Source organism: Gallinula chloropus, assembly GCF_964237585.1.
Source record: "Gallinula chloropus genome assembly, chromosome: 10".
Lineage (NCBI taxonomy): Eukaryota > Metazoa > Chordata > Aves > Gruiformes > Rallidae > Gallinula > Gallinula chloropus.
Genome location: NC_140095.1, coordinates 21,204,015 through 21,271,349, shown reverse-complemented (window position 1 = coordinate 21,271,349; position 67,335 = coordinate 21,204,015). Strand labels below are relative to the sequence as shown.

General features: G+C 62.6%; 5 protein-coding genes across 5 annotated transcripts; 3 read left to right on the top strand and 2 right to left on the bottom strand.

The window, feature by feature from the left end:
* Positions 1-11,616: 11,616 nt before the first annotated feature.
* Positions 11,617-17,064, top strand: LOC311195376 (START domain-containing protein 10-like; the record flags this gene model as incomplete). Its single annotated transcript, XM_084268767.1, has 6 exons — positions 11,617-11,781; positions 15,005-15,152; positions 15,241-15,344; positions 15,440-15,557; positions 15,828-15,880; positions 16,852-17,064. The coding sequence occupies 6 exons, from the start codon at positions 11,617-11,619 to the stop codon at positions 17,062-17,064; spliced, it is 801 nt and encodes a 266-aa protein (XP_084124893.1).
* Positions 17,065-22,439: 5,375 nt separating this feature from the next.
* ARAP3 (ArfGAP with RhoGAP domain, ankyrin repeat and PH domain 3) lies at positions 22,440-44,055 on the top strand. The gene is made up of 34 exons (XM_084268453.1): positions 22,440-22,536; positions 24,308-25,432; positions 26,081-26,139; positions 26,460-26,533; positions 26,761-26,831; positions 31,337-31,606; positions 31,866-31,935; positions 33,250-33,370; positions 33,592-33,779; positions 34,602-34,708; positions 34,815-35,014; positions 35,158-35,243; positions 35,398-35,580; positions 35,793-35,955; positions 36,267-36,398; positions 36,473-36,626; positions 36,787-36,889; positions 37,142-37,340; positions 37,429-37,492; positions 37,811-37,974; positions 38,135-38,347; positions 38,486-38,591; positions 39,072-39,219; positions 39,371-39,439; positions 39,733-39,807; positions 39,919-40,033; positions 40,199-40,327; positions 40,476-40,609; positions 40,755-40,837; positions 41,050-41,085; positions 41,538-41,601; positions 41,729-41,866; positions 42,159-42,197; positions 42,870-44,055. Exons 2-34 carry the CDS (start codon positions 24,348-24,350, stop codon positions 43,434-43,436), a joined length of 5,409 nt encoding a protein of 1,802 aa, XP_084124579.1. The 5' UTR covers positions 22,440-22,536; positions 24,308-24,347; the 3' UTR covers positions 43,437-44,055.
* A 323-nt stretch (positions 44,056-44,378) lies between these two features.
* LOC311195515 (proteinase-activated receptor 3-like) lies at positions 44,379-46,980 on the bottom strand (the record flags this gene model as incomplete). The annotated part of the gene is made up of 2 exons (XM_084268917.1): positions 44,379-45,418; positions 46,884-46,980. The coding sequence occupies 2 exons, from the start codon at positions 46,978-46,980 to the stop codon at positions 44,379-44,381; spliced, it is 1,137 nt and encodes a 378-aa protein (XP_084125043.1).
* A 2,724-nt stretch (positions 46,981-49,704) lies between these two features.
* On the top strand, positions 49,705-55,409 carry FCHSD1 (FCH and double SH3 domains 1). The gene is made up of 19 exons (XM_084268791.1): positions 49,705-49,760; positions 50,057-50,154; positions 50,375-50,420; positions 51,269-51,342; positions 51,569-51,713; positions 51,802-51,938; positions 52,021-52,084; positions 52,203-52,331; positions 52,558-52,680; positions 52,773-52,868; positions 52,949-53,056; positions 53,176-53,280; positions 53,501-53,731; positions 53,809-53,892; positions 53,983-54,139; positions 54,254-54,459; positions 54,568-54,664; positions 54,758-54,825; positions 54,988-55,409. The coding sequence occupies exons 1-19, from the start codon at positions 49,740-49,742 to the stop codon at positions 55,051-55,053; spliced, it is 2,055 nt and encodes a 684-aa protein (XP_084124917.1). The 5' UTR covers positions 49,705-49,739; the 3' UTR covers positions 55,054-55,409.
* Positions 55,410-56,405: 996 nt separating this feature from the next.
* On the bottom strand, positions 56,406-64,666 carry RELL2 (RELT like 2; the record flags this gene model as incomplete). Its single annotated transcript, XM_084268472.1, has 6 exons — positions 56,406-56,447; positions 57,143-57,713; positions 62,207-62,395; positions 62,673-62,739; positions 62,817-62,882; positions 64,459-64,666. The coding sequence occupies 6 exons, from the start codon at positions 64,664-64,666 to the stop codon at positions 56,406-56,408; spliced, it is 1,143 nt and encodes a 380-aa protein (XP_084124598.1).
* Between the last annotated feature and the right edge of the window lie 2,669 nt (positions 64,667-67,335).

Below are 67,335 nucleotides of genomic sequence, written 5' to 3'. Positions count from 1 at the left end.
ACAGAAAATCAAAGGCTTCTCCCATCTTTTCTAGAGGCGCGTTCCTGATTGATCTGGAAGCAGCAGCTCAGTGCGAGGGAAGGAGTCTATACACACCGAAACAGCTCTTTAATTTCTTAATTTAATATCTGACACGTAAAGATTCTCATTAAGCCAGTCAATGAAGCCTGGAAATACAATTTTCGTGCAAACTGTCGCTATCATAACTTACACGAAACTTCAGATGGTGCCCTGTAAGCGGTGTGATTAAAACCATTCATCTTGGCTGTCAGGCGCCCGCTCCCACGTCCCCCCAGACAGCCCCCCGCCCCACGCTGCCCCTGCCCACTGTGTCTGGCTGGGCTCAGCACCCTGTGGGTGCTGCCCTGGTGATGGGCGTCAGGGTGATGCTCTGCAGATGCATCCTGGGTCAGGTCCTGCAAGGACAAGGGGGTAGCGCTGTGTGCACCAGGCAGGGGGGTACAGGCAGCACCCCACTAGGCACAGCCTTCACAGCGAGTCCCTGAGCCCTCGCATCACACCCCCCAACGTCAGGGCATGCGCAGGAGGGAGAGCTTCCCAAAGACGCTAATTAGGCAAATTAATTCCTGTTGAGTCTCAGCTCTTCTCTGCCTTAGAAGGGGGGGAAAAAAAAAGCTACTTACTTCAGCGCTGATTAAATCCCAACTATCGAGACAAGGATTAGAGCTGAGATTATTCCTCAGGGGTCCCCCACACCGTGCAAGAAAAGGGCCAGGGCTGCTCCCAGTGAGCACCCACTGGTTCCATGCAGAGATGCTGAGGCCAGCAGGACCAAGGTTTGCATGTGTCAGCTGGGCTTGTTCCTCCCATGTGAGCTGAGGAAGAGGATGGTGAAGACACATGAGTGTGGAGCTCTGGCATGGTGGAATCTCCGGGTGCCCACCAAAACCACCTGTGAGAGGGACCCAGGCGGGGGTCCCATCCTCACCAGGACCTGAGAGTGAGATGACCTGATTGCTCAGGTTTTTCTGCCTCTCAGCTCTTCACCCCCACACCCCTGATCCAGCTCTGCCGTGACCGCACTGCACACGTCACACGTGGTGCCTGTGGAAAGTGGGTATCACACTGTGCCCCCACCCAGAGCACCCAGCTGGCCCTGCCCACACTCCCATGGAGAGGGAGCCCATCCCTGCAGGCAGATGGGTGCCTCATGTACCCCAGCCGAGGTCCAGCTGCCATGCCCAAAGGATGAGAGGAAGGCTGGAAAGAGCCTCTAGCACATTCTGGGCTTGCCCCATCTCTGTCCCTGCTCCCTGTGCTGCCAGCTTGGACTCCAACCTCTTTCTAGAGACAAAACCTGCCCTGAACAGCACGGACACCCCCCAGCTAAGCCCACCCACACCATAAGGACACACCCCATGGATCCAGCACCCCGAACAGAGAGACCCCCACAACCCTAAGGGGGCACTTAGTGGGTGGCCCCCTGGGGAAGGGCTCTGGAGGACACGGCGCCCGTCACCTGCTCGTCGTGCTGGCAAGAGCAGCTTTCCTTGTCTTTCTTCTCTGCCTGTTATCTGGAGACGTGGGAGCTGGCAGCTCCTGCCAGCGCTGGCGCAGCCTGACGTCGTCGGCGCGGCTCGGGAGCGCGTGGCGTGTTTGATGTCAGGATTACGGGCTGGCTGTATTGTAAATGCTGAAATGAAATAAGAAGATTAGAGAAGAAAAGCGCCGCTCGGCAGCGAGCGCCCGCCAACTGCCTCCCGCCGCATCCTCCGCGGGGGGCGGGGGGGACCCGGCCCCGTGACAGGCACACGGCAGGGCCAGCAGTGCCGTGGGAAGGGTTAAAAAAGGGGGGCAAACATCTTCCTCCCCCCCCCCCCCCCCCCGCCCTGGTGCTGGCACTGACACCCAGGCATGGGCTGAGATGGGGACAGAGGGAGGATGGAGCCCTTTCCAGACCCTCAGGGTGCTGGGCACCCCAACGTCCTGGACACATCCCAACCTGGATGATGGGGGTCAGCTGCAGCCCTGCATCAGCTCTGCCTTGCCTGGCCCTGGGACAGAGCACAGGGGGGTAGCATGGGGCTGGGTGGGTGTCCTTAGCCTCGTGGGGAAGCTGGGTGAGCCCTGGATCCCTTCCCACCATGTGGAATCCTTTCCCAGGGAATCATAGAATCACAGACTCTCCTGAGTTGCAAGGAACCCATAAGGACCATGAAGTCCCACTCCCAGCTCCACACTGGCCCGGCCCAGTTAGGGCATGGGGCTGAGCACATCATCCAGATGCTTCTTGCCCCCCCCCCCCCCGAGCATCTCTGCCGGCACACCAGGACCTGCCCCCACCCCCTCCTCTGTGCAGGCAGGAGAGCAGTGGGCACCCAATTTCACCAGCAGCATGACTGGTCTTTGTTTTCAGCTCTGCCCTTGGTCTCAGACTGGTAGAAGAGGAGGAAGATGAGTAAGAGGACGGGGAGGCCACACAACATCACTTCTGTGGGCATGGGGCCAGAGGGGCATGAACAGTGGTGTGGGGGGTCTCACATGTACCACGTTGTCCCTGCCAGGATAAGTCCTGGGCTCACAGCTCCTCCCAGTACAGAATAGCATCCTCCCCATGATGCCACCCCAATCGCTTCCCTTCCCTTCCCTTCCCTTCCCTTCCCTTCCCTTCCCTTCCCTTCCCTTCCCTTCCCTTCCCTTCCCTTCCCTTCCCTTCCCTTCCCTTCCCTTCCCTTCCCTTCCCTTCCCTTCCCTTCCCTTCCCTTCCCTTCCCTTCCCTTCCCTTCCCTTCCCTTCCCTTCCCTTCCCTTCCCTTCCCTTCCCTTCCCTTCCCTTCCCTTCCCTTCCCTTCCCTTCCCTTCCCTTCCCCTCCCTGCAGCAGGCTGTTGGCTGGCCCCTTGCTGCAGCCACACAGGTACCTGCCTCCCCCTGTTATCTCTCACATCTGTTCCCAAGCAAAACATCCCTTCGATCCATTCGGGAGGAGGTTGTTCTCCCCCCTGCTACCAAATGCTATTGTTTTTCCCAGCCCAGGAGCAGCAGCTTGGCACCAGCTCTGCTCAGACACGTGCAGGCAACAGCCTCAGTGAGCCCCCACTCAGCCCCTGCCTGTGGAGAGCAGAGCTGACTTCATCCCCATGGCAAAGCACTGGATGAGGGGGGCAGAGGGGCTGGTACCCCCTGAGGGAGGTGGCAGCTGGAGGCTTGACCCCCTTTCCCACGCTGGGATGGGGTGAGCAGTGCTCCACACCCAGGCAGACGCCCATGAGGGGCTGTGGAGAGGGTGCCGGAGACCCTTTGCAGTGGCCACACCTGTCCCCCATCACAAAGCCTTTGCTGCCAGCTCCAGGGATCCCTCCAGGATCTGCACAGCCTGGGGTGGGTGCAGACCCCCACTTTGCCCCTCCCCACCCTGCCCTGGGTGTGCCAGGGATGGTGGGGTCTGGCTCCATCCCCTGCGGGACTCACCCCCGCGCACTGCCGCGGGGCCTCCCTTGCTTCAGTGCAATTAACGATCTTTAATTGCCTGTAAACACGTCCCCAGCAGCGCCAGAGCTGCCATGGGAAGTCGATGGAGTCAGGAAAAGGGAATGGGAAAAGGGAATCGTAGCAACTGTTGCTATGGCTGGACCGGCCGGCCCCAGACCGCGGCCGTGGCTGAGCGGGGCTGGCGGCGCTGCGCGGCGCCGGGCACCGAGGGCGCACGGGGGTGCGGGCATCCCGCTGAGCCACGTCCTGGCATCCGGGAGCCCAGGCAGGCTGGGGAGGGGTCCCTGCCCTCTCCCTCCACTTGCTCCCACGTGCATTTGGGTGCAGCTGATGAAGTTTGCCAAGGTGGAGGCTCTGGGTGTCGGGTGGGGGGGTCTGTAAACGCCAGTTTCTAGCTCAGATAGCACATTTCAACCGCCCCACACGCTGCTGCTGGGCGCTGGTGCCTCTGTGCCCAGCACAGCTCACAGTCCCCTGCCTACTGTGTGCCCTGCACCACCATCCTACACCCCTCCCCAAGCATAGGGTGGGGTGGCTGGGGACCACCCAAGGGTGCCTGGCAGTGCCCCTGGGACGGCACCGTGACACAGGGACTGCTGTCATGCCAGTGCAGGAGTGGGATGTGATGCTGTCCTGAGTGGGCACAGCGTTGGTGGGGTGATGTGGGCTCAGTGCAGCATCCACCCCCTGCTCACTGCTCAGCCAGGGGTGGAGGAGATCCCGAGATGCGGGTGCCTGGCCAGGTGCACAGTATGTACACAGGTGTGTGTGTGCACAGTATGAACACAGGAGTGTGTGTGCACAGTATGTACATAGGAGTGTGTGTGCACACGTGTATGCGTGTGCAGGTGCATGGGGGTCAGTGTCTGTCAGCACAGAGGTGTGTGCACGTGCAATGGTGCCTTTGTGCACATGAGGACAATGTGTCTGTTCTTTACAGAGTGGTGAGGGGCTGGAAGGGGCTGCCCAGAGAGGGGGTGGGTGCCCCATCCCTGGGGGTGTTCAAGGCCAGGATGGATGGGGCCCTGGGCAACCTTGTGTAGCTCCAGGCCTGGAGGTTGGTGTCCCTGCCTGTGGCAGGGGGTTGGAGCTCTGGGACCCTTGGGGTCCCTCCCAACCCAACCCAGCCCAGTCTGGGATTCCGTGCCTCTCTGTCTGCACGTGCACCTCTGCACACACAAGGACACACCTCCATGTCCGTGTCCACACGTGTCTGCACCAACCACGCATGGACAGGTGTGCACACACCTGCCCATCCCTCAGCACGCCAACACGTTCACACCCATGTGCCCTCACCCCACCTCCCCACGCCCTCCATCCACACCCAGCACCCTCACCCCAACACCCGGTGCTGGAGCAGCCGCCGCCGCAGCCACACGCACCCGCCCGGGGGATCAGCTCCTGCCACAAACCCCCCTCTCCCTGCGGGTTTTCTGATCAGTCCCCGTTTGAGCGGCGGCAGCAGCTCTCCGCGGGGCTTATTCAAAGGCGGCGTAATCTTTCTAAGCAGCAAACGGGGGGCAGGGGCGGCATCCAGCTCCCGGCAGGCAGAGCCCTGCGTCGGGAGGGAGTAACTCCTCGGGGACTCGCTGACAAGCCGCCGGGGGGGCTGTGGAAATCCTTTCTGTGGATGAGCTGAGAGGATTCTCCTGCTATCCCCTAAAGCCTGCGTGTCACCTAGTCCAATAAAAGGCATTATCGGGAAGGTGGCGTTTTCTTCTGGTGTATCTCGGGCCTCCAGCCCAGCCCCGGCTCTGCTGGCTTTGCATGAGAATGGGAGGCTTAGGGCTGGGTGCTGGGTGCTGGGTATGAGGGGTGCGGCTGGGTGGTGGGGCAGAACGCCGGGGTGAGTGCCCCCCCTCCAGCAGAGGAGGGATTGGGGTGCCCACTCAAAGCTTGTGGGGGGGTATCAGAGCAGTTGGGTGTCTCTGGTGCACAAATGCCTCAGCCCCATTCTGGCCCATCCTCAGCCAGGGGTGAGGCTGGGTCACCCTGAGGGAATCCTGACAGCCTTAGGGGTGCTGAGCACCCCATAACCACGTCCTCTGGTCTGGGAAGAGACCACCTGGAAGGAGGGGGAAAGAGCATCGTGAAGGGGGTGCAGCAAGGTTCCATGGCACAGAGAGAAGAATGGACCTCGTGGTGCTGGAGGTCATCCTGGGGTGGCCCTGGCCATCTCACATCCCTCGGATCCTGCCTGGTCCTGGATCCCACATGAGCTGCCAGCCTCTGACATCATTACCTGCTGCAGCATGTGCCAGTGCCCACACCTGGAGGGGGCACCAGTCCTACCCCCCCAGCTAACAGGGAGCTTCCTGCTGCCACCAGCCCCTGCACAGCCCCAGGGTGGGGATAACCTGCTGAGCACAGCACAGCACGGGGAGGGGGCACCCACTCCTGCTCCCACTGGCTAATTTACTGTGCCCTGTGCTCCACGCCAGCCAATGACTTTGGAATGATGTGGAGATTTGCAGCCAAACCTTCTCATAAAGAGATTTAGGAGTGTGACGAAGATAATTAAAGATCCTTCCCCAAGTATTGACTTGCAGCTGAAAGGGAGGAAAATAACTACATTTTTCACAGTCCTTTTAAATCAACCTGATGCCTGGCTGGGGCATGGTGCAGGCAAACCCTGGCCTGGCAGCCATGGGGTTGTGGGTACCACAGCCAGGCTGGGAAAAGTGTGAGGGAGCGGGGCTGGGGGCTGGGGCTGGTGGTGCAGGGAGGCAGGGGTGACAGGGCTGACACCTGAGCAGAAGGGTGAAGCTAAAAACAAGCAGCATGAGGTGGTGGGAGAGCTGGGGGAGGGGGAACACGGAGCCACAGCGCAGGGACAATGGCAGGAGGCGGGTGGGGAGCAGGGTGCAGCAGGGGTGGTTGGGGAGATGGGAGCGGGGGGCTTAAGGAGAGGCTGTTGAAGAGTGTGGAGACACTCACTGGAGGAGCCAGGGCACACACACACGTGTGTCTGCACACGTACAGAGCACGTCTGCAGCACCCTGTGTGCTCATGGACATGTGTGTGGGTGCTCAGTGCCTGCCAGCTGCCCCACAGCCATGCACTGCAGTGAGCCCGTCCCACCAGCCACACGTGCTGCCACGCGTGTGCCGGGGACCTGGGCACGTGTGGGGGGCTGACACACACATGCAGCCAGGTCACCGCTGTGTGGTGTCTCCCTTTCTGTCCCTGGGGTTGGTTGGGGGAGTCACAGATGCTGGCTGGGTGCTGTGGGCACGTCGCTGCTCCGCGTGACGCTGCGCCAGGCGTGCGGCGTGATGCCATCGCCACGCTGTGTGCATCACTGTGTGGTACCCTGTGTGGATATGTCATGTGGATCTGTGGAGGAGCTGGAGCATCCCGGGGCAGGCCCCTGTCTGGGCACCACCCCAGCTGTCGGAGGACACACAGGGAATCGGGGGATACCTGGAGTCTCATCACCTGACGGACCTTCTGACCCGTCACCATCTGAGCCTGTGTCCCTGGTCCCTGCACTCTGGTAGCACACCCCACGTGCTGCCCTCCAACGGGGTTCCTGAGACCTGAGCTCAGGCCAAAATCCATGGCATGGGTGAGTGGATGCCCCTGCTCATTGTGCCAGCCCCTGGGAACGTGCTGGGCAACCTTCCCCCCACCACAGCCCACCCAGAGACACAGTACCAGAGCTGAGACCATGTGCCTGCTGGGTCCCAGCCTTCAAGGGGGGGGGGGGGTGGGGGCAGTGTTCCTTCCCCCATGTCTCCCTGACACTGGAAGGAAGCTCCTGGAGTGGCAGGAGAAGCTCTGGACTGAAGCACACAGGAGATGGTGGTCTCCAGGTGCAGGATGCCAGTGCCGTCCCTCCCCAGTCCCCCTCTCTGGGGGGGCTCAGGGTGGCCAAGGAGGTGACCACAGCTGGGTGACCCTGTGAGGAGCATGGTGGATCCAGCAGAGCAAGGAGGAACAGGAGAGTTTCTGGGGTTTCATCCCATCTGCTTAATGGCAGAATCTGTGGAGGGGGGTCCCCTCTCTGGGGTCCCTGGCACTGAGAGGATCCTGTGCCCCCCTCCCCAGCATGCCAACTGTCCTGGAGACCTTTAATTGGCTGTAATAACACCAAGTGCCCCAAAGGGCTTGAAGCTGAGGTGTAAATCACCCCCAACCCTCAACTTTGGGGAACCATGACCAGGCTGATCCCCAGGGAGGGGTGGGGAGGGGATGGGGGGGGTTGCAGCTCAGAGCAGGGGGGAACACCAGGGCGAGGGGCAAAGCCACTGTTGATGCCACCACCCTGGGAGGGCATTTGGGGGAGCAGCCAGCACCCACCTAGCACCTCTGAGGAGGACGCGGGTGGGAGTCAGCCCCAGCCGCCAGCTCCACGGGCGAGCAGCGTGGGGAGGAGGGGGGGGGGACACACGTCGCCTCCGGGCGGGCGCGGCCCCGCTGGTCCCTGCGCGGAGCTGGCCCGGGTCCCGTCCCGGTCCCCGCGCGCCGTGGAGCTCGCGCGACACCCAGCGGGCACGCGCCAGACTGCACGCGCGGGGCGGGAGGAGCTGGGACCACGGGGAGGGGGGTCCTGGGCTGGGGGTGTCATGGGAGGTGGGGGGGGACACACAGAGTCTTCCTGCGGGGGATGGTGTGACACTGCCCCAGGGACCTGCGGCTGGGAGTCAGCGAGGGAGGGAGGGAGGGATGGGGGGATGGAGGGAGGGGGGTATGGAGGGAGGGAGAAAGGGATGGAGGGATGGATGGAGGGATGGAGGGATGGATGAAGGGATGGAGGGATGGGGGGATGGAGGGATGGATGGAGGGATGGAGGGATGGAGGGATGGATGAAGGGATGGAGGGAGAGATGGAGGGATGGGGGGATGGAGGGATGAATGAAGGGATGGAGGGATGGAGGGATGGATGAAGGGATGGAAGGATGGATGGGGGGATGGAGGGATGGGGGATGGATGGAGGGATGGGGGGATGGATGGATGGAGGGATGAATGAAGGGATGGAGGGATGGAGGGATGGATGAAGGGATGGAAGGATGGATGGGGGGATGGAGGGATGGAGGGATGGAAGGATGGATGGAGGGATGGATGGAGGGACAGACACACAGGTGGGGGTTCCCACAGCCCCCGGGCTCTGCAATCCGTCCTGGGTTTGGCACCCACAACAGGCCCACAGCAGGCCTCTCCAGGACCTCTCTCCAACCCACAGAAGGTCTCTCCAGGACCCCTGTGAGTTCCTGCAGCCCCAGGGCTCCAGGCTATGGGATCTCAACAAGACCCTGGGGGTCTCTGCAGCTCTGGGGCTTTGGGGTGGGGAGCAAAGTGTCTTAGTGCAGTCAAAGGGCTCTGGGGACACTGGGACTCTTATCTCCCTGGGGTCCCAGGGGTGTCTGCAGCCCCCTGGGCTCTGGGGTCTCACTCAGTCACCCCTGGGTCCTTGAAGCCCCTGGGTACTGGGGTAGTTGCTTCAGTCTTGGGTCTCTGGGACCACGCTTGGCACCCAGGGGTTCCTGCAGGCCTGGGGCTCTGGGCATCTCCCTAGGTCTCCAGAGCCCCTGCAGCCCCAGGGTGTTTCATGCCTGGCATCCCTCCTGGGCTGGGATCTCACTTTTCCCTGGCTTTTCTGCTTCTTACAGCATTCCTCAAAGGGGAGGCAGCCTGAGCAGGTCTAGCATGACCTGATGTCTTTCCGTGGCTCAACACCTTCCTACCCCCATCCTGGGAAGGTCTTCACCTCCCAGGCACCATTTCCTAAAGCTGGCAGCCTGTAACCCTTCCTAACTGTTCCAGTTGCGTTTCTCTGGGCCAGGAAATCACCACCCCATCTCTAGCTTCTCCTCCTCACTCTCTAGTTCATTCTCCAGGAGACAGACCTTGGTGGAACAGGGGTCTGAGGAGAGCCAGGGCTGCTGTTCACCTCAAGACACAAAACAAGCATTTGCTGCAGGAACACTGATCCCAAGGGCTGCTTCCCAAGAGAAGAAAGCACCTTCTGTTCACTTCTCCAGCCTGTCCAACTGGGCAGAAGAACTCTCCCATCCATCAGCTGAAGAGACAAACGTGGCCAGGCAGGGCTGGCTCCTGCTTCCACGATGCTGGGCAGGCAGTCTGCTCCTTCCCAGGCAGCTGGTCTGAGCTCCTCCACCCCAGGACTGCAGTGTCCCCCCTTCCTTCACCCCACAGACACCCCTCAGAGCCACAAATCCTCCAGGCTCAGGTCCCCCCCTCCCCCAGGCATCCAGGTATGTGTTCTCCAGCCCACGTCTGGCCCTTGCAGAGGCTGTGCATGTGGGCACACAGGGGTGCACACACAGGGGACACTGCAGCAATGGCCTTACACAGCTCTAGACCATAAATCCACCCAGCCTCACTTGCTCCCTGCTCTGCAGCCCCAAGGCCACCCCAAGGTCTTTCCTCTGCAGCGTCCCCACCTCAGGATCCGTCACTCTCCCCTCTGCAGCAGCTCTCTAGCCAAGCGTGGCACTTGGCAGTTCCCCCTCACTGGCAGGTGACCACAGTGCCCAGAGCAGCCCAAGCTGGGGGAGACACAGCTCCCAACAACCCACTCTGCATGTCCAGTCTTCCTCCCCAGGCAAGACTTTCCAAGGGGCTGCAGCTCTCCAGCTTTCTCCCTGCTCTTCCTTCCATGAGCTGTTGCCCGTGCCTTACACCCAGCTGGTCTCCAGTGGGGTGCCCCAGGGTCAGTACCATGTTTCCCATCCTCATCAGAGGGTGGAATGAGGACACAACTCTGCCCTTGCCTTGCAGGTGAGGCTAAACTAGGGTGTGCAGCAAATGGCAGAGTCTCAGTCCAGGTGGACCCCAAGAAACTCAAAATGTGGCTCAATTTTGGGGATATCAAGATGGGACAGGTCTCTCCCAGGCTGGGGACTGGGGGGGCTAAGCAAGGTCCCCATGAAAAGGACCTGGGACAAGGTCCCAGACAAGGTCCTGGATGAGCAGCTGAGCAAACAGAGCAAGTTGGATGCTGGAGGACATGGGGAGGAGCACGGCCAGCAGCTCAAGGGAAAGCTGTGAGCACCAGGGAAACCCCAGCTGGGTGCTGTGCCCTCCTGGCCCCTCAGTTCAGGGAGAGCTGTAGGGGCTGGAGAGGGACCAGCAGATGCTGCTGGTAAGGCTGGGCCCTGGATTTAAAAGAGCAGCAGGCTGGGACCTGCCAGCGACGTGGAGCTACCTGGAAGGCAGATGCACAGGTGATGGAGCCACGTTCTCTCTGTGGGACACGGGGTGTGGCAAAGGACAATGGACAGTAATAACAGCAGGAAATACTGGGTTTTTTCCTGGGGAAGTGGTGCAGCTGTGGGAGATGCCAGCAGGGAGGTGGGGCAGGCCCATCCTTCAAGACACAGCTGGGTAACGCCAGGGATGACCTTACCTGATGCTGGTGCTGTTTCTGGAGAGCCTCAGGGGTCCCTACCCACCAGCATCACCAGTATCCTGCCAGCCCAGCTGCAAATCCTCTCCCTTCCCCATGCCAGGAGCCCACCCCACAGACCCAGGACACCTGGACCACCGAGGTGCCACACCCTGGACCACAGCCCCATCCCAGGTACTCCAGGACCCACGCTGGCCTGGATCCCGAGGATGCTGAAGCCCATCATCTTCCTCCAGGCTGCTGGGAGGCCTGGCCGCTGCTCCTGGCAGGTGATCAGCTGATCCTGCCAGCGAGCTGGTGCTGCAAAGTCAGGCACAGAGATTGCCAGTGTGCTAGAGAGGGGAGAGCAGGGCCGGCAAGGGCCCGGGGGGCTGGGGGACCCAGGGGCAGCTCTGGCCTGAAAGCCAAACCACCTGCACGCTGCTACCTGCTGAATAATAGAGGAGCCGACAGCCAGCCGGAAAGAAATGTGATCCTGGTTAGCCAGCCGGGGAAGACATCCGAGCCCCCAGCAGCAGCGATAGCAACTGCAGGCGAGGAGCCTTCTCCCCGCTGCTCCGCGCAGCGCAGCCCGGCCGGGGTGGCTGCAGCTCCCTGCCCGTCCTGGGGTCCCTGGGAGGCTGCTTTCCACTCCGGAGGCGCTGGCTTGGGGCTCGGAGGATGATGTGAGCTGCATCAGGCACCCAGGAAGGCAGAGCTCAAGGACAGAGAGCCAGGTTTCCCCCGGGGGAGGTGAGGCAGAGAGGAGCCTGCCCGCAGCCGGTGCCCGCACCCTGGGTCTGGCAGCTCAGCCCCATGTCCAGAGGAGGGGACATGGTTTATATCCCAGATGACTCCGACTTCAGCTCCTTCAGGGATCAGTGTGAGAGCCTGGAGGGCTGGCACTGCCGGTACAACAAGGCTGGCGTGACCGTGTGGAGTCAGGGCCAGGAGGAAAGCTGCACCGTGCAGAAGATCAAGGTAAGCAGGGCAGCCCAGCCCTCCCCTGCCCCACCTGCTTCAGGGGTCCCCGGGGGGGGCTGGCCCATCCCAGGGGTGCTGGCCCATCCTGGGGGTGCTGGCCCATCCCGGGGTGCTGGCCCATCCTGGGGGTGCACAGCCTGCCTGGGGGTGCTGGCCCATCCTGGGGGTGCTGGCCCATCCCGGGGGTGCTGGCCCATCCCAGGGTGCTGGCCCATCCTGGGGGTGCTGGCCCATCCTGGGGGTGCTGGCCCTGCTTGGGGGTGCTGGCCCATCCCGGGGTGCTGGCCCATCCCGGGGTGCTGGCCCATCCTGGGGGTGCACAGCCTGCCTGGGGGGTGTTGCTGCTGCCAGAGTTGGCCCCTCAGGAGCGCTGCCCCAGCTCTCAAGCTGCTCTGCTGGCTCTCCCTGCCTGCCCCCGGGGCTTTACCCTCTCGACCTGCTGTGATGCCTGCTGCAGCCTCCTGCCCTGCACACACACACACACACACACACACGTGAGCTCATGTTGCGGCTGCCCTTGGGCCAGGCACGGGCAGGAAGGCCCCAGGATCAGTTACGTTATGGAGATGGCCTGGGTGGGAGCCCCCAGACATGAGACAGGCTGGCGGGATGGGCCCCCCACCCCTCCCCAGGGCCTCTCCCCCCTGGCCACAGCACCCTGAGGCACCTCACCTCTCACCCTGCAGAGTCTGAGAACCCCCCTGTGCTGCCTCAGGAGGTCTGTTGCTTGCCAGGGATCTGGGGTGCTGCAGAGGCAGTGGTGAGGTTCAACCATCCCTCAGGCTGTTACGCCTCGTTATTCATCCAGACAGCACTGCCAGGCCAGCCTGAGTGCACCGAGGGTGCTGGGAGAGAGGGGCACCCAGCATGGGGTAAGCCCTGCATGGGAGCATCCTGCGGGCCAGTGCCTGGCTCCATGGCTGGTGGTGCAGGCAGGGCTTTGGCTTCTCTGGCTGCCAAGGATCAGGACTGCTGAGTTCCACCTAAGCAACTAGGGCCAGAGCTTCTTTACCTCCAGCACAGCTTCAGGAAAGGGTTACTGGGATCTGACGAGGTGTGGGGAGGTGGCGAGGGGGTGCCTGGGTACAGTGAGCTGGAGGAGGCTCTTGCACCGCTCTCCTGAACACAGAATAACCAGCAGCTGGTCTCAGGTGGGGGGAGACACCAGGAGGAGCTGGGCACATGATTTCAGTGCTGCCATGGCTGGATGCCTGCGGTGAGGAGGAGGAGGAGGAGGAGGAGGAGGAGCGGTGCTCTCGGTGGAGGTGCAGCTGCAATACACACCACTGTGCCGCAGAAGAGCTGGGGAAGAGCTTCTGGGCTAGGGTCAGGGAGCACTTAAGCCAGTTGGGCCTGCACAAGTACACAGGACCGGGCAGGATGCACCCAGGGGTGCTGAGGGGTCTGGCCAAAGTCCCTCTGAAAAGTTGTGGGTGAGTGCAGGGCATCCCTGATAACGGGGAAGAGGCAAACGTCACATCTGCCTTCCAGAAGGGCAAGGAGGGCACTATGGGCTGCTGTGTCACATCTGTCCCTGGAAAGGTGATGGAGAACACCCTCCTGGAAGCCATGTCCTTAAGAATAAGGACAGTATGCACAGCAGCAGGGACCTGCCAAGGGCAAATCATGCCTGATCAGCCTGGTTGTCTGCACCCCAGTGAGGTTCCAGGGTGTCTGAGCACCACCACCCAGCCTGGTTCATTGCAAGGAACACCTCCTTGATGTGGTTTTCCCCGGCTCAGGACAGGGCCTGGGCAGTGTGCAAGGGTTAGTGCTGCCCAGGGACCCTTCCCAAAAGGAGGGATGGAGGATGCCAAGCAGTCTGGGCAGGAGACCCAAGCTGCACAGGCTGGGTCTTGGGGTTCAGAAGAGCCTTAACCTGTGGGTGGCCTGTTTTGGGGCTCTGTGCTTCCCCCATCCCTGGTGTGGCTGCTGCACAGCCTCTGTTCATCCTTCACATGCAGGCTTTGGGGGGGGTATTTTGGGGGCACAAGGCCACAACAGCCCCACTGTGATAACCAGGGACTCCAGGAGCCCAGGAGGACCATCCTTCACCTCGCAGCAGCAGCATCTCCAGACCCAGGTGCGAGGGGGTGGCTGGGGAAGGGGAGCAGAAGGAGGGAGCTGGGCACTCCCCTCCATGGCTCCCCAGGGAGCACAGCACATCTCCAAGCCTGTCCTGGGCAGGAGTCCAACACACCGGGCAGCAACCATCACCCAGGCCATCGGGGAAAGCTTGCCCGAGATTGATGGGACCTGCAACGTTCAGAGGGCCAGCTCCAATTACATGGCACTGCCGAGCATCTCATCAAAGATGCAAGGCTTCTAACGAGGAGCAGATGACATCTCCTTCCTCCCAGCACTGAGAGGAGCAGGGCAGGCTGGCTCCATCAATAATGCACTGCCTGGTGTGGTCGGGCAGCTCCGCGGCTCCGGTTACAGACGGGGCCCCACTCGCGTCCCTGGAGCAGACCCGGTGCCTGAGAGCTCCATGATAGGGCAGGAGCATCCCTTTTCTTGCTCTGCAGGAACATGGGGCAGCTCCCCTATGGAGAGAGGCTGGGGGAGCTGGGCTGGGTCAGCCTGGAGAAGAGAAGGCTGTGGGGGGACCTCACTGCAGCCTTCCCGTCCCTGAAGGGAGCAGAGGAACAGGAGGGGAATCAGCTTGTTAAAGGGCAGAGACTGGCAGGACAAGGGGGATGGAGTGAAGCTGGAGGAGGGAAGGGGGAGAGGAGAGATTGGGGGGAAGTTCTTTGCAGAGAGAGTGGTGAGGGGCTGGAAGGGGCTGCCCAGAGAGGGGGTGGGTGCCCCGTCCCTGGGGGTGTTCAAGGCCAGGATGGATGGGGCCCTGGGCAACCTTGTGTAGCTCCAGGCCTGGAGGTTGGTGTCCCTGCCTGTGGCAGGGGGTTGGAGCTCTGTGACCCTTGGGGTCCCTCCCAACCCAGCCCAGTCTGGGATTCTATGGGGTGAGGGGACAGGCCTGGGCTCAGGGAACCCAGGGAGCCCAGACCACTAGGCAACCCCATCTGAAGGTCCTCCTACCCCCACTGCCTTTGCACCGTGCACCCACAGGGACATGCCCTACACCACATGTGCGGAGCACCCACCATGCCCATGGCTTCGTAGCAGCGCAGGGCAACGCCACCCCACACACACACAAACAGCCCAGAGCCCTCACCCCCAGAGCAGCACACAGCCCCCACCCCCTGTCCCCCCCCAGACCCGCATCTCCTGCAAGGACGTCCCTGCTGAGACCCTCTACGACGTGCTGCACGACACCCGCTACCGCAAGAAGTGGGACTCGAACATGATCGAGACCTACGACATCGGGCGCCTGACGGTCAACGCGGACGTGGGATACTACTCCTGTGAGCAGCCCCCGGGGCCCCTCTCCCTCCCTCCCTCCACAGTCCCACGCAGGGATGCAGGTCGGGGTGTAACAGGGTCTCTCCACAGGGAAATGCCCAAGCCCCCTGAAGAACCGGGATTTCGTCACCCTGCGCTCCTGGCTGCCCCTGGGCAACGACTACATGATCATCAACTACAGCGTCAAGCACCCGGTGAGCCCCCCTCAGCCCCCAGCCAGCCCCAGCCCTTGCAGGGGTGCTGCCTTTGCAGGGACAGGCTCTGAGGGCCATATGGCATCTCTCTGCAGAAATACCCACCCCGCAAGGATTTCGTCAGGGCCGTGTCCCTGCAGACCGGCTACCTGATCAAGGCCAACGGTGCCGGCGCCTGCGTCCTCTATTATCTCACCCAGGTGGACCCCCGTGGTGAGTGCCAGCAGGAGGGGAGGCTGCAGTGGGGGATGGGTCCCCTTGTACCCCCAGAGCGCACCCACCATGGCTCTCCATCACCCAAAGGTCCAAAGCACACTGGGCGGTGGGGACAACCCCAGGGGAGGAGGGGGTCCCCTCCCTGCTCACAGCACTGGGCACTGCTGTGAGCCCCATGGGAGCACGGTCTGGCTTTGGGGGGGCTGCAGAAGCCTCCTCTGGGGCTGGCCCAGACTGAGTGAGTGACGAGGCTCTGGGCTCTTGCAGGCTCGCTGCCAAAGTGGGTGGTGAACCGTGTCTCCCAGTTTGTGGCACCGAAGGTAAGCAGGGTGCATGGTCAGCCCTGGGATATGGGGCAGCAGGGATGAGCTGCCCTAAGTGGACCCTTAGGTAGGGGCTGGGTGAGCCAGGACTTGCAGGGTGGGTGCTGGGTGAGCCAGGACTCGCAGGATGGGTGCTGGGTGACCCAGGGCTCGCAGGGTGGGTGCTGGGTGAGCCAGGACTTGCAGGGTGGGTGCTGGGTGAGCCAGGACTCGCAGGGTGGGTGCTGGATGAGCCAGGACTTGCAGGATGGGTGCTGGGTGACCCAGGGCTCGCAGGGTGGGTGCTGGGTGAGCCAGGACTCACAGGGTGGGTGCTGGGTGAGCCAGGACTCACAGGATGGGTGCTGGGTGAGCCAGGACTCACAGGGTGGGTGAGCCAGGACTCACAGGGTGGGTGCTGGGTGAGCCAGGACTCGCAGGATGGGTGCTGGGTGAGCCAGGGCTCGCAGGATGGGTGCTGGGTGAGCCAGGACTCACAGGGTGGGTGAGCCAGGACTCACAGGGTGGGTGCTGGGTGAGCCAGGGCTCACAGGGTGGGTGCTGGGTGAGCCAGGGCTCGCAGGATGGGTGCTGGGTGAGCCAGAACTCACAGGGTGGGTGTTGGGTGAGCCAGGACTTGCAGGATGGGTGCTGGGTGACCCAGAACTCACAGGGTGGGTATTGGGTGAGCCAGGACTTGCAGGATGGGTGCTGGGTGAGCCAGGACTCGCAGGGTGTGTGAGCCAGGGCTCACAGGGTGGGTGCTGGGTGAGCCAGGACTCACAGGGTGGGTGAGCCAGGGCTCACAGGGTGGGTGCTGAGTGAGCCAGGACTCACAGGGCATGCACTGGGCTGTGTGGTGCCCCCCTCCCAGCACCCTCAAAAAGCCAGCAGTGGGGGTGCTGGGAGCCATACCCACAGACCAGGGTGTCTCCATCCCCACTGGGGAGCTGGGGCACCGTGCCGGGCTGGACCTGCTCTGCCCACAGGCGATGAAGAAGATCTACAAGGCTGGGCTGAAGTACCCGGAGTGGAAACGCAAGCACGACCCCGGGTACAAGCCCTGGGTGTACCCGGAGCAGAACACGCTGCCCAGCGTCAGCCTGGAGGAGCTCTCGGTGCAGCACGCCGACTCGCTGGAGAACATCGACGAGACGGGGCTGCCCGAGGAGCACCTGAGCACCAGCGACCACGAAGCCTGAGCCTTTGCCACAGCCCTCTTTGGGGGGACACAACCCCTCACACATGGGGCTTGGCAGCCACGGGGGACGGGCAGGGATTTGGCCCCCAGTAGTCACATCTGCTCTCCAACTCTGTTGTCATAGAATCCCCCCTTACCCATGCTGCAGGGTACTGGCCCATGGGAACCTGTAGCATGGGTGCTGGAAAGAGGGAGGGTGAGCACTCTGTCCCCTTGTGCTGGGGCTGTGGTGGCTCGTGGAGGTGTCCCCACACGGGAGGCAGAGCTGGCAATGGGAGGGGGTGCCCAAGGAGGGGCTGGGCAGGGCAAGAGAGACAAAACAATGCTTCATGGGGTCAGAGGGAGATTCCCTGGCACCAAGATATCCCTTTGTCACCACAAGACCTTCTAGGGGTGCCTCAAAGGTCCAGAAGTGCAGGGGGAAGGGGGGGTCTATGGGTGTCCTGCCCAGGCTTTGTTCAGCACAGGGCTTGGACCAACCACCGCTGCCCGAGCTCCCCCTCTGCCAGTCCTGCACCAGGCTGCACCCCCTCCAGCCCACTAAGCCCTTCCAGGCTTTGTGTGCCCCCCTCCCCTTCCCCCATCTCAGGGAACCCCCTCCCAGGTCAAGTCCTGGGCATCAGGCTCTGGCCCAGCTGGCTCTCGGGTGGTGTTCGTGGGGGGTCCTCCTGGCAGTGGGGTCTTGGGCAGCCTCTGCCCCCACCCTCTCGGTCTTTGCCGCTGCTGTGGTTCCTGGCACAACAATAAAGGGGTTGGTGTGTGTGCGAGAGAGTTCTGGGCTGGCACGGGGCGCTCAGGGCACTGAGGATGCCTGGGGACCAGCTCCTGGCTTGGGCAGAAGGCTCAGGGCAGCCCTGCGGTCCCAGCACCCAGAGGTGCCCCTCAGCCGGGCGCAAGGTGATGTGGGCAGGAGGGGCGGGATCCGGGCTGCACACACCCGTGTGCGTGTGGGTGAGTGTGCGTGGGCGCGGGGCAGCCTGCGCCGGACAACGGGAAGTCAGTCTAGACAGACACCGCAGGGGGAATCCGCTGGCAGGCGCTGGATTTTCCACCCACCCCTCCACACCCACCCCCCCCCCACATCCCCCCCCTCCCCAGTGCTGCAGCTGCCTGCGGAGCTGGGTGTTTGCCCCGGATGGGGGGAGCCTGAGCCGTGTGAGCGGGGCTCTCACTGCTGATGGAGGAGGAGGGGGGGGGCTCAGCCCTGGACCTGCCCCTTGGGGACATCACCGGCACGTGGCAGCCACTCTCAGAGCCAAAGCGCTGCCCCTGAAGTGGGGTGCGGGGGGGCAACCACTTGGTAACCCCCCCAGGGCTTGCAGCTCTGCCCTGCAGCTTTTTGGGGTCCCTCCATCCGCCCCCAGCCTCATGCTCCCTGGTCACCCCTGTATCCCACACTGAGCTGCGAGTTCATCCCATGAGAACCCCCAGTTCACCCCATGCCCACCCAGCATCCCAGGGGCAGATGCTTACTGGTCCCCCCACTTTAGCCACCCCGTTAGGTCATACATGTCCCCTGCGCTGTCCTGGGGATGTCACACGTGTGGTGCTGGGGAGGGGAGGAGAGGGGAGGGAAGAGGAGGGGAGGGGAGGGGAGGGGAGGGGAGGGGAGGGGAGGGGAGGGGAGGGGAGGGGAGGGGAGGGGAGGGGAGGGGAGGGGAGGGGAGGGGAGGGGAGGGGAGGGGAGGGGAGGGGAGGTGCTGGCTGCCTGGCCAGCCAGCTCCCAGGGACGGCAGCTGGGCTGGCTGTGTAAGCAGAGCAGGGGCGAGAAGCTGCCTGTGCAGGGGAGATGCAGAAGAGCCAAAGCAGGAGGTGTGCAGGCATTGCCCCCCCCCACCCCCCCCCCAAGGACTCACTGCGAGGGGAGCAGCCAGTGGGCACCCACACCAGGGAGGATTTTTACCTGTGAACAGACACATCCCACCCCCAAATTGCCCCAATTATCCCTTTGCAATAATCAGGTAGAGCTGAGCAAGGGAGTCATGGCTAGAGCAAGGGTGACCCCCCCCCCAGGGTGTTGCCTTTGATGGGACAGAGCCCACGGGCACCCCAGGCCCACGGGGTGCTGGGGGGAAGCCCCCCCAGTGCAGGAGGCAGCTCCATCTCTCCTCATTCCCCAGATGTCTCCCTGGCTGCAGCTCTGCTGAGGGGCTATTTTTAGCGATCCCAGAGTAGATGAGTCTGAGCACTGAGAGGCTGGGGGGGAGTCCCCACTCCCCAGCCAGCCCCCAGGAAGGGCACATCTCAGCCCAGAGTGCTGCCCAGTGATGGCATCAAGGGCATGGGGAGGGCAAGGGCCACTGGGGTGGGTGGCAGGGACTCTGGTCCCCATCCAGCACTGGGCTGTGCGGAGCTCCTGGCCACCAGCATCACCCTGGACAGGGCCTGTCTGGGGAGGGGGGGCAGCTCCAGACCCTGTGGGGTGCCAGGAGCCCCCAGTGCAGTGGTTTCTTACTGCAGGATGTGTCACTGCTGGTTTCCTGTGGCATAAACAGGAAGAGGACAATGCACCAATATCCCCCAGGGACCTGAGCGATGGACGGGACAGGCGGGGGGGGGTTGCTGAGACCCCCCCCAAGTGCCCTCACTGGGATGCTGGGGGAGTGGGTGGCCCACAGCCCAGCTCTGGCCAGACATGCAGGGACTGAGAGCCCAGCTGGATGGCTTTTCCTGCCTGGCCCCAGCAGAGAGGAGCCGCCCCAGTGCACAGATTGGAAAGGAAACGGGAAGCTGCTGCTGGACAGGAGATTAGCCTGGAGGCAGTGGTGTCAGCTGACAGCCCCACGGATGGGGGCAGGGGCACCAGCGTGGTGTGGGGTCCTCTCTCCAGCCTGCACAGGCTGCCACAGCCCACTGCAGTGCCCCCAGCATCACATGGGACAGGTCTTGGGCAGTTCTCAGCCCCGCCACCCACACCTGAGCCCAACAGGGAACCCTCCAGCTGCCCAGCTCATCTCATGGACCAGCCTTCAGCAGGAGTCTTGCCTGGAGGGATACAGCAGGTTCTCCCTCCTCACTCCCCCCCAAGCCCTCCCAGGGGCTCAGCTCTCCATGGTGTCCCAGCAAACCCTCCAGGCTCAGTCCCAACCCCACATTTCCAGCTATCCATTGTGTCATTTGCTCTCTAGGTAGATCCCCTGAGTGTCCCTCACCCTTTCCCTGCTCCCAGGAGATGCTCCCACCATCACCACGTGATCCAGCATGGTAGGGCTGAAGGTAGAGCAAAGGCTGCCCCAGCCTGCAACAAAGGCTGATGGCTAGGGAGGGATGGAGGGAGGGATGGATGGATGGATGGATGGATGGATGGATGGATGGATGGACGGATGGATGGACGGATGGACAGACACACATGGACCTTGAGGGACAGTGTCATCATGGGTGCTGCCTGGAAAGGGAAAGGACCATGCAGACCAATGAGTTGGAAGGATCCAACGTGCACTTTGATCTCTGCTTCCTCCAGCCCTTGTCAGCATCTTCACAAAGCCCAGTGCACCAGCCTGAGGTGTGTTTCCCAGTCCTGCCCTGGGGAGCTGGAAAGACCTTCCCACTGTGTGAACCCAGACAGGAGAGGGCTCTCTGTCCCAAGGGAGCTCCTGCTCACAGATTGCACCAGCAGGTTACCAGACACCAAGGAGATGGAGCAGAGGCTTGGCTGGGGGATGTCCAAGCTCAGGCTGGATTCAGGGAAGGGCAGCACCCATCAGGAACCAGGTGCAGGGCCTCAGCAGAGGTGCTGGGCACAGACAGGGGTTTCCAGCCTTCCAGGGGAGCTGAGCCCCGCTCCTGACACTGAGGTTGAGGGAGAAGAAAGCTGGGGAGAAGCTTTTCTACACCAAACTGTCCCGTCAGCAGCCACCAGGATGTGGGTTTTGTGGGCTGGGTCCTGCTCTTGGGCTACCAGATGGGACTGTGACTTGCCACTCGGGGATGTCTCAGTGCGTCCCCTCTGCCCTCAGACAACATTCCCCTCCCCAGCAGCCCATTCTGGCACGCAGGGAGGAGCACCAGTCCCAGCAGCAGCTCACGAGGGGTGTACAGAGCTGCTGCAGGGTGCCACACAGCAGCCAGACAGGATCGGGCCCCAGGCAGGACTGGGCTTCACCAGTGCTCACACCTCTGGGACGGAAATGACAGCGGCCTGGCTGCCACCAGCACTGCTGCCACCCCCTGCTCACCCCCCCCCAGCCCAGCAGCTCCCTCTCAGAGGCCAAGGTGGGACCCCAGAGGGTCCCCGTGCACCCTGTCTCCTCACCCCACCCACGGGCTGCTCCAAGGGGCCACCTGCCCTGGGGCTGTGTCACCCCCCTGGAGCAGCCGCTGGGGAAGGTTGGGGGTGGGGGGGGGGTTGGGGAGGAGCTGTGCTGGGCTGAGTTCTGCTTTTGCTTTGCAGGAGCGATTCTGCGATAAGCAGAAGCTGCCTTTTCACACCTAGCTCAGGGCCCCCCCACACCAGAGCCTCCCACTGCTCCCAGCTCCCCTCCACCCCCCCCAGATGGCTCTTGGGGGCACCACTGGGGTGTCACCAACCCAGGCTGGGGCAGGGGAGCGGGGTTCAGCCCTGCCAGCAGGAGCAGAGACAGGCTGGGGGGTGCTGTGAGGCACCAGCCTCGGGCATCTGCCGTGCGCAGGGTTGGGTAACGGGGCAGCTGGACTGACTGGGGCTCTTGCGAAAAGTGTTGCGTTAGAGGCAGCAGGGGGAGAGCTGCTGGCAGGAGACAACCCCCCCTGACACCCCCCTGTCATCATCCCCCACACACACACCCCCCACTGCCTTCCCAGCCCCAGCTCACTGGGCACAGGGTGCTGCTCCCCCAGTCCCCCTGCAGCACAGGCACGGGGTTTGGGGTCCCTGCCTTTCACCCAGCCAGCCCCTCCAGTCCCCCCCATTAGCAGCCCAGTCTGGCAGCACTTCCCCAGCCTCTGCACCCTGGGTAGGGTATCTCCTCTTGCTGCAGCCAGGGGCAGCAGCAGCAGAGCTGAAGGCACCCGGGACATGCAAAGCTCCCCAGCAGCATTGGGGTCTGGGCACAGCCTGGTGTCCCCACGGCAGCACAGGTGCTGGGAAGGAGAGAGAAGGAGGATGAGGAGGTGAGTGGGGAGTCCCCAAAGGATGGCAGAGCCTATCGGAGGGGGAGGACACGGGGCAGCCAGGCTGGGAGCCAAGCGTGGGGCAGGGTCATGCCTGGGAAGGGGCAGGATGGGAGAGGGATGGGGACCGGGGGGGGCTGGTCTGGAGGAGGGACCGGCAGTGGGAGGTGCAGGCCGGGTGCTGAGGATCCTGCCAGTCCCGGTAGCAGTTCCTGCGGGGCTGCCTGCCTGTGCCCACAGGCTGAGCCCGGTGCCTGGTGGGGACGCCTTGGCATCACCCTGGAGCCCAGAACAGGGCGGCCCTGGAGCCCACAGCGGCCCTGCCACCGCGATGATCCGCTGGAGACAGCCCCGGGGGCCTGCGGACCACACTCCGGGGCGAGAGGTGAGGGACCACCCCGAGGGGATGGATGGACAGGACAGAATGGGGGACAGGGGGGAAAGGGTCAGGACCAGGGCAGTCTGTGCCCACTGCCCCGGCTGCTCTGCCTGGCTGTGCAGGGACAGGGACAGTGTCCACAGCCCTGCAAAGCATCTCTGCCCATGGGGGCACAAGGCAGCCCAGCACCCACCCTGGCACCCCCTGCCTGGGCGTGGGGAGGTCTCAGGAGCCAGCACCCCGCTGAAGGCTGCCCATACAAGCACAAGGAAGGGGGAAATCGCCCCATTTCCACACCAGGCTGCTGGGCAGATGTGAGTTAGAGCCCTTTAAACCCAGAGCAGAGACACCCAGCCCACACTGCTACGGGACATCACCCCCCTTAGCCCCCTGCCTCGCCCTTGGTGTAGACCCCACATCGACAGGCAGCCTTCCCACTGCCGTGCCCCATGCCCTGCTCCCTGTGTCCTGCTCTCCCAGCCTCTCAGCCCGCTCCTGCTCTGACTGTCCCTCCACTGACATACACGGGGTTGGGGGCAGGTGCCACGCACCCCTCACACCCACGTGTGTGAGCAAAGACCCCCCTCCTTACTCACACGTGTTTGTGGGCAGCCTGTGTGTGTCCCCTCCCCACGTGCTCCCACCACCTCCCCAGGCACACCAGCCTGCCCACACTTCCCCATGCTGCTGGTGCAACCTTTCCCCTGCCCAGGCAGGGGCGGGGAGCGGGCAGACCCCTGCACAGGGTGGGATGGGGAGGCACAGAGGACTCACACAGAGGTAAACCTGGCCCAGCAGCCCCTGGGCTCCCGCCGGGAGGGGGGTTTGGGGGGGGGGCAGGGATGCGTGGGAGCGTGCAGGCAGCAGGAAGGAAGCCTGAGCCGAACAATAGAGGGAAATGGAGGAACTGGATAAAGAGCCAGTGGCAGCACAGTCAGCACAGATGGTTTAGTGCGGAGCAGCGTGATTCATGGGAAAAAGGCCCTCAGCGCTCCAGAGAGAGCCCGCAGCCCTGCCCCGGGGCTGTGCCAGCAATGCTTTGGGGATGGGGGTGCCCACTGCAGCGGGGACCTGGCACCCTGCTGAGGCCCTGCCCCTCGTCTGGAGACAAGGGTGCTGCTGCTGGGGGTGCACAGGGGTCCCATCCCAGCTGGGGGTGGGTGGGAGGCTGTCCCCCCTCCGCCTGCTCGTGAGTCATGCTGACCTCTCCCATGCCCTCGCCAGCAGCAAGAGAGAGATATTATGGTCTGGCCCTTCCGGCCACAGAACCCTCCCCAAGCTGGCCGGCACAGGAGCTCATCCCCTGAGAGGGGCCCAGCTGCTCTCCCATTATCCGCCCCCAGCAGCCCACCCTCCACCAGGACATCCCCCCCCTTCTCTCCCCCTGCTGCTCTGACTCTTGTTCTCCTCCCACCCATCCCGGCGTGCAGAGGAGCTTGGGATGCCCCAGCACCCAGCATCTGCTCGCCCACCCACTCCCCGATGAGCCCCCCGCCACTTGGTTCCTGTCTGAGCTGGGGTCACGGCTCCACCAAGAAAGCAAAGCCAGGATCCAGCAGCTCTGGGGAGGGGCAGAGAGGCTTTGGGGGCTGAGGAACAACAGGATGTGAGCTTCTTGAACGGAGAGGTGAGCAGCTCTGGGGAAAGCAGCAAGGCACGGGGGCCTTTGGGAGCACCCCACATTCCCACCCATGGAATCCACGCTCTTCCCAGCAGCTGAACATCCCCCCTTCCCTCCCTGCCGCCTCCTGACTCCCTTTCTCTCCTTACTCCGCAGATGATGGGCTGAGCATCCACCGCAGGGGCACCTCAGGGCCATGAGCTCCCCGTGTGGTCCTGACTCGGATATCGCAGACTGGCTGGCCACCATCCACCTGGAGAGGTACCGGGATGTCTTCAAGCAGCACGGGTACCGCCTGGCCCGCGACGCGGCCGCGCTGGACGGCGACCACCTGCAGCGGATCGGCATCACCGCCACCGGGCACCGCAAGAGGATCCTGAACCTGGCGCAGCAGACACGGCTGCTCGCTCAGGCCCGGGGGGAGCCCGCAGCGGGAGACACCCACCTCCCAGCCCCTGAGTTCCTGGATGCCCCCCAGGTGGGCAAGGATGCCATGAAAGCAGAGCGGGAAGGGGTTACTGACGCCTTTGGGACGAAGCATGTGGACACTGTGCCCGCCCAGGCATCGTCCCTAGAGAAGGACCCTGCTCCTCCCCTCGTGAAGCCGGTTCCCAAGCCCAGGACGGTGTTCCCCCGCTCAAAGGCGGAGCAGGGCTCAGCGCCTGTGCCCCCAGCACGCAGCGCAGTGCCAGCACACAGCCTGGGCAGCGAGCGGGCACCGGCAGCCTTCGTGGTACTGGAGGGATTTGTGCCAGGGGAGAGCTCCACAGATTCGGAGAGCCCGGAGCAGAGGCCAGCACCGCCGGCTGGCCCGGGGGTGGCCGTGGCCATGGGCATGGGAGCATCCCGGCTGCGAGCGTGGCAGAGCGCCCGGGAAGGCACACGCTCCCCCCCGGCTCCAGACCATGGACAAACCCCGCAGACGTCGGAGAAGTGCCCACCCTCCGTCCTGTCAGCCCTACCATGGCACAGCCACAGGGCCCCAGCAGCTGAGCCCAGCCCCGGGAACATGCCAGAGGGTCACCCTGTGTCCAACCGTCCCCTGCCCGCGGCAGCCACCCCAGCCAGGAGAGCTCCATCACCATGCCCCCGGACAGCCCCACAGCCGGGCTTAGGGCAGGGCAGGCTGGAGATGGTGTCCAACGTCATCTACGAAGGACTCGAGCGCCCAACAGCACCCACTGAGGACTTGGGAGGAGAGGGTGGTGCCCAGGGTCAGGCTGTGCCCGAGCCCCCAGCTCCATCCCCGCAGGAGCTGACCCAGCCGGACAACAAACCTGAGTAAGCAGCTGCTTCCCCTCACCCCAGGGAGCTCAGGCGGGGTGCAGAGCAGTGAGAGCTGAGGATTGAGACAGCCCCCCCACTCCTGGGACCCCCCCAGCCCCAGCCTGGTCCTGCTTGCCTTTGGGTGCTGACAAAGCTGCTTTCTCCACCTCTCTCCCCCCGCCCCAGATCCCTCCCACGCCCATCCCCCAGGCTCCTCAGCACAGCTGGGATCCCTCTGAGCTGACACAGTGGTCCTGGGCCCCTGGTTGGCTTGTTCTGCTTGGGGGTGAGATGCTGCTGCCCCTCATCTGCCCCTCAGGCAGCAGGGATAGTGCTCCCCAGCATAGTGGTGGTGGTGGGGGGTGACTGTATGAGGGCTCCTGGGCTGGTTCATGCTGGGAACAAGGCAGGAGATGTTGGAGGGGGAAAGTTGGAGTGGGAGATGCCTGGTGGCCCTGGGGTGGGGGGGAGAAGGGAGCAAGGAGGTCGATGGGAGCACGGAGGGGATGCAGCACATCCCAGGGGACCAAGCTGGGCTCAGCCCCAGTCAGACACAGGCTCCAGCCTGCAGAACCCTGGTGGGAAAATACGGTTGGAAAAGCCCCTGAGGGTCCCCCCTGTCCCAGCTGCAGCTGCAGTAACCCCTCTCCTGTTTTCCAGCAGTCCCAGCTGGCCCAGCGGGGGGCTGCCCCCCATCCCGCAGAGACCCACCGGCAAGCCAGGTGAGACCCCCTGGGGCACCAGCACGCAGCAGGGACCACCCAGTGTCCCCAGGGAGGGGGGGTGAGGGGATCACCTGCCCCCCCTGCCTCACCCCAGGCCCTGCCCCGTGCTCCTGCCTCACTCAGTACAAGACAGAGCCCAGCCCCACAGGTTTTGGACTGGCACCTCTGTCGTGCCAAGTGCTCTGGGTGTTGGGGCACACTGTGGTGGGCTTGGTGGGACGTTCCCCCCCCCCCTCCCAGCACTGGCAGTCCTGCCTGGCTGCTGCCCTGCAGCAGGCGCTGCTGACAGCCCTCCCTTCCCATGTCTCTGTCCACAGAGGTCGGTGAGCAGCCCGTCAGCCCCTACAGTGAGACCATCTTTGGGCACGTAGCCCCACCCCGGGAGCAGAAGGTGAGAGGAGGCTGTGGGGATGGCGTGTGTCCTCTGCCACCGTCCTGCATCCCACCAGCTGCTCCAAAGCAGGATGGTGAGACTGTGATCCCAGCGGCACCTGGCTGAGCATCATTGCTGGGGTGGGAGGCACAGGGCCCCCACACACGGTGGGCCTGGGAGGCTGAGGAGGTCTGGGATGGGAGAGGGCAGAGGGAAAAGGAAATGTGACCGATCTCTGTTCCCAGGGTGCTGGCATCCTCTCTGATCAGGGCTATGAGGCAGTGTCTGAGCTGGACCCGGAGCGAGAAGTGTGCAGGTAGGCATCACCTCCTCGGGGCTGCAGGGCCTGGGCTGGGGCTGGGGGCTGGGGTTTGCATGCCAGGGGGACAGGGGACACTCCTGGGGACAGCTCAAGAGGAGGTGGGGGCTTTTCATATGCCAGAGAACAGTGGGGTCAGGAGCATCTGGGATCAGGTCAGCAGCCTCCAGAAGAGTTGATGAGCTCCAAGATGAGAAGGAGCTGAGCTGGTGGGTGGCTCACAAGGTGACAGTGCTTGCCAACCGATGCTCTGGGTGCCTGCACAGCAGGCAGGGCCTGGATTTGGCTGCTGGGAGCAGGGAAACACCAGGGATTTCTCAGAAATGAGATGGCTTCAAGCTCCAGGAGAAGGGTTGTGCGACCTCCAGAAGCTCCAGCACCAGAGCAGAGCTTGTTGATTTGTAGGAGACAGTGAGACTGTGAGTGGTACCTTTAAAATGCTTTTGAAATGTAGTTTCCATAACTCCTGATAGCATCTCAGAAAGAGGAAGGAAAGCTGTTCTTCCCATTTCAGATGGGGAGGGTTCCTTTTCCTGTGTTGCTGAGAGAGGAGGAGGTGAGCTGCAGCTCTGTGTCCTTCAGCTCTGCTGTGGCCTGATGCTGTGGGACAGCCAGATGGACGAGAACCAGGACAGGCCAAGGGTGGGGAACTGCAAATACCTGGGGACAGGAGTCTTGTAAACAGAAATACTGAACTCTGCCATGGAGCCTCTGAACCAGCAGCTCAGACTGGGGCTGGGTGCTTGGCTTGGGGGTCTCAGTCTCCATCCAGTGGCTTCCAGAGGTCCAGAGCATCCCTAAGGGCATTGGCCAGGCACTTGCAGCCCTGGACCCTCCAGGGACTTTGCAGTCTGGTCTTGCTGAGGAGGGATTGTCAGCAGGGGCAGTGGTTCACAGGTTGTTTTTTCTCCCAGCTTGAGCACTGAGGTGGTTGGGGTGTGGGGTGTTGAACAACAGGCAGAAAAGCCTCTGAAGACCATTGTGCTCAGGGACCCTGCCAGCCAGCTGCCCCAATGCTTCCCTCCCCAGACCAGCCCCACCAGCCCCACCACCATTCCCCTGGAGCAGAGCTATGGGCTCCTGCTGAGCTGCTGCTGGCCAGCCCTGGCCCCTGCCTCTGTGGGACCTCCCAGTCCTCCTCTTCAACACTGGCATTTCTCCAGTTCACCCAGTTCCTCATCCTGCTGACTGGCGCCTGGTCACTGGGGACAATGTGAGAATCCCCTGCAGCCCACCAACCCACTTGTTATGGGAAATATCTCCCACTCCCAAACTTCAGAGAAGCCCTCCCACCCCTTCAGCACGGTATCTTCCTCCTCCCAGTGTTACCTTGCTCTGGAGGAGTTTCATCTGGCCCATGCTGCCCTCCAGCTCTGGGGACAGTGTCAGTGTTGGAGCTGGGCAGACCCACCTCAGCCAGACCCACCTCAGCCAGACCCACAAGATATCCTGAGCAAAGAGCAGGAGAAGTGGGAATTTCCCCTTAAAACTGGGAGCTGGATCTCTAGGGGTCCAGCAGAGCCTGGGGCATAGGGTGGGATTTGTCCTCTCCGACACTGAGCACTGTCACTGGGGCAGGGGACAGCATCTGCCCTACTTCAGACATCAGTCTCAGCAGGAGGGAGGTGGTGGCACAGCAGTGCCTGTGTCTCCCCAGGACAGGGGGTCCTGGTGTCGTGGTTGAGCCAAGCCCCCCAGGGCCACTCGCTCACTTCCCCCTGGTGGGATGGGGAAGAGAACTGGAAAAGTGAAAGTGAGAAAACTGGTGGGCTGAGATAATGGCAGTGGAACCAGTAAAGCAAAAGCCATGCACACCAGCACAGCAAGGGATCCATCCCCACTCCCAGGCCAGGCAGGTGCTCAGCCATCCTGGGATGCAGGGCTCTGTCATGGAACAGGGACAGCATCACCCCTTCCCCCCCTCCTCCTCCTCCTCTTCCTCCTCCTCCTCCTGGCCTTATCTGCTGAACACGCTGCCAGCTGGTGTGGGGTATCCCTTGGGTCACTGGAGTCACGGGGTCAGCTGTCCCAGCTGTGTCCCTCCCCAACTCCCTGTGCACCCCAGGCCCTTTGCTGGTGGGGTGAGGAGCAGAAGAGCCCTCAGCTCTGTGTAGGCACTGCTCAGAGGAGCAAACCCTGCTCCCAGCACAACCCCAAAGCACAGCTCCATACTGGATACTGTGAGGAAAATGAACTCTTGTCCCAGCCAAAACCATCAGGCTGGGTCAGACAGTGACCTCCCAGGCAGGTGGTGGGCCCTGCTGTGGTTTGCAGACCCCAGATGAGATGACCCTCAGGCAGATCCCTACCCAAGCAGCCCCTCCAGACTCCTCAAGGCATCATCCCTGCAGGAAACAAAACAGCAGGAATGGTGTGTCCTTGGCAGCTCACTCCTTATCTCCCTGTCTGGCCCATAACCCCCAGCTGCAGTAACTGGATCCACCAGCAGATCCCTTTCTTCCCTCACCCATCTGCCAGCCTCCACCAGCTCTCCCATGTAAGCACTGACAGGCTGAGACTGCCTCAACTCGGTGCACCTCAGGCAGCACCCTGCAGGCTCAACTGACCTGGAAATGCCCTCTCCTTGCCCTGGGGATTCAGTTGGCCCTAAGGTCAGTTTTCTTCACTGCCTGAGACCAGCTGAAAAGGGAGATGATTTGACCAGGTGCTGCTTGTCCTCCAGCTCACCGTGGTCTGAGCCACTGTAAATCACAGCTCAGGATGGGGCTGTCATGGATCTTTCCCCTTTTGCTCTTGTCCTGACCCATTCCACGGGTCTGCCTCCCACACAGCTCTGGAACTCAAGGCTGACATCCACCTACAACACAGAGAGTCCTCCAGCCACCCTGATCCTTGGCCAGTCCCTCCTAAAGAAGCTGGACCCCAGGCCAGGACTCCAGCCAGACCAATCACCCTGACAAGGCTCTGTGATGCTAATTAAACAGTAACTTGTGTTGTTCCCTGATCCTCCAGCACATCCATGGCCACCTCTTGTCTTCCTCGCAGGCACTGGGGCCAAAAATGCCATTTTCCTGCTTCACCCACCTCCTCAGCCCCACACTCCACCCCACTTCTCCAGAGACATCCCCGAGCTTGGGTGGCTCCAGCCCAGCATCCTTCCAGGCAGACGTCAGGTCTTGCCTCTGTCCCAAGTGGTCATGAGGCACCTGGTGTTCCGTGGCCTCACAAGGCACCTGCCCAGGCTCAAAGCCCAGGCCCATGCACAGCCTTGGCTTCCACAAGGAGACAGGGCTCTAAATGGGGTGTTTGGAGGATTTATGATGATGGGAGGTGTTTGGGGTTGTTCTCCTGGTCCAAAAGCATTTCTAGCGCGTGGACTTGTGCTGGAGGTGGTTCCTCATATCCTGTACTCCCCAGTGGGTTTCTCCTCCATAAATTTCTCCTCCCACATCCCGTGCTGAAGAGCCCCACAGGTCAGCTGCTCCTTCCCTATGTGGTTCTGTACCTTGCTCCTGCTGGCTCTGCCTGATGTCACCCAGCTCCTGTGACTGCAGCAGTGGTGGCCAGGAGATGCCTCTCCACTCTCCTCATACTGCTCACAGCTTCAGAAACCTGGTGCCATCACTCACCCTTTCCCCCCTGGAGCTGCCCAGCCTGCTCAGGTGCTCCTCAGACAGCAGCTATGGCAGGTTTAGGACCATCCTCATCACCCAGTGTCATGGGAACTCTCATGCTGGTGCTGGCGCATCCTGGCTGCTGTGACTCTCTTCCTGCCCATCACCTGGGCAGCTCCACTGTTTGCTCCTGGCATGGTCAGAAATTTTCCATCACGTTTCCTTTTTCAGGGTCAAAAACCACCCCTGGCTGAGCGGGCTGAGGGGAAGGGGAGGGCTTAGCAGTTTATTTTTACCATTTCCTCTTATTGTTATGGCTGGGTAGTCTCACCAGGCCTGGCTGAGTGTCCTAGCGTGGCTTCCCAAGAGGAGGAGATGGATGCAGGAGCTGCACCAACCCATCTGTCCATCCCAACCCCTTTGCAAAACCTTTCAGCTGGACACAGGAGCAGCAGGGAGGGTGTGATGGCGGGTGGTTTCTGGTGCCATGAGCACTGGAGAGGTAGAAGGAGAGGGTGAGACCTCTGATAAGGGTGCAAAGCTGGGGTGGGTATAGAGTAGGGAGCAGGACTGGGGACCTGCCTGGCTTCAGTGCCTGTGGTGTGGAGAGGGCAGGGAGGTGGTGGTGGAGGGCTTTGGAGCTGTGTGGTGCCCTGTGCAGTAGAGAAGCCCTTTTTTCCAGCTCCCCCCATCTGTGCCATCACGTGGCTGAGCTTCTGGCTGCTGGTGGCCAAAAGGCTCCAGAGCACTGAGCCCTTGTCCCACCCTGCTCATGGAAAGCCAAAGCCCCGCGTCACTGGGTGTCCTGAGGAGCTCAGGATGGGGCCAGGAGCAGCGTGAGGTATCCCCAGGGTGGGGGGATGTCACACCACAGGGTGAGCAGCTCTGCCAGGCAGCCTGGGTGCCTCACAGGCCTGTCTCCCCCAGGACCAGCAGCGAGTGCAGCAGCGACGGGAGGAGCGAGGACGAGGAGACCCGGTCCCAGCTCATCGACCGCATCATCCAGAACGACACGGAGGGATACTCCACCGTGGAGGCACCACGGGCTGAGGGAGCCCCGTTCAGCCTGCCAGCCCATCTCTACCCAGATGAGGTCCTGGATGACCTCACCATCTCCCCCTACGCCAGCTTCACGTCACTCTCCGAGCCCCGACCCACCATGCTCAGTGGCTGGCTGGACAAGCTCTCCCCACAGGGGTATGTGCCCACCTGTGGGACAGTGCCCATAGGTAAAACCCCCTTGGGCAAGGCTGGTGAGGTGGGTACACTGCTCACCACGCTATCGGGGCAGCCAGACCTCCTCACGGGGTGAGGAACATCTTGGGTAGCCTGGCTGTGCAGCAAGGGTCCCTGTGCAGCCCTCCTTGGGGCCAAGGGGGTCTGTGAACAGATGCTGGGCCCTCAGAGGGGACTGTCCCCTTCCCAACAGCTCCCTTTCTCCCTGCCACCCCAACAGGAACTATGTCTTCCAGAGACGCTACGTCCGTTTCGATGGGAAGAACCTGATGTATTTCAGCAGTGAGAAGGTAGGAAGGGGCAGGCTGCAGGTAGGGTGGGGAGGCTTACACAGGGTCCCCTGACACCACGTCAGCTGCCATATCCCCCTTGTCTTCCCTCCTCCTTCTCTAAGGACCTGGCACTGCTTTAGCATCACCAGGGTGGAGCAGCCCTGGCCCCTGTGCCTGAGGGGCTCTGAACACACCCTCACATCCCAGATAGCCTGGGGAGTTGGTGAGGGGGGGTCCTGTTGGCTCACAGGCCATGGGGCAGGCTGCAAATGGGGGATCTCTGGGTCTCAGCTGCTGACATGGCTGTGGTACGAGGCAGCACCCAGCCGAGCACCTGGGGGACGTGGGGGATGTGATGCATGGAGCAGCTTTTCCCACTGTGGGCACTGGGGGTTGGATATGTGGGATGAGCCAACAGCCCTTCTCTGTCACAGGATCACAGAGTCACAGAGCTGTAGGGGTTGGAAGGGGCCTCCAGAGTCCATGGGGTGTCACCCCCTGCCCAAGCAGGGTCCCTAGGACAGGGCACACAGGTCAGTGTCCAGACAGGGCTGGAATCTCTCCAGAGAAGGAGACTCCACACCCCCTGGGCAGCCTGTCCCAGGGCTCCCTCACCCTCACTGGGAAGAAGTTCTTCCCCAGACTAGGGGGGAACTCCCTGTGCTCCAACTTGAGCCCATCGCCCCTTGTCCTGTCCCCACAGACACTGAGCAGAGGCTGCCCATGTCCCCCTGTGTCCCACCCTTCAGCTATTGATCCCTATTGATCAGATCCCCTCTCAGGCTTCTTCTCTCCAGGCTGAACAGCCCCAGCTCCCTCAGCCTTTCCTCACAGGGGAGATGCTCCAGTCCTTTAATCATCTCCACACCCCTCCACTGGACTCTCTCCAGGAGATCCCTGTCCCCTTTATCCCAGTGAGCCCAGCACTGGACACAACACTCCAGTGGGGCCTGACCAGGGCAGAGCAGAGGAGAAGGATCCCCTCCTGTGACCTGCTGACCACACTCCTTCTGGGGGGGGGGGGGCTCTGCATGGCCCCTTTAAGCCTGCTGCAGGGTGCCAGTGGCTGCCACACTGCCTGGGATGATGGGCACTGCTGCCCCAGCCCCACGGCACAGCTGGGCCCACAGGCACCCGTGCAGGAACAGGCAGCACACGTGGCCCCAGAGCAGCCACTGGTGTAGGAGCCACCAGGCATCCCTGCCACATCCCCACACCCCTGTGGTTTCGGTGCCAGGAAGTCTGGCAAGGCAGTGCTGGGGCTGGTGGGATCTGGAGGTGACCCGTGGGAAGGGCGAAGTGGGGGGTAACCCTGCCTGGGGCTCATTCCAGGAGCCCTACCCTAAGGGGGTGATCCCGCTGTCCGTCATCGAGATGGCTCGTTCCACCAAGGACAACAAGTTCCAGGTCATCACCAGCCACCGGATCTTCGTCTTCCGGGCTGAGAATGAGGGTAAGAGAGGACCCTGGGCCAAGGCCCACCCGTCTCCCAGGAACCATCCCTACCTCCCTCCTCCAGCCAGAGCATTCCAGGGGCAGGTCCCACCCCATCCCCAAAGCACCCAGCCACGCGGAGCGAGGAGGTCTGTCCCCTGCCCTGCCTGCTGGCTGCTCCTCTCCACGCCAGGGCTGTTGGGAAGGGCTCAGACCCTCTCCCTCCTTCCTGCTTCCCAGCCCAGAGGAATGAGTGGTGCTCCACGCTGCAGAAGAAGGTGACGGACCAGCGGCTGGTGGGGTCCCGGCCCCGGCCCGCCAACACCGCTCACTGCCAGAAGTCAGGCACCCTGGAGCTGAAGGGCCAGAAGTCCAAGGTGTTTGCAGCCCTCAGCCTGCCCGAGATGTGGCTGTACAAGAGTGAGCAGGTTTGTGACGGGGCTGGAAGCCCTGCTGGGATGGAGGGAGCTGAGCCAGGGTCAGCGCCAAGGGGGAAGCAGAGGGGAAAGGACAGGCAGGAGGAAGGGAAGCTGGAGATCCTGCACAGAGCCACTGCAATGGGACCCTGGGCTTGGAGATGCAGGGACTGCCAGGAGCAGAACTCCCCTCCTCATCTCCTGCCTGCCACCAAATTCTCTTCATCTCTTCACCTGGGTCTTAGTCACACCAAAGCTCCCCAGTCCAGCCCAGGACAGGTGGACCAGTGACCACAAAATCACCAGCAGACCTACCAGCTCCAGCACAGGCTTGCCTCGTGGGATGCAGTCAAACCATCACACACTGCCTGCTTCTCACAGAACCCCCCACTTCCTGACCGCTGAGTTGCCTCAGCACCCTTGTGTTTTCAATTCCCAGCCAGTCCATCTCCAACAGTGTCAGAGCTCTGTGGGTTTTACTCAAGTTGAAACTTGCTTTACTGAGTGTGCCTGACTCAGCATGAACTCCAGTCCCCAAAACTGAGGGATTTGAATGGCCACATTTTGGGGAGAGGGTGAGGGGAGGGGGGAGGAGCAGAACTTGACTTTCATTTTAGGGCATGACATACTTGCTGAAGGCTGTATGTCAGCCCATGTGGGATGGCTGAGAGTTGTGACAGGGTACCAGGTCCCAGTGGTCCAAGCAGAGCAGTGATGGGAATGGGAGTACCAGCCCTCTGGCTCCAGCCCCAGCATCATGAGCCTGTCCAGGGTGGTGCATCCACCACAGCTGCCATCCTGCAAATCCAACCCCTGTGCCCCTCTGAATTGCAGTTCTTTAAGATGGGCATTGGCATCTGCTTCATTGAGATGCGTGGCTCCACCATCCGCGAAGCCAAGAGCCGCAGCTTCGAGCTCATCACCCCCTTCAAAATATTCAGGTAACTCAGAAATCCCCGTGAGATGAGGTGGGGGGGGGGGTGTTGGACCCAGATGTTGGGAGCTCCAGGCCTGTGAGTTGAGCTTTGGCTGTGCTGGTGCTCACAGCTTCGTGGCGGAGTCGGAGCGGGAGAAGCGGGAGTGGATGGAGGCCCTGCAGGAAGCCATAGCTGAGATGCTCTACGACTATGAGGTGGCAGAGAAGATATGGTCCAACAAAGCCAACAAACACTGTGCAGACTGCTGGGCTCCCAGTCCCGACTGGGCATCCATCAACTTGTGTGTGGTCATCTGCAAGCAGTGTGCAGGCCAGTACCTCTTCCAGGGGGGCACATGGGCTTCTGGCAGGTGCTGGCTCTGCCCTGCCTGGGTGAGCAGGGTGCTGGCTGGGGGAGAGGTGCTGTTTCCCCTGGCAGGCTCATGGGGGTGCTCATTCTCCTGCTACCCACAGGGCAGCACCGCAGCCTGGGCTCGAACATCTCCAAGGTGCAAAGCCTGAAGCTTGATACCAGCGTTTGGTCCAACGAAATCGTACAGGTAGAGGCGCTCAGGGCAGGGTGCTGGGGCTGGCATGGCATGGCCAGGCACCGGGATGCTTCCCCAGGCAGGGCAGCGTCAGCCCTGGGATGCAGGAATGCCAAGCACCCTGCTCCTCCTGGCTGGCCCTTGTGACCGTGGGACTCTCCTGCAGCTCTTCATCGTGCTGGGAAATGACCGAGCCAACCGGTTCTGGGCCGCCCGCCTGCCCGCCGCCGAGACCCTCCACCCAGACGCCAGCGCCGAGCAGAGACGGGACTTCATCTCCCACAAGTACCGCGAGGGTCGGTACCGCCTGCCCCATCCCCACCACGCCACGCAGGAGGACGTGCTCCAGGTAGGAGCCACGTCTGGGTGTAGGCAGGATGCTGGGGTGCTGGGAACCACCCTGGAGTTGGGAGTCTTGAGGTGCCAACACCTCCTGCTCGGCTGTCTGCTTCAGCACCCCTCTGCCAGGCTGTCCCAGGGGGAAAGTTGTGTCCCAGTTTCCTGCCTTCAAGCAACCAGGCAGCAGACTAGGGGGTCCCTAAAGGCTTCTGTCTCATCCAGGCACTGTGTGCTGCAGTGGCAGGACCAGCCCTGCTCAAGACCATCCTGCAGTTCTTCTCGTCATCAGAGGCTGGGCTGGCAGCTGACCCCACTGCCTGTGAGGTGGCCTCTGGGGCAGACCTTTGGTGGGGACCAGAGAGCAAAAGGGCCTGGAACCATTCAGGTAACAAAAACCCTCCAGCCCCACCTGGATGGGATGGGGAGGGCTTCCTCCTACCTTCTTGCCCCTGCCCCTCCTACTGCTGGGGTATCAGGCACTGTGGCTCTCCAGGGGACCCACCTGCCCTACTGCACTCCTCTTTTGGGATGGGGCAGGCAGCAGGTCCCTCTGGAGCCCCTATTCAGGGACCTCCATGCCTGGCACTCCCCCTCACCTACACCTGCATGAGTGGGGTTTCCCTGCTCCCCCCCCCCCAGTACCCACACTTTTATGGGTGCCTGCTCCTGTCCCACTCTCAGCACCATTCCCCACAGGGAGCCCCAGTGCACAGGAACTGGGACCAGAGGGTGTCTACAACGAGATCACGCAGCCAGTGATGCACAGCGGGTACCTGTACCGGGCTACACCCCCTCCCAAACTCCCAGGTGCCAAGAAGAGCAAAGAGGGTAAGAACGGGGAGCACAGGAGGGCAGCTGGAGGGGTGCCCACCCCAGTACCACTGACCCCCCTGGTCCTGCAGACTTCCAGCGCACGTGGTGCTCCCTGGAGAGAGCCCTGCTCTTCTTCGAGACGGAGAAATGCACCGAACCCCTGGGCCACATCGAGAGGGGGGACCTCATCTCCCTGGGCGTGAGCAGAGCCCAGGCGCTCACCAGCCCCAGCCCCACCGAAAGGTACCCCCAGCCGAGCCCCTGCTGCACGCCCAGAGCTGGATGGAGCCAGATGGCAAGGACAGGCGCCGGTCCCCTGCTTGGTGCAATAGTCTGCTGAGGCTCTGGGTGTGGGTTCAGCATGGGGGGGGTCTTCCCTGACCGGATGGGTCATTCTCTGCAGGTTTCGCTTCACACTCGAGCTCTTCCTCACTGGGGAGAAAGTGCAGCAGCTGGGAACGGATGGGCCTGAGGCACTGCAAGCCTGGGCCAGCGCCATCGGCAAGGTGAGACAGCCCCAGCGCCAGCATCCCATGCCACTGCTGGGTCCCTGCCCTCTGTTCCCACTCCCCTGTTGTGATCCCTCCCAGCACCCCACCCTCTTCATCCTCAGTGGCAAGAACCCTCCTTCCCTCTTTTGGGGACTCCCATCCTCCCCAGCAACCTGCCCCCACCCTTGTGGGGGGGGGTCTGCGCTGGGGAGGGGGGGGGGTGTTGAGCCCCATCTTCACCAGCTCATCTCTTGCTCCACCCCACAGTGGTTCACGCCCGTGAGCTGTCACTGCTTGCTGGGCTACGAGTTCCAGCGTGTGGGGCAGCTGCGCTACAAGTGCATGCTCAACCCTGAGCGGTGGCAGCGGGCCTTCTTCATCCTGCAGAAAGCCCACCTCTTCATCTGCCCTGCTGAGGACGATGGGTGTGAGGACAGCGTCAACCTCCGGCGGCTGCAGGAGCTCAGTGAGTGCTGCGCTGCAGCCTGAGATGGGCACCACGCGGTGGGTGGCCGAGCGTGGCTCTGACTCCTCTACTTCTCACCCCAACGCAGGTCTGGTCCCCCCCACAGAAACCCCAGAGAAGAAGGAGCTGCTGGTCCTGGTGGAGATGGGGAGGTGAGTCCCCGGTGCAGGAATGATAGGGAATGACCCCAGCAGCCTCAACGGGCTGCACGGGGCAAAGGCACTTGTGCATGTGGCAGTGCTGATCCCAAACCCGTGGTGGGGATGCTGCTGGGGCAGCGTGCCCGTGGCCATGGGGCTTATGGAGGTCACCCCAACCCAGGGTCTCTTGCTAGAGGAGGACATCCCTCAGCTCAGCCTGGCTATGCCTTGCTCCCTGTCCCGGAGCCCCGCTTGTGGGGCAGGGGGGGGTTAACATGCCCCCACCCCCAGCAACCTTCATTCCCTCTTCTCTGCCCTTGTCTCTCTCAGGACATTTTACCTGCAGGGCCTGTCCCGGGCAGACTCAGCAGCCTGGTATGCTGACATCCAGGCGTCGGCAGGAGGCCGGGGTAACGCGCTGCGGGACCAGCAGCTGAGCCGGGCCGACATCCCCATCATCGTGGACAGCTGCATTGCCTTCATCACCCAGTATGGTGAGCCCAGGACAGCAGCAGCGGGGCTGGACCATCCTCCAGCGCACACGGGGCAGCCGAGGGGGTCTGGGCAGGAGGCACCGTTCTCAGGGCACTGGCCCCACTGGGGATGCTCTGGGTTGGATTTGGGGCTCCATTTGACCCCGTGTCCCTGCCCCAGGGCTGCGGCACGAGGGGATTTACCGTAAGAACGGCGCCAAGTCGCGGATCAAGGTGCTGATGGAGGAGTTCCGGCGCGACGCCCGCAACGTCAAGCTGCGCATCAGCGACAACTTCATCGAGGACGTCACCGACGTGCTGAAGAGGTTCTTCCGGGAGCTCGAGGACCCCATCTTCACCCTGGAGCTGCACCCACAGTGGAAAGAGGCTGCAGGTACCTCCTTCACCCAACCCCTGGTCCCACGCTGGGCTGCCTGCCAGGCACCCCTGGGACCGATGTCCCCCAGCACCAGCCCTGGTCCCATGTCAGGTGGCCTCAGAGATGGCCCACGACTCGTTTTCCTCCCTCCAGAAATCTCCTCGAAGCCCCAGCGCCTGGAGAGGTACAAGGAGCTCATTCGTCGCCTGCCTCGCCTCAACCACAAGACTCTGGCTGCACTGATTGGCCACCTCTACCGGTCAGTGGATCACCCCCTCACCAGATCCCCTGCTCCATCCAGGGTCCCCAAGGCTAGGGAGCAGCATGGGGTCTCTCCACTGCCCAGGGAATGCCAGTTCCCATCCCCGTGACCCAGCACACTGTTCTGGAACATCTCAAACATCCCTAAAGCCATCCTGCAGCAAGGGGGGGGGGCGGGGGGGCAACAGGAGGTTTGGGAGTAGGGGACACCCACCCTATAGGACACACAGTGCCCAAAAAAGAAGGGGAAAAAACCCAAATTCTCATCCCCGACTCAGAGGGTGAGGTGGGGCTGTTGCCTGGTTTGCTGGCAGCTGAAGGTCCTGGAACTGCCCAGCTTGAAGTTCCCACTGCTGGGGAGCTGGGGAATAGCAGGTTGTTTTTCAGGACACTTGGTATGAGGCAGAGGAGGGTGACTGGGGCTGAAACCCCATCTGGAGCGTGACCAGCCCCTCACCTTCTGTCCTCCCTGTCCCAGGGTGCAAAAGTGTGCAGACCTCAACCAGATGAGCACCAAGAACCTGTCACTGCTCTTCGCACCCAGCCTCTTCCAGACCGATGGCAAAGGGGAGCACGAGGTCAAGGTGATGGAAGACCTGATTGACAACTATGTCAGCATCTTCAACGTAAGCTCCATGCTGGCTCTGACCACCTCCCCTTGTATCCTCTGCCTCCCCCTGCCCCCTCCATCCTGGCCACGTGCTCTCACAGCCATATCCCACTTCATATCAATTCCACATGTCTCCTGTCTCACCCTGTGTGCTCTTCCTCGGGCAGATTGATGAGGACCAGGTATCTCAGATGGATCTGGAGAACAGCCTGATCACCACCTGGAAGGACACTCAGGTACTAGGGATGTGCTTGCCCGTCCCCACCATGTCAGGGACTCCTGGGCTGGTGGGACTGCCTCGAGGATGGGGGTACTCCCTGCTTCCCACCCTGGGTCCCTCCTGTCCCACACCAGATATGTGGGGGAGGACCTTTCCTCTCTTGTCTCCCCTTTACTCACCACCCTGAGGCTCCTGCCCAGGGGAGAAGCAGCCTCAGCTCCCTGCAACACCATCGCCAGCCCCTGGGGAGGGGGGATGTGCACAGCACCCATACCACGATGGCATCAACCCCACATGCTCTTCCCCCAGCTCTCACAGGCAGGGGACCTCATCATCGAGGTTTACCTGGAGCAGAAGCTGCCCGACTGCTGCGTCACCCTGAAGGTGAGTCCCAAAGAACAGCCGTGCCAGGGGGAGCAAGGAGGAATGCAGGCTCCCCTCCCTGGGACCCGTCCTGCCACCACCCACCGCAGCTCCCCCTCTGTCTGACCCCAGGTGTCCCCCACGATGACGGCAGAGGAGCTCACCAACCAGGTGCTGGAGATGCGCAACGTGGCAGCCAGCCTGGACATCTGGCTGACGTTCGAGGTCCTGGAGAACGGGGAGCTGGGTGAGCACGGTGGGGGTGGCGTGGGTGGGGATGCTCTCCACACAGCCGGTTTGGTGGGGAGGAGGAGGTGTGGGGTATGGGGGGGGTCAGCTTGCCGGTGGCAGTGGGGACAAGGAGCGACACAGTGTAGGAGACACAGGGGTGAGAGTGTCCCTGCCTTCCCAGAGCGGCCCCTGCACCCCAAGGAGAAGGTGCTGGAGCAGGCTTTGCAGTGGTGCAAGCTCCCAGAGCCCAGCGCTGCCTACCTGCTGGTGAGGAAGGTGCCCATCGGCGAGGGCAGCTGTCTCTTCACAGGTAAGGCCATCACAGAGGGTCCCAGCCCCTAGGGACGTCCCCAAGAGGGATAGCTCTGCTCCAGTTTCCCCTTGCACCTCCCTGAGACCCACAGCCACCCTCACATGCCCCCAGCCCCTCCTGACCCCCATTTCCTCCTACTGGGCAGGCGCCAAGCGTGAGACCCCCAAGTGTGGGCTGCTGAGATGCCGTGAGGAGCCCCCCAAGCTGCTGGGGAACAAATTTCAGGAGCGCTACTTCGTCATCCAGGACCGGAGGCTGCTGCTGCTCAAGGAGAAGAGGGTATCCAGGGAAGGCTGCAGGGATGGACCTGTGCCCCATGGGTGGGAGGAGAGGCTGGGAGGGAGAGCCTGGGGGCAGAGGTGTCTGTCCTCTGGCAGGTAGGCTGGCACCAGGCCAGGCTGACTTGATGGATCTCCTCCCCCAGAGTGCCAAGCCGGAGCGTGAGTGGCCCCTGGATGGAGCCAAGGTTTACATGGGCATCAGGAAGAAGCTGAAGCCACCAGCCCAGTAAGTGGGACCTTCTCTGAACGTGGCCCTGGGGCACACATCCCTCCCTAAACCCAGCCCTTGGGAGCATGCCAAGCCCCACTGGCACCCAAAGCTGTGACAAGCCTGGGCCAGTGGGGTGAGCTCAGCCCCCCCACCCCGCTGCCCACACACCCCAGGCTGTGTCTGAGCTTGGCAGAGCTGCCCCACAGCCCGTCTCTTCCTTTCCCCAGGTGGGGTTTCACTTTGATCCTGGACAAGCAGCAGCTGTGAGTATCTGTCCCTGCCGTCCTGGGGCTGGGGAGAAGGTGGATTTTGAGGCCTCTACTCAGTTTTAAGTGGGGCTGGGACAGCCAGGGTCGATGCCAGGTGCTTCTGTGCCCTGTTCTGAGCTGGGGTCCTTGCCCCAGCCTCCCTGGCACCGCTGGGTGCACAGACACACCCCTGCATCCCGCCGACCCCATCCCCCTGACACTGAGGATGCTGGGGCAGAGGCTGAGCACCTTGCCTGGATGTTCTTCTGAGAGCAGCAAGGACAGCTGAGCCAAGGTGCCTCATGGGTGCCCTCAAGTGGCAATTTGGGCACGTAGAGAGTTTGGGAGTTGCAGCCCCGCGGGGTGTCGTTGAGCCTGACAGCCCCGGTCTCGCAGGCGAGGTGACAAGGGGACGGGGGCCCCTGCGGCCCCGCTCCCCAGCAGCTTCTCCGGTGACTCCTCCACAGGTTCTTGGTGTGCTCAGGGCAGGCTGAGCTGTGGGACTGGACCACCAGTATCCTCAAGGCTCAGGTGGGTGCAGGCTGGCTGCGTCACCCAGCTGCGCTGTGCTGGGGCGATAGGGGGGGATGTTGTGGCAGGGCAGCCCAGCATGACCACCCCCCCCTCCCTCCCATCCCTGCCCTGTCCCTGTGCACAGCACGACGACCTGCGCCCCGTGATCATGCGCCGGCGCTCCTCCTCCGACCTGGCCAAGCAGAAGTTCGGCACCATGCCCCTGGTGCCCCTGCACGGGGACAGCACCGACGCCACCATGCTCTCCGCCAACCAAACCCTGGTAAAGCCCCCACAGCTCCCCCTGCCCACGGGTGCTCCCCCACCCACCCGTCCTGACCCCGCGCACCCACCCCCAGGGCTCCCAGGTGATGCTCTGGCCCCGTGTCCCTGCGCTGGGCGGTGTGTGTGCTGCGTGTGCTCCGCTTGTGTCCGTGCCGGCTGTCCGTGCGTGCAGGGCGGTGTGGGCACAGGGGGTGCCTGTGCCCTGCTGCCTGTCCTCTGCCTGCCCAGGCAGCCCTGAGCCCGCTCTGTGCTGCCCCGTGCTTACCTCTGCCCGTCTCCTCTGTTTCTAGCGCCGCCTGCACACGCGAAGGACATTGTCCATGTTCTTTGTAAGTACCTGCACGCATGGAGCGCGCCCGTGGCTGGCTTTGCACCGTGCCTCCTGGTAGCAGCAGGCAGCAAGGGCTCACTGCAGCGTCTCACCAGCCCTCAGAGGGGTGCCCAGGCCACCCTGCCCAGGCCGTGTGGGGATGCCCATCACTCTGTGCGTCCCATACCCAGGGCTGGGGGTCCCTGCATGGTCCCAGGATGTGCAAACAAGACTACAACAATCCAGCCCAGCTCCCAGCTCCTCTCCCACTGGGCACCATATTGCCCAAAGGGGCTGAACACAAGAAATGGGAAGAAATAAGTCTTGGGTCCTCTTCATCTTCAGGTGTGGCCCACTTGACTGGACCTCACCTCGCCCAGCTTTGTGCTCTACATGGGCACACATCTGCCCTCCCTGTTCCAGACCACCTCTGCCAGGGGGTGCGGGGCTGGTGCCACAGCCTGGTGCCATGGACCGTGCCTCAGCAGCAGCCAAAACTCTTCCCCTCTATCAGCAATGGTGGGGGGAAACAGGCACCAAGCAAAGAGGGTGGGTGCCTTGTGGGCATCAGCCCCACAGTGAGGGGACAAAGGTCCCCAGGCAGTGCACAAGTTCAGGGAAGGGGGAATGGAGGGGTACGGCTGAGCAGTGCAAGCAGTGCCCCTCACTGTGACCCCCTGCTCTCCCCCAGCCCATGAAGATGCACCAGGACTCCCTGGAGGAGCAGCAGGAGAAGGAGATGGATGCCGATCCAGTCTACGAGGAGGTGGGCAACTTCCCTGAGCTGGCCACGCTGGAGCTGGGGCAGGGGCTGCTGGCAGATCTGTCGGCCATGCCCCCCGTGGACAGGTCCAAGAAGCCAGCCCTGCTCAGCGAGCAGCCCCCAGCCACCCCTCTGCGCTCCTCACTGCCTGCCAGCCCAGCCCAGAGAGTGGTGGGTCCCTCCGTCACCAAAGCCCTGTCCCTTGAAAGGGGCTTGAACCTGGAGAGTGACAAAGCTCCAGCCCAGGGGCTCAGACCCACAAAAACTGCCTCTCTGGAGAGGAACATGGAGCCTTCCCTGGTGCTGGCCAGGGACTGGGACCAGATGGCCACGCCAGGGAGCAATCCCAGCACAGAGACCTCCCTGGAGATCCCCAAGAAGAGGAACGTGCAGCCTTCCTCGACCATCAACAACAAACTCATCCAGGAGCTCAGCAGCGTCATCCTCAGGAAGAATGAAGGCCAGTCGCCAGGGCCAGGCCAGCCGGTGACGTGAGCTGTTGTGACAAAGAGACGGCCACCATCCTGGGGGGTCAGGTCGTACCCGGTGGCAGTGATGACGGGTACCCCACGCTCCTCCACCACGGAGCCCGTGCCCTCCTCCTCCTGACCCTGGATCTGGGCTGGGAGCACTGACCAGTGGGGACCAGGGGGCTAGTGGGGACTGGGCTGCTGAGGGGCAGTACCCCCTCTTGGGAGGGCTGGGGATGCTGCCACACGGCGCTCTGACTCGTGGGTGGCACATCTGCCATCAGGCCCAGTGCCCAGGCAAGCAAGTACAAGGCAAAGCAAACCCCTGGCCACGTGTTTCGGCAGCACAGTGCGGTGCCAGGCAGGGGGACACACCGAGCCTGCCAGCACAGGGGAACACAGCACCATGTCCCCTCCCCAGTGCTGGACCTGGGAAGCGGGGTCAGGACACCCCAGCCATCCCCCACTTCCCTTCTTGCATCTACCGTGGTATATTGGGGGGGTGGGGGGGTGTCAAGAGGAGCAGGGCTGGCCGTGTGTGCCCGGTGCGTAGCCCTGGCGATGGAGGACAGCTCCTGCTCGCTGGGGTATTTATACCTGGTCCTTCCAGCAGCAGGGAGAAATAAAGGTTTATTTGTACTCTGGAGGCTTTGGTCACGGCAGGAGGAGCGGGGAGGGATGCTGTGGGGTGCCAGGGCTGGGCACCCAGTTGGGGGACCCATGAGACAGCGCTAGGACTATCAGCATTGCACCAGGAGCAGTCCATGCCTGGACATCCTGCAGAAGAACTGCAAAACCAGGGTAAAGTCCCCAGAGACCTCAGGTCTAGGGTGGGAGGGGGGAGGCTGCTTCCAGCCTGGGATGGCACAGGCTGAATAACACACCCCTTCGTACCAGGCTCCAGTCTACAAGTTCCCTCCTCACTGGGATGGGGGGGACACAGCCTGGTGCCTCCCCCAAGCCTTGCCTACACCTGGCTCTGCTCGCTGGACCTCAGGGGCAAGGCTGCCTTCTCCAGGCTCTTCTCCCCTGAGGTCTCAACCCCCCGTGAGCAGCAGCAGCAGCAGCAGCTGCCTGGCTCCTGGATCCAGCTCCGAAAATCCCGGGAGACATAGAAGTAGATGAAGGGATCAAAGCAGTTGCTGAGGGCACCGAGCGCCAGGGCCAGGGTGTACCAGATGTAGGTGGCGTTGCGGCATCCCGTGACCTTCTTGGCCATGTAGTGGTTGAAAAGCAGCACGTTGCTGGGCGTGAAGCAGAAGATGAAGACCAGCAGGACCAGGACCAGGACTCGCACCACCTGCCCATGGCGTCTGCCCTTGGCCAGCAGCCGCACCAGGATGCAGCCGTAGGAGATGGTCATGAGCACGAAGGGCAAGCCGAAGCCCAGTCCCACCAGGGAGAGGAAATAGTAGATGAGGGACGTGTGGTCAACCTCCTCTAGGACATCGTGGCACGTTGTGATGTTCAGGCTCGAGATGTAACTTGTCTGGGGGTACAAGAGGAGAGGACTCATGCCCAGCCCTACCACCAGCCAGATGCCCACGCAGATAACTGCCTTTCCCCGAGAGCAGCTGGAGCCCTTCCACACAAACGGGTGCACCAGAGAGATGTAGCGCTCCAGGCCGATGCAGGTGAGGAAGAGGATGGAGCTGTACATGTTCCCGTAGAAGGCGGCCACCATGGCGCGGCACAGGTAGTCCCCAAAGATCCAGTGGTTGCCCAAGAGGTGGTAGGAGATCTTGAAGGGCAGCAGGAGGACAAAGAGCAGGTCAGCAGCGGCCAGGTTGAGGAGGAAGAGGGTGCTGGAACATCTCCTGAAGTTGGTCACCAGGACCCAGCAGGCCAGAGCGTTGGCCGGCAGCCCCACGAGCAGGACCAGGGAGTAGAGGGCAGGCAAGAGGCGGGTGGTGAGGGTGCTGTTGAGAAAAACTTCCACCGAGGCGTTGGGACACTCGGCTTCTTCTTGGGGCTTGAGGCGGATCAAACTGCGCCCTTTGCCCTGCGCTGCAGAGGACCCCAAGCATCAGGCTTGGCTGAGAGACCCTCCCGCTGCCCCTGCACACCCAGGACAGCACAGGAGCTGTAACCCACCCTGCCAGCAAGTGCAGGAGCTGGGGTCCCCCTGCCCCACACCAGAGACACCTTGGGACATCCTGCCCCACACCAGAGACACCTTGGGACATCCTGTCCCCTGCCCCACACCAGAGACATCTTGGGACATCCTGCCCCCTGCCCCACACCAGAGACACCTTGAGACATCCTGCCCCACACCAGAGACACCTTGAGACATCCTGCCCCCTGCCCCACACCAGAGACACCTTGGGACATCCTGTCCCCTGCCCCACACCAGAGACACCTTGGGACATCCTGCCCCCTGCCCCACACCAGAGACACCTTGGGACATCCTGTCCCCTGCCCCACACCAGAGACACCTGGAGACATCCTGCCCCTGCCCCACACCAGAGACACCTTGAGACATCCTGCCCCTGCCCCACACCAGAGACACCTTGGGACATCCTGTCCCCTGCCCCACACCAGAGACACCTTGAGACATCCTGCCCCACACCAGAGACACCTTGAGACATCCTGCCCCCTGCCCCACACCAGAGACACCTTGGGACATGCTGCCCCCCTCACCACACAGAGCTGTGCCACATCCTGCACCATCCGTGCCACTTGCCCGGCGATGCCACCACGGCGATGTCAGGCTCTGGTGACATCTGTTTCCTACCAAGCCCAGCACAACGGGTTCCCTGCAGCCCAATGGGATCGAAAGGGCAGACAGGAAACCCGTGCCAGGACAGCACTGGGACAGGACACCCATGCAAGGATAGGAGGTGTTTTCCCACCAGAGGTCCTGCCTCCTCTTCCTGGCCAGTGCCCCCCAGCTCAGCACCCCCCCCCCCTTCTCCACCCCTCCCCATCCCCCCCCCCCCATCCCCCCCCCACCACATCCAGGGCTTTGAACTGCTCCCCATCTTCCTGTGGTTGGAGGTTTTTCACTTCATGCAGAGAACAAAAGCCAAGAACAGGAAAGTCCCAGGACAGCAGTCAAACAACTCCTGATCAAATCCCCTTTCTGTCTTGCTCAAGAAACCACAGCCAGGCTCTGCTCCCCTGCACATCACCCCCAAAAGCTCCATCTGGGTGGTCCACAGGGATGGATGTAACCACCCCAGTTACATCCAACAGGTTTCCCAGAGCCTCTGCCACTTCCCCATGTCCAGGCAACACAGGGAATTCCGGTTGCAACAGCAGTAACCTGATTTCTGCTGCCAAAAGGGAAGGGGTGGTGGGGTTTTAGGTCTTCACTGACATTTTCAACATGGACACCAAGCCAGCAAACCAGCCCCCTGAGCTTTCACCATGACACCCAGTTAGCCCCTCCAAGTATCACTGGACATGATGTCAGAGCATCCCAGCGAAGCCTCCCTGCCCCATCACCCCCCAGAGTCACCAGGGCACTTACTTTTAGACAGCTGGGAGGCTGAGACGAGCCAGAGGCAGCTGAGCAAGAGGATGGCACGGGCAGCAGCAGAACTGCGCGGAAGCAGCAGCCAGGACATCTCTGCAGGGTGTCTGCTGCACAAATGCCACAGACAGGGCTGGCCCCTCCGTGCGTCACTGCAGCAGGACGGGCACCAGCCCACTCCCTCTGGAACCCTTCCTCTTTCCCCTCCACGTCATGCGTGCGTCCTGCCCACCTCCCTCCGGCCCCAGCAGACAGAGGGGTGAGGAGGAGGAGGAGGAGGAGGAGGAGGGGTGACTGCCAGATGCCAGCCCTGTGCAGCACCGGGGGCATGTGGCCGCTGTTGGGGTGATTTCCCACTGCCAGCACGCCAGGGTGCAGCGGTGGGGAGGGGGAAGCAGATGTAGCATGGCCGTGGGAAGGTGGTCGTGAAGCACAGCATATGTGCCCCAGGCATGGTGGCTCCCAACCTGGTGACAGGTGGCCCTGAACCACTGGAGCATCCCGAGTCACGGGGCATTTCTGCCCAGCCCTGCCAGGACCAGGCATCCCCAGAGAGTGATCACCTCAGTTGAGCTGATATGCTGATGTCACCCTGTGTGTGGGGCTACCCTGCACTGTCCCATTCTGCCATCCCCTCCCTGCCACCCAAGTGGGTCCTGGGTGTCCCTGGTCCATTTTCCCAGCTCCCTCCCTCAGCAGAGGGGCTGTGGAGGGGAATAACAGAGGGGACACAGCCAGGACAGCCAACCCAAGTGACATCCCACAGCATATGATATCGTGCTCAGCTTATAAAGCTGGGGGAAGAACAAAGTGGGGGACATTCAGAATCATGATGTTTGTCTCCCCAAGTCCCTGTTATGGGGACAGAGCCCTGCTGTCCTGGAATGGCTGAGAACCTGCCTGCATGGAAGGGGGGGATGAGCCTTGTGTGCTTGGCCTTTGCTTTACTGATTCAAGTGTCGTTACCTCAGTTGTCCTGTTTTCACTCTGCTGACTCTCCCCCCATCCGGTCAGGGGAAGTGAGCGAGTGGCTGTGGGCCTTGGCCACCAGCCAGGGTTAAACCACACTGAGATACCTGCAGCTGAGCCAAAAATAGCAGAGAAAGAGCAAAGAGGGGACAAAAGAGACAGTGAGAAGACCCGTGAGCCCTGCAGGAGCCAGGCAGTGAGAAAGCAGGACAAAAAGAGAAGTGAGAGCTGAAGGGGATGGGGGGAAGGGAAGGGACAGAGGTGAGGGCTGGTTGGGGAGCCCCCATGGGTCCCAGTGCACCCCAATGGGTCCCAGTGGCCCACACTGAATGCCACTGCTCAGCACCATGTCCATATCCCCATGGCAAGGTCCTGCCAAGCCAGGGGCTGCGCATCCTTCATGTGACCTGGGACCCCATATGTCCCTGTGCTGGGGGCTGAGGCCCCAAAGCCCACATGTCCCCACACCCCAGGACCAGTGCCCAGCGCCCCATGTATCACCACATCCCAGGACCCTGTGTGTCCTCATGCACAAGGACCTGATCTCCAGCATTCCCAGCATCCCCATAGCCCAGCATTCCCCATGTCCCCATGCCCAAGGACATGGGCCCCAGGGCTCCCCATCAGCCCATCACACCATCTGTGCCCCCATGTCCTATGCTCCTGTGTCCATATCTCCCCATATCCCTGTGTCCATATCTCCCCATGTTTCTGTGTCCCCCTGTCCCCATGTCTCTGAATCCCCCTGTCCCCATCTCCATATGACCCTGTCTCCCTGTGTTCCTATGTCCTGCGTTCCTGTGTCTGTATGTCCCCATGTGCACATCTCTCCATGTCCCCATGTCCCTGTATCCCCATATCCCCATCAGGTGAACCTCGTGAAGTTCAGCAAAGCCAAGTGCAGGGTGCTGCACCTGAGCCAGGGCAATGCCTGTTATCCATACAGGTTAGGAGATGCTGTGCTGGGAAGCAGCCCTAAGGAAAAGGCAAAGGGTACTCATGAACGAGAAGCTGGACAGGAGCCACCCATGTGCATCTTCAGCCTAGAAGGGCAACCCCATCCTGAGCTACATCACAAGGAGTGTGGCCAGCAGACCAAGAGAGGGGGTTCTGCCCCTCTGCTCTGCTCTGGGGAGACCTCAGCTGGTGTCCAGCTCTGGAGCCCTCAGCACAAGGACAGGGACCTGTTGGGGTATGTCCAGAGGAGGGTTCAGAAATGATCCAAGGGCTGGAGCAGCTCTGCTGTGGAGGCAGGCTGGGAGAGCTGGGCTGGTTCAGCCTGGAGAAGGCTCCAGGGGGACCAGAGAGCCGCTTTTAGTCCCCGAGAGGTGCCTGTAGGGGGAAGAACTGTACCCGAGGGCATGGAGCGATAGGAGGAGGGGGGGGGGGTGGGGGGGTGGGGTGTGGTTTAAACTCCAAAAGGGGAGATTTAGGTTGGGTATTAGGAAGTATTGGGTTGGGTATTAGGCAGCACAGGCTGCCCAGAGAGGTGGTGGAGTCCCCATCCCTGGAGACACCCGAGGTCAGGCTGGATGGGGCTCTGAGCGCCCTGGTGCTGTCCCTGCTCCCCGGATGGGCTCTGAGGGTCCCTTCCCACCTAACGCATCCTGTGACTCCCCATCTCCCCGCGTCCCTTCATCCCTCTGGCCCCGTCCCCCAGCGCTCCACCGACCACAAGGCGGAACACGGCGCTGGACCGCTCCGGGGACCCACCCCCGGGACCCACCCGCCGGGACCCGCCCCCGGGACCCGCCCCCGCGGGTCCCGGGGGCGGGTCCCGGGGGGTGGGTCCCGAGGGGTGGGTCCGGTCTCGGCAGTTCCGGTCCCCGCAACGCGCGGGGCGGTGCCGTGGGGACCGGGACCGGGAGGAGGGAGCGCGCAACGATGCAGCCGCCGCCGCGCAAGGTAAGCGCAGGGCTGGGGGTGCGCCCCGGGTTGGGGGGGGGGGGGGCTCCGGGAACGGGGAATTGGGGCCGGGTCTTTCATCGGGGCCGCGTCCTGCTGCGGGAATTGGAGACCCGCCCCCCCCAGCCGACCCTCCCCGGGGCTGGGTGGCTGCCACCGGTACCCGTCCGTGGGGAGGTGGGTGGTGGGGCAGTGGTACCCGGGAGGGAGGGAGGGAGGGGGTAGCGCACGTCCTTGTGCCCCCCCCCTCCTCACCCCGCATCCCGGCCGGGCGCTGAGCGGTGCCGTCCCCGCAGGTGAAGCTCACCCAGGAGGTGCGTGTCCACCTCCTGGAGCAGCTCTCGGGGCTGCAGAGCAAGCAGCAGCGGGACGCCGAGCTGCTGGAGGACATCAGGTAGGGGCCCACGCGTGTTTCCCCCCCCCCCTCACTATTTATCCCCTCCCCGAGCCTGCCCAGCTCATCCCACGTGTGGGGTGGGGGCCACTCACCTTGAGCCTGCAGCTCCGAGGTCATGAGCTCCATCACCCGCCGGGGGCATCCCGCTGTGGGGTGATGGAGGGGGTGACCCACCCCTGCCACCCTGCCCGGGTGCTCGCCTGCCCTGTCCCCACAGGTCCTACAGCAAGCAGAGAGCTGCCATCGAGAGGGAGTACGGACAGGTGAGGGGGTGCTGCAGGTTTCTGGAGGCGGCAATGGCTTGGGGACCCCTCTCTTTCCCAGAGGGGGTGCTCAGGGAGGGGACACGGCCCCACACAGCCAATGGGCAGCGTTGGAAATGACCCAAGGGAAGGCTTGGCTGCTCCGTGCCAGCCACGGAGGACAGGGGCAGATGGCCTCAGCATTTTCCCTGCCAGGCTGGGGGGGGACATCAGCCACGTCAGGGCATCCGCTGGGATGCTGTGCTGAGCACGGGGTGGCCTGAAGCTCTGGTGGTTTTGGGGCCTGGAGGGAAAAACCTTGCAGGGGGAGGAACGGGCCTGGCTCTGCTGTCTGCTGGGTCATCGCAGGGCTCAGCTCTGGAATGCCAGAGCCTGGTTTTGCATCCTGAGACGTCCCCTTTGGGGACACTGTGCAGCAGACGCCCTCCCCGCTCACCTGCCCCTTCCCTGAGGCCAGCTGCCAGGCTACCCCAACCCCCCGGGCTGGGGGGAAACCCCCCCCCCCCTAGGGTCGGGGTGATGCTGCACTTGGCTTTGCTGGGGGCTTCTCCACTCTGCCCCTGCAGCCAGTGTCCCTCACTGGCATCCCCTTCTCAGTCCTCTGTGCTCAAAGCCACAGCAGAGGAGCCCTCTCATGGTGGTGGCTGCTCCTCAGAAAGGTTTTCTGTGGGGAGTGTGATGGGTTCCCTGCTGACACCAGGCCTCTGTGGCAGGAAGGGTCACCCCTGCTCTGGGGACACCCCTGAGGTGGGCAGCCAGTGTGGGAGAGCCCAGTTCCAGCCCTGGAGTGGGATGCTGGGGTGCACGGCAGGGTTAGGGAGTGACAGTGATGATGAGTCTGTCTCCAGGCGCTGCAGAGGCTGGCAAGCCAGTTTGTGAAGAGAGACTGGCAGCGGGGCCGCGGTGAGGCCGGAGACTCGAGGTGAGGTGGGGACAGGGATGGGGACAGGGGGGCTGGCCCTGCCCATCTGTGTCCCTCCCAGCTGGCCAAACGCTGGGTCTCCCCGGGTGGGATGTGCCCAAGGGTGTGTTACCGACTCAGAAGGGACCTCGGGGGCTGGGGGTGCTGGCTGTCCTGCCAGATGTCTCTGAAAGCTGGCAAGGATACAGAAGAGTACCCTGCCTGTCCCTAAGCCCTGTGCCCCCAGGAATGCTGTTGCTGTCTGGAAGGGTGTCATTGAGGGGACCACGCACGCCGGGCAGGTCCGTGTCACCGCCTCGGAGAGCTACCGTGCCCTGGCCGGCGAGGCTGCCCGCACTGCCCGCCTCTCCAAGGAGCGGATGCTCAAGAAGGTACTTGGATGAGGACGTGTCCCTGTTCCCAGGCGGTGGGGGTGGCCCTGTGTGTGTGTCCCCCTCTGCAGGCTGACACTCCCCACAGGGCATGGAGCGGCTGCAGAAGGCGCAGGCGGAGCTGCTGGAGACGGTGAAGGAGCTGGACAAGGCGAAGAAGCAGTTCACACACCTCCAGCGCAGCAGCGAGGTGGCCAAGGACAAGGCTGCTGATGTGGAGGCTCGGTGAGCGGAGGGGATGGTGAGAGGGTGGGGGCTGGCACGGCCCTGGGGTCTTACATACCCCCCCCGCCTCCACCCTCCCCAGGCTCCGTAAGAGTGACCGGAGGATATTTCACACCAAGGCCAGCCTGCAGAAACTCAGCGCCAAGGTCAGTGCAGGGGAGCAGCAGGCTCCCCAGGTGGAGGGATGCAAGGGGGGGGGGGGCACAGGGTGGGGGGTGGTGGCCTTCACCCCATCACCCAGCCCCGCTCTGCCTGTCCCCACAGTTCTCAGCACGGCTGGCCGAGCACTCCAGGCAGCTCGCAGGGGTGCAGAATGAGTACAGCTTTGCACTGGTGTCTGCCACAGCCCACCTGGAGCACTACCGGCGGGTGGAGCTGCCTGCTGCCATGCAGGTAGGACCTGACCCCCCCCACGCCCACCCACCCACCCACACACACACACCCCCACCCACCCATGGGGTCCCCCAAGAGCAGCATCCCCTGTGCCACTGCACTGTACAGCGGGGAGGGTCCTGCTGGTGTGGGGACCGGGCTGGCTGCCCTGGGGGGGGGTCAGGGATGCTCCTGGGGGGTGCAGACGGTGCTGGGGGGGGGGTGGTTCCCCCGTGCTTTCCCCCAGGCTCTGGATGGTGATCTCTACGAGCGGCTGCGGGAGCACTTGTCAGCAGCCAGCCGGGCGGAGCTGGAGACCTGCCAGGCCACCCAGGACTGGTTCCACGGCGTGGCAGAGGCATCCGCACGGGTAACGGCGCCCATCCCGGGAAGGGAGGGATGGAGAGGGGGGCAGGAGGGGATGGGTGAGCCCCCTGCTCCCATGCTGCTCCCCTGCCGCAGGTATGCCGGGAGCAGGACCTCCTCCTCTTCCTGCAGGAGCACCCCACCTTCTCCCTGGCCCCTGAGCAGCGTTTCCAGCTTGGTGGGGTGCAGGAGGTGAGTGACAGGGGGGACACACACAGACATCACAGCAGGGTTCAGCCACACGACCTCCTCAGCCCCCCTGTCCTGGCCAGGCGTGCCTGCTGCCACCGGGGGACGATGGGGCCAGCCTGGAGAAGGAGGCACGGCGCTGGGCCACCCGGCTGGCTCGGGACCACAAGAACAAGGCACACAGCAAGGAGGTGAGTGCTGACCTTCCTCACGGAGCACGGACCCTGCCCCCCACCCCCCCACAAGGAGGGTCCTTCCTTGCCCAGCCCCCAGCTCCCACCACCCCGCTGACCTGCGGGTGCCCACCCAGGTGCTGCAGCGGCTGGAGACCAGGCGGCAGCAGGTCCCAGAGGCGGAGGCAGCTGCTGTGGAGAGACTCATGGAAGAAGCCAGAGAAAACATCCGGAAGGCAGAGGTGGGTCCCCCAGGCAGGAGGCTTGGGGTGGCCTTGAGGTTTGTCACCCCCAGGGAGGAGGCGACACGCTGGGGTGGGGAGAGGAGGAGGCTGGGGGTGCAGCACTGGGGATGCTCTGCCACTGTGGCAGCCAGACTGGGGACAATGGGCCATGCTGGACTGTCCCCCCCCTTCACCTTGTAGGTGTCCCCTTAGACCTTGACACGTGTGTCACCCCCAGGTCAGCCGGGTGAAGGCAGAGGCACGGCTGGCGCTGCTGCAGGCAGCGGGGCTGGACGTGGATGCTTGGCTGGCTGGGGCCATGGTGGGGACAGGTGAGGAGGTGCCCACAGGGCTGGAGCTGGCTGAGTTCGATGACTACGAGGACAGCGATGAGCCGGACGAGGACGATGAGCCCAGCCCAGCTGCCCGCACCTACCCCTACACCTGCCGGGTGATCTTCGGGTACCAGGTGCGTCCACAGCTGCCTGTCCCCTGCCTTGCCCCAAGCCCACACCCTCTGCATCCCTGTCTCTTTGTCCCCCACAGGGCTGCCAGGCAGATGAGCTGTCCATCGCCCAGGGTGAGGAACTGGAAGTCATCGAGGACGGGGATGCAGAGGAGTGGGTGAAGGTGGGAGCAGGCTGATAGGCAATTGTGGAGGTCCTTACAGCTGTCCCTACCCCAGGGACAGGCACTGTGATGTGGTTTCTGTCCCCTCAGGCTCGGAACAAGGCAGGCCAGGTTGGCTACGTCCCTGAAAAGTACCTGCTGTCCCTGGGCGGTGACACAGGGGCTGGGGCTGGCCCCCCAGGCCCCTCTGCCCTGCACCGCCAGCTGTCCAGCATCATGGCTGCAGAGCTGGTGCTGGAGCCCGGAGGTGGGTGCTGGGGTGTCATCTTCCCTGGGGAAGGGGATGTGTGCACAGGGCTGGTGCCCAGGGGTGTTGAGCACCATGGGGGTGCTGACCCCCCCCACCCCATCCTTCCCACAGCCTGGCTGGTCCGAGCCCTGTATGACTACGAGGGGCAGAGCCCCGAGGAGCTGAGCTTCCCCGAGGGGGCCATCATCCGGGTGCTGCCCCACGCCCCCGGCGAGGTGGACGATGGCTTTTGGACGGGTGACTTTGACGGCCGCGTCGGGGTCTTCCCCTCCCTGGTAGTGGAGGAGCTCACCGGGGGCCAGGGGGCAGCCGGGCAGGTCGGTGGCAGGAGGGTCCCCTCATCCCTTGGGCCGTGTGCCGTGGCTGGGGTTGGGGGGGGATGCTCCCCCTTCTCTAGCCCACCCTTTTTCTCTCTGACCTCACAGGAGCTGCCATCACCATCCCCACCACCGTTCTCCCCTCCCGGCCTTGTGCCCGGCACCAGCCTGGCCCCCAGCCCCTCTCCTGAAACAGCACTGGGAGGTGAGTGCTGGGGATGGGGGGGGTCTGGGAAAAGAGCTGGAGGGGCGGGGGGGGGCATATGAAGAGCTGGGCTGAGCAGTCTGGCCCTTCCAGGCTGCAGGCAGGATAGCACAGGCAGTGGGCACAGCTCTCCAGACCTAGCAGCCACCCGCCTGCGGCCGGTAAGCAATGCTGTACCCACCCCCCAACACCTCTCCCCCCAAAAACCTGCCCCCAGCCCTCCTGTAACAGGGCCCAGTGCCACCCATGTGCTTTGGAGGGGTCTGGAGTAGGGTGAGCAGCCTCGGTGTGTGGGCACAGCATCTTCTCTTCTCTCCCCACAGCTTCGTGCGCCACCCCCACCACCCGGCAGAGCCCCTGAGCCCGACCCCGAGCTGCACTTCAGCTGACCATGTAGGTCACCCCCATCCCTCCCTGCTCCCCACAAGTGAGCTTACACCCCCCTGGCAGGCTGCTGTGCCGCTGGCAGGGGCTGGTGCTGGCATTTCTGGGGTCCACATCCTGCCCGGTGCCGCCTGTGGAGCCATCCTGCATCCCTGTGCACCCCGGGGTGTCCCAGCAGCCCCTTTATCGGGGTGCTCAGCACCACGGCCGTGCCTCGTCTCACCCAGCTCTTGCCTCTGCCCCTTCTGCTGGCCACGGTGCAGCCCTGGCTCCCCCAGGGTGGGGGGGCTCAGCGCTGGGGCCCTGCCCACACCCCGGGCAGGAGCAGACCCGTGGGGGCTGTGCCCCAATAAAACCAGTTGACTCTGCTGTGGGGTTCAGCAGCTTTAATGGTTTTAGCTTGTCTATGTACACCAAAGCTCACCGTGGGCACTGGGGCTGCCCGCTGGCCCAGCTGGGGTGTGATTCTGTCCCGTCCCCCCCCCGGGGCCACACTCTGACCCCCTCCTGTGCCTGGACGGGGCTGGGTGCTCCTCTCCACCAGCAGCTCCCAGGGGACCTGCGGGGTCCCTCGCCGGTGCCGGATTTGTGCCCGTGACCGCTCTGCGTGGCGGGGGGTGGGGGGAGAGGGGGCTGTGCTCTGCGGTGAACGTGCCGGGTTGGGGGGGTGGGGCTGGAGGGGTGGGCCTATTTGCCCCCCACCCCAAGGGAACTCGAGCCCCTGTCTCTGCCCCTTGCTGCAGCCCCATCCGATGCGTCCTTCCCCCCAGTGCTGGGGGGGCTGCGGGGACTGGGCGGGCAGTGGGTGCTGGGTGCTGTCCTGCCCATGCCGGGCCTGAGGGTGTCCCCCCCCCATCCAGGGCAGGGGTCTCCAGGGTGGGTGCGGTGGGTGGGAGTCGGGTACCTATTGCCAATGGGATGAGGGCTGGCGCCGGGTGCAGTTGTCTGGTACGTTGCTCCGGCCATGCCAAGCGCGTAGCTGCTCGCCCAGGGCTGGCTGCCCCGCGCCCCCCCTGCAGCAGAGGCCCCAGCCTGGCGCGGGGGGCTGGGGGGCCACGCGCTTCCGTGCTCCTGCTGGGAGTGGAGAGGAGCTGCAGGGAGAAGGGTAAGGGTGGGGGGCTCATCCCCATGGCCATGGCATCCCCAAACCCCAACCCAGCTGTCCCAGCCCTGCCTCTGCCCGGAGCTGGTGTGGCTGCCGGTGGCTGGGGACGGGACACGGTGCACTGGGGACCAGAGACGGGGTTTCCCCCTCTCTCCATCACCAGGCTGTGACCCACCAGGTCAGGGATGCTGCTGATGCCATCCCACCCCCACCTCAGACATCCCCCCCAGGTGCTGGGGACGGGTACTCACGTCACACGGTTGCTCCTCGGTCCTGCACCATAGCGCTGGGCTCCTGCGGGAGGGAGGAGGCGGGGGGGTGTCAGCACTCCCTCAAGAGCAGCGTGCTGGGGTGGGGGGCCAGGTCTCCACTGGGGACACCAGTGACCCACGGGCGGGTGGGCACAGCCCTGCTGGGGCTGCAGGAGCTGGCTACAGCTCAAGCCCCATCGCCTGTGGGACAGGGTGCCAGTTAACCACCCTCCTGGTGGCCCCATCTGGGACCTCAGGGACGAGTGAGCACCAGAGCAGTGCCAGGAGCCTGGTGACAAACCACCAGTTGGCTTCACCATTTCCCAGACTTCAAGTCCCCAGGCTCCTGGGGACATCTGTCCCTGCCTGTGCATTCCTGGCTATGCTGAGCCCCAGTGAAGGGACATTCTGGAGAGAGCAAGCTGTGCGCAGAGTCAGAGACCACCAAGGTCAGGAGAAAGCAGTCCCAGTGGATGTCCCCACATAGAAAAATGCATCTCTTGCCTGGGGACGGTGGGTCTGCAGCATCCTCTGTGCAAGTCCACCAGCACCCTCCCCCAGGTGGGAACTGTCACGGTGACCCTGCATGTCCCAACCAGTGGAAAACGGGTGGGAAGATGTGCTCAGAAAAGGTAAGTGGCAACAGGCAGGTCCCTGTGCTTGGTCTTTGTCAGCAGTAGGACTTCAAACCCTCCAGCCCAGGGGCCCACAGAGGGACGAGGAACGGGAGGAACCTACCTGCTGCCCCGTGGCCTCTGCTCCAGGCTGGTTTCTGCTGCTCCTGTCTCTTTCCACCTCCTCAGCCTGCTCGTGCAGGCTCAGGCTCCCGTGAATATCCGACACTTCATCTGCCGACCCCAGTCCCGTCTCCTCCAGGCAGACGCTGGCTCCATCCTGCACCAGCTCTCCTGGGATGCTGGGACTTGACCCTCCCAGCACCCGATGGCTCAGGAGCTTCCGCTGCCGGCTGGTGCTGCCGGGACCCCCGCCAGCATCCTGCAGCGAGCCTGCGGCGCCAGACCCCTTCCCCGACCGCCTGCTGTCACGAGCGCTGGAGCTGGCTGGGGTGTTGGGGGCTGGGGTGGGGGAGCGGCTCTGCTCCCCGCCTTTGCCGCTCTGGGTACCCTTCTGGACGGCTCCGTTCTGCAGCCCGAGCGTGGGGACAGTCCCGTTGGGCGCCCGGTCCCGCGGCAGCCGCTCGCTGCTGTGCTCCAGCTCCTCCGTGCTCGGCTCCCGGCTGCCGTCGGGCAGGGGCCCGTCCTGCGGCTCGTGGAAGGTGGGTTTCTTCCCGATGTGTGTGACACGGAACCTGGAATGGGGCAGGAGTGGTCACAGTCCCTCCCCTCCTCTCTCTGTTCCCAGCTTGCCGGCACCGCCAGCCTTGGTTCTCCTCCCGTCATCATGGGTGGGTGCTGATCTCATGGGTGGGTGCTGGTCTCATGGGTGGGTGCTGGTCTCATGGGTGGGTGCTGATCTCATGGGTGGGTGCTGGTCTCCAGCCTGTCAGACCCAGTCAACAACACTGACCCCCCCCACTCTCGTCACACTGACCCCCACTCTGGTCATGCTCCCCCCCCCTGACTTGGACCCATTTTCACCTTCATTTCTGACAAAACAAATACAAAAAGAGGATGGAAAGGTCAATAGAATCATAGAATCCCAGGCTGGGCTGGGTTGGAAGGGACCCCAAGGGTCACAGAGCTCCAACCCCCTGCCACAGGCGGGGACACCAACCTCCAGGCCTGGAGCTACACAAGACTGCCCAGGGCCCCATCCAACCTGGCCTTGAACACCCCCAGGGGTGGGGCACCCACCCCCTCTCTGGGCAGCCCCTTCCAGCCCCTCACCACTCTCTCTGTAAAAAACTTACCCCCAATATCTCATCTCACCCTTCCTTCCTTCAGCTTCACTCCATCCCCCCTGTCCTGCCAGTCTCTGCCCTTTAACAAGCCCATTCCCCTCCTGTTCCTCTGCTCCCTTCAGGGACTGGGAGGCTGCAGTGAGGTCCCCCCACAGCCTTCTTTTCTCCAGGCTGACCCAGCCCAGCTCCCTCAGCTTCTCCTCATAGGGGAGCTGCTCCAGCCCTCTGATGATCTTTGTGGCCCTCCTCTGATGTTGGCTGGTGCAGAGCCTGCCAGCCTGTCCTCTGCAGAGCAAGATGGGCCTTAGAAATGTTCTGAGACGTGATCTGGCCAAACAAGAGCTTGTAGAGAAGCCCAGGAGTTGATTCAGAAAGTGAAATGGAATCAGTCTGAGCCTGGTGAGGAAGGAGCAGCCACGCAGAGCCATTTGGACATTGCACCCAGTGACCAACTGCCATCGGGGGAACAAGAGCCCAAGGTTTTGGCAGGTGGTCCCCCCTCAGTGAAGGTGAGATCAGGGGCTTTGGCAGGGCAAGCTGTATTAGGGTACAGGGATCAAAAGCCAGGAGGAGCTGTTCGGCCAAAATCTGCCAGAGCACCTTGAGCACCACCTCCTGGAGTGATGGATGGTACCTGGGTGGTTCACCAAAGCTCCACCATGTACCAGGGAACAGCTCAGAGCTCCAGGCTGGGTAGGAGAACAGCTGCAGGAGCTGGTCTGACACCCACAGAGGGTGCATTTACCATAGGAGATGTTGCAATATTGTACCTGGGGAGAGGAGAGACCTTAGGAGATCTACCACGGCTTAGGAATTTGTGAGGGGTGATGAGTAGGCAAAGCCTGGAAGTCTGAATTGCAAAATTGCAGGTGAGCTGGTCGTGACTAAGCCTGTGAGTCCTCTCTGTAAGCCATGCAAGCCACTGATGGGCTGGCAGGTGGGAAACCTCTTCCACAGTGAGCTGGTGTCCACCAGTCAAAGAACACAGGTCCCACCACACAGACTTCATGCAGCTCGTGACTCACCCAGCAACTGCTCTCCCTGCACTTGAATCACTCCTGAAGAAGCTGCAGATGGCCCTGGTTCTGCTGAGGTTCAGCTGCTATTTCAGCATTAAAGCCCACGTGTGGTGTGGTTGAAAGAAGAACAAGACCCAGAGGTTGGGCAGGTGGCTGTAGGGGCCATCCTGGAGGAAGAAGTTGGGAAGAAAGGGCTGGGAGATAAGAACAGACCCCAGGTGAGAAGGCAGAGATGGAGACCACCACCAGGCTGAGGTCTGGGATACAGACTGTGCACAATGAAGCCCCCTCAGCATTGCATCAGAAGGGCTGCTCACGATGGGAACGGTCAAGAGGTGCCCCAGCTCTGGACAAGGTACCCACAGGGCTGCTCAGGTCAGGCCCAGCAACAGCAAATGTGACCTTTCAGGTCTGTCCAGATATTTGGAAACATGGCACCAGCACTGCGACCTGGGGAGACCAAAGAACATTCCAGGCCTGGAGAGGGCTGGGAATGGGGGGTGAGTGGCAGGGCTGTTTGGTGGTGGTGCCATGGAGCAATGGCAGCTGAGAGGAGCTGGGAACTGATGCAAAGGAGCAGCCAGGGAGGACGAGAGGGAACCTCTGGGTGGTGAGGGGGAAGGCAGGAGGGCGCTGGCAGCCTGCCCCATCAGCATCACCAAGACATTGGATTCGGTAGGAGGTGCCACACAGCAGCTGCTGGGGCCAAGGACGGAGGGTCAGATGCAGGTGCCTTGGTGGGTGAGCTCTGCCACCGACAGCAGCTGGTGTAGGGAAAGGCCCAAGGTAAGTTGTGAAGGTGAGAGTACAGGTGGTGTAACACCAGTTACATCAAGAGGGTGGAATACTTTAGGGGGGAAAAGCCCCCAGGAGGTCTCCAGTCCAACTCCCTGCTTGAAACCAGACCCAGAGCCCCCTCCAGACAGGTTTTGGAAATCTCTGAGGATGGAGACCCCCCACTCCTCTGGGTCCTGTCCATTTCCCAGTAAGAGGGTTTTCCTTACCATCTTTCCTGGGTTTCTATTGTTGTGACTTACAGCAGCTTCCCCCTTTGACACTTCTCCAGGCCAGACAAACCCACTCCCTCAGCAGCCCCTCACACACCACACACTCCAGCCCTGGCTGATCTTGGTGGACCCCCACTAATTCATCCTTTCCAATCCCTTAGCAGTGAGCACCACTTCTGGTGCCTGCAATCCAGGGACCAGCCTTGGTCAATGATAACAGGGGAGGGGGATGGATTCTCAACCACTGCATCCCAAGAGAGGACCAAGACCCAAGGACTGTGACAGAAGAGCTGGGTTAAAGGAGATTCTATGGGCAGGGTCAGGCACAAATCAAGGTGCTTTGTGCAGGGAGGAGATTGACAGTGAAGGAGACACAGAGAGCACAGTCCCCCTGGATCTGGAAGAGCAAAGGGGCCAGCTTGGCAATGAGAACCAGGGTTTGGAGGTGGGTTTGTAGCTCATGGGCACACAGGCACCTTTGGAAGTGGATCTTGCACCAAGGGGATTGGGGAAGTGTGAAGTTTTAAAGCATAACCTTGGAGAAATGCCATGGCTGTGCCCTGGAGAAGGCTGGTGGGACACGGGGCGTTAAGTGGCAAGAGAGGAAAGCAAGGTTTGAGGGGAAAGAGCCTTTGGGGAAGAAGACCACCTTCTCCAGCACTCAGAGGTGAGGGAGAGGAGACAGAGAAGAGCATGGATGAAGGACACAGAGGAGTGGCTGGAGCTGGGTGTGAGCCAGGGGATGAGATTAGCCAGCAGTACGCAGTGGTGCAGAGATGTGTCTTACCAAACACCACCCCTGAAACCAAGGACAGCTGACAGCACCAGGCAAAGAGGATGCCTGAAGCTGCCAGTCCCCAGAAGGTGTCATTGTAGGTGGAGTTCAGCACAGGGAGCTCTGGCACATCTACCCCCTTTTCCAGCTCCCCATAACCCCCCTCCCCCCTCCCCTCCCCAATTCACCTCCCTATTCAACCCCCTAGTTGTGCTGGTGGAAAAATACAGACACCCCCCAGATACCACAACAGGACTACCTATCTGGACCACAACATGGAGCTTCCTCAAGGCTTGGACCCCCCCAATGAAGACCTACTGCAGGATCTGAGCACAGCACAGCTTGGTGTCTCACCAGGGTGGCCATCCAGGGACCAGCAGCTGCTCGTCACCCTGCCCCAGTCACCACAGTGGTACAAAGCTGAGCCCTGGAAGGTCCTGCTGAAGGTCTTGTGCACGTTTTCTGCTGGGGAATGGGGCCACCTGGGCAAGCCTGCTGGTCACTAACTACACAGACCACAGGCAGCTCAGGAAGTCCCTTGAGATGACATCAAGTGGGGACTGGAAGGGTGTTTGTGGGGAGCATTGGGCACACTGCTGGGTACACTCCCCTGTTCTTATATTCCTCCTGTGGCATCTAATTACAGGCATCCTTGAGGCAATGAGCTGGAGGAGCGTAGCCACTCCTTCACTCTGAAGCTGGTGGCTGGTAACTTCCACCTGGGACCTGCTGCCACCTCCTCCCCCTCCTAATGAGAGCCCTAAACCTGGGGTCAGTGTCTGTGCTGGGCAGCGAGGGCCCCCGCTCACAGGCAGCTGGGACAGCAGTGTCTGAAAGGACAGGGGTTTGGGGCTCTGCCAGCACTGAGTCAGCAGGACAAGCCAAGCTTGAGTCACCTTCCCGGAGCAGGAGGAGAGGAGCCACCCGTGTGTCATGGGCTGCCACATACCACAGGCATTTCCAGGTGCAGGAGCCACCTGGATCCTCAGGGTTCCCAACTGCAGAGCTACAGCTGGGGCATCTAAAGGGGGAAGAGCAAGAAGGTGCCCGGCACAGGGAGAGGGGTTGGGGACCTGAGAAGACGCAGCGCTGGCTCCAGCAGAGCAGATGGGCCATGCCTGGCAAAGCTGATCCAAATACCTGCCCACTGAGAAGACAGTGGTCTCTCCAGGGTGCATCCTGCCCCTGCCCTCCTTGGACCGGCCCTGCCGATGCAGCGGGTGCCTCTTCCTCTTGCTGCAGTGGATGCAGGGGGCCTGGGTGGAGCCCAGGTGCACGGTGTGGTGGTGTGGGGGGCCCCCGTCCTGGCTGTTGCGGTGAGGACAAAGGCTGTGGTAGGAAAAAGACAGGACAGGACATGTTGTCTGGAGGAGACTTCCCAACCTGCAGCGAGCCCCGAGGACCAGCAGCTCTGGAGGGGACCTCCTGTGAGGACAGGAATGGGAAGGGCCCTTCCCCTTGGCAGTGGGGTGAAGGGGAACTCATCACAGCCCTCAGGGGAGCAGGACTTCTCGTTGGGAAGATGCTCTGTGACGAGCTGGAAAAGGGCTGGCTGCAGAGTCATCTTCCTCTGCAAGAGCCACAAGCTGGCATAGGCTTCTCTCACCTGGGCACTGGCACTGGGATGTCCCCATCATTGTCCCCCAGCATCTCCTTGAGGGCCTCTGCATTTGCTGAAGAGAGAGGAAAGAGGGGATGTGTCAGCCAAAGCAGGCAGCTGGTCTCCAGGCCAGCCCTAGGCAATGCCCACCTTCGTTTTGGATAATGCATCTCACAATCTTCTCCACAGTGTCCTCGTTCAGCTCCTCCTCTTCATCTGAGGAGAGAAAAGGCAGTGCTGAGGGCTGGCATGCAGACACCCAGCTCACCTGTCCCTCCCCAGGAGCAGCCCCATCAATGGAGAGGCTGGAGAAGCCCTGTGGGCCCCATCACACCTGGGGAGCACCAGGTCCCTCACCCTGGAAAAGGACAAACCAGCAGCTGAGAGGGGGGCAGGAGAGGGGGGGGTTGTGATGCTGCAGGGAGAGGGGAGGTTGTGATGCTCCTTCAGAACTGGGGAGCATCACCTGACACAGGTAGGAAGCAGGTGGGAAACAAGAGAAGGGTCCTTGTGGGGACAGTCCAGGCCCCAAGCCCCTGGCCATAGGGTGCTGTGGGTCCTAAAAGTCTCCAAGGGTCAGTTGGACAAGTGCACAAAAAGGAGCCCCACTGTTAAACCCAGAAACCCTCTCTGATGGAGAAAGCCCCAGAGCTCCACGCTGCTGGAAGCTGGAAAGAGTATCCTGGGGAAACTTGGCTTGGTGTCTGCTCCATCGTGGTGTTCAGCCCCAGTGTTCATCCCAGCCTGCTTCTGGCCACTGTTGGAGGCAAGAACCTCAGCTGGCTGGACCTTCAGCCCAGTCTGCAGTGTACAGTGTGCTCATGGGAGCAGCTCAGAGCCGTGGGCTGGCAGGCAGCTCCCTCAGAAAGCACGGTCAGGGGCAGCTGCTGTGCTCCTGGAAGCCCACAGAGACGTTTTCCTGAGTTCTGGTGACTCCAGTGGGCAAAGTCAGTCCCAGAGGATTCAGGCACTGTCTCCATGTGACGTGCACCCAAGTTGTCAAAGCCAGAGGAGCAGATCCAAGGACTCCTGGAAGCTCCAACTGCATCCATGGGGGAGCCGTGTTTCCCTCCCACGCACGAGGAGTGGCAGCAGGAGATGCTGACCCTCCAGAGTGCTGTCAATGACACAGAGGATCCAGAGGAGTTAGGTAGCACCATTTGGCCATTTTCAGGCGAGGAAGCAGCCAGAGGAACGTGTCTTCTCTACCTCAGACTCATGAAAACACTAAATGATGGAGCTTGCTTGGGCTGACCTCTGGCTTGCACCCACGCTTGATGCTGCAGTGGCTTCCTAACCCTGCTACCCAAGAGCTGCTTACAGTGGTCTGAAGTGAAGAGAGAAACACTGAAGGTCCCCTTGCAGCATGGATCTCAAGGAAACACCCCAGTTCCTCTGGCCTGCAGGACTGGCAGCAAACACCAGGCTGGCCCCATGCGAGACCTCCTAATGCCAAAGGGGTGTGGGGACAGCTCGTGTCCTGGATAGAGATGCTTTCCTTGTAGGGGGCAGGGGTTATAGTCCAGGCACTGGGGGTTGAGCAGTTCCTGGCTGCTGACCACAGTTACCTTTTGGCCTTTGGGAAGGGGCAGACCCTGGCTCCCACCTCCCTGGCTCCACCAGCGCTTGCCAGCCCGCAGAGCCAGGACTCTCCCAGGGAACAGCCCATTCCAACACACGGCAGGTAACCCTCCCACCCCAGCCCACGTCCCAGAAGCCTGTCTGAGGAGTCCACAACAGCAAAAGGCAGCGCCCAAGCCCCCCTCTGCCCACCCCCTGCCCCAGCACTCACTGGCCTGGAGCTCTGCCAGCACATCTTTGTTATCTGGGTCGAGCTCGTCGCGGAAGGTCCGGCACCGGTAACCCTTCTTCTTCAGGACATGGCAGATCAGGAAACCCACCAGCCCCATGATGAAGAAGACAAGGACGAGGAGGAAGACCATAGACAGGCTGTGCTGGGGGTCTGACTCCCCATGGTTGGTGCTGTTCTGGTCTGACATGCGGATCTAGGAGAAGGGGGAAGGTGGCTCAGGGAGGCCGGTGCTCACCCCCCTGCCGGGCTCCCCGTGCCCATCCTCCTCTTCCTCCCATCTCCCTAGGGCAAGAGCCTGCTGCCGGCTCGGGGAGGTCTGCCAAGGGCTCATCTCTCGCCCTGCCAGGTCCATCACGGCAGGAGCCCCGCGGAGGAAAGGGCAGGCTGGAGGCAGCCGGGTGACAAGGACACCGCCACCCCCCACACGCAGCGGCAAGAGGCATCCCAAGGGCAGCGCCGGCAGCATCCCCGCAGGCCAGCCCGGCCCCGGGCTGCGGCGCTTCCCCCATCCCTCGCAGGCACCTTCCCAAGGGCACCGGTCCCCCGGCCCCCGGCGGGCTCTGCGGCGGGCGGCATCCCGCTGCTCGCCCTTGCCGGGGGATGCGCGTCCCCCCCCGCGCCGTGCCAGCCCGCTTCCCCCGCAGCCCTCTCGCCACTCGCGGGCCTCCGGGGCCTGCGGTCCTCCGGGCTCCCGCATCGTCGTCCCGCAGAACCCAGCTCCATCCTCCCCGGGCTTCCCCCAGCTCCCTTTCCCGGGGGGCCCCGGAGCGTCCCCCCCCGCCCCAGCCCCGACTATCCCTCGCCCCCGCGGCCGTACCTGGGCCTGCGGTCCTCCGCAGCGCTCTCCTCTTCACCTTCACCTGCCTCCTAGCAACCCCGCATCCCCGCGGCTGGGGACCGCGGCGAGCATCCTCTAGCCCCCCCACACTCCTTTCCCGGCTCCCAGCTGGTTTCTCCTTCCCCAAAAAGGAGCCGAGCTGGCTTCTGGCTGTCGCGACAACCCGCCGCTATCTGCTGGAGGCAGCACCCGCCTGGCCCGACCCTGGGGATATAAAAAAAACCAGCCTCTCCGGAGCGGTTCGGGCGGCGGGAGGTGCGTTGCCGCCGGCAGCTGCAGTGGGGAGCGGACAGGAATGCGCTCCGGGAGCCAGCGCTGGCTGGCGAGCTGCTGCCGCCCGCCCCGGGGCCAATAACCTCGCCCGCACGCAAGCCAAGCCCCGAATTTCCCCCCCTCCTCTCCTCTCCCCTCCCCATCCTCTCCCGGGGAATCCTCCTTTCTGAAGCTCCCAGCTGGATGTTTTCAGCGGGATGAGCCGCGGGGATGGGAGGGCTGGGAATGGGGTTGGGTAAAAGGGGGACTGGTCCGGTGTCAGGGGGAGAGGGGTGCAGGCACCCACCCACCCACCCTGGGATCACAGCACCAAGGAGACCAGAGAGACCCTGCAGCAGCCCACCAGCCTGCCCCTGCCTGACCGTCTCTCCCTCCTGCCTAAGAAAGGGGCAGCTGAGCTGTTTGCCATCTCCAGCAGGAGTGGGGGTGGTGGTGGTGGTCCCGGTGGTCCCCTACCCTCCTCACCTCCACCTTGCCCTGGGAGGCTTCACCCAGAATCTCTCTTGCAGCTGCAAATCAGACTCACTCCCCTCAGTCCTCCACCCCAGCCAGACCTTAAAGGCAACCCTTAAAAATCCCTCCCACCCCCTTCCTGCCAAACCAAGTGTCCTTCTATATATATGGTCACTTGTAGAAATCACCCCACAGGCAACCTGCAACTGCTCCAGGCATTCAGCTACACGGTGGTGAGGGTTCCTGCCCCTCTCCCAGGACACCAGGATCCTCCTCACCACACAACCCCCAGGTTGGAAAAGCCCTTTAAGATCATCCAGTCCAACCATTCCCATCCTGAGCTGACCCAGATCCCTGAGCACCCCATCTCCCCTCTGTTAAACACCCCCAGGGGTGGGGACTCAGCCCCCTCCCCTCACCATGACTTCAGGAGGTCACAGCATTGCAGGTGCCACCCACTCTCCTGGCAGGGAGCTGGGCCCTAAGATGGACCAGGAAAAGACCTCACAGGTCTGGGTTGCTGCAGAGCCCTGAGGGGATGCACTCATGGGGAGCTCATTCCCCTTCCCCTCCTGCCCACGCCTGCTGCCCTGCACAATGAATCGCTCTCTTCTCCTCCCAGGCATTCCCGCCCACCCCACACATTGCTGCACCCCACCCCCCTCACAGCCTTCACCCCTGCCAAGGAGGAACCAGCCCGGGGCTGCTCAGCCCTCCCTGCAAGTTTCACATTGCCTGTGGTGTGGAAGCATTTGCCACACACTGGGGAGGGGGAGCAGCAGGGTGAGGGGAGGGAGGATGCTGGTAAATCCTGGCCCCAGGTGGGATGAACCAGGATGAGGAAGGGGCTCTGATGCTGTCAAGCTGCTCCCAGTCCACCCAGCTCTGCAGCCGTGAGGAACACTGGTTCAACCCAGCTGCAGCAGCTGATCAGGTTTCTCCTCCTGATGCTCCTCCTGGGGCAGCGTGTGCACCCAGTGCCCACCTTGCTTCCATCACCCCAGCCTCAGCATCCCTCCAGGCAGCTCAGGCCTTGTCACAGAATCCCAGACTGGGCTGGGTTGGGAGGGACCCCAAGGGTCCCAGAGCTCCAACCCCCTGCCACAGGCAGGGACACCAACCTCCAGGCCTGGAGCTACACAAGGTTGCCCAGGGCCCCAGCCAACCTGGCCTTGAACACCCCCAGGGATGGGGCACCCACCCCCTCTCTGGGCAGCCCCTTCCAGCCCCTCACCACTCTCTGTGGAAAGAACTTCCCCCTAATATCCAATTTAGTCCCTCCCTCCTCCAGC

Bases quoted from the DNA above. Each gene is read 5' to 3' on its own strand.
- ARAP3 (XM_084268453.1), top strand. From the start codon at position 24,348: ATGAGCTCCCCGTGTGGTCCTGACTCGGATATCGCAGACTGGCTGGCC. The intron at 37,341-37,428 runs GTGAGTGCTGCG...ACCCCAACGCAG, and splicing joins CCGGCGGCTGCAGGAGCTCA to GTCTGGTCCCCCCCACAGAA. The intron at 41,867-42,158 runs GTAAAGCCCCCA...CTCTGTTTCTAG, and splicing joins TCTCCGCCAACCAAACCCTG to CGCCGCCTGCACACGCGAAG.
- FCHSD1 (XM_084268791.1), top strand. From the start codon at position 49,740: ATGCAGCCGCCGCCGCGCAAG. The intron at 50,155-50,374 runs GTAGGGGCCCAC...CTGTCCCCACAG, and splicing joins GAGCTGCTGGAGGACATCAG to GTCCTACAGCAAGCAGAGAG. The intron at 52,681-52,772 runs GTAACGGCGCCC...CCCCTGCCGCAG, and splicing joins TGGCAGAGGCATCCGCACGG to GTATGCCGGGAGCAGGACCT.